Consider the following 71,130-nt stretch of genomic DNA (forward strand, 5'->3'; position numbering starts at 1 on the left):
CAAGATGTTAACCATCAATATGATTGTCTCGCAAATCCAACCAGAAGATTGGTTCGTGACGATAGATTTAAAGGACGCATACTTCCACATAAAAGTTTTGCCACAACACAGGAAGTTCCTGAGGTTCGCTTTCGGGGGAGAAGCTTACCAGTATCAGGTCCTTCCATTCGGTCTAGCTCTGTCACCCCGCACATATACAAAATGTATGGATGCTGTCCTGGCTCCCTTGCGACTCCAGGGCATCCGTATTCTCAATTACATAGACGACTGGCTAATCCTGGCCCAGTCTCAGCAGCTAGCGCTCCGACATCGCGATGTCGTCCTAGCTCATCTTCATTCGCTGGGATTGAGACTCAACGCTACCAAAAGCGTTCTCGTTCCGGCTCAGAGGACAACATACTTGGGTGTCAGATGGGATTCGATCACTATGCGGGCACAATTGTCTCCCGCTAGTGTCGAATCCATCCTCAGCGCCCTCAAGGAAATCAGACTAGACCAGGAAGTGACTAATTATCACTTTCAAAAATGTTTAGGCCTCATGGCAGCTGCATTCACGGTGATACCTTTGGGCCTTCTGCACATGAAAGCTTTTCAGTTGTGGCTAAGAGCCAGGGGATTTCATACAAGGGCCAATCCCCAAAGGCGAATAAGGGTTACGCTCGAAGGACGTCGTACCCTTTCTATGTGGTTCAGACCCCAGTTTCTCACCTTGGGTCCCACTCTAGGTCCGTCTTGTCGTCGCAAAATGCTAACGACAGACGCTTCCCTTACCGGCTGGGGTGCGGTCTTGGATGGCCATCCAGCTCAAGGGCGCTGGAGAGGTCATCTTCTCGCATGGCACATCAATTGCCTCGAAATGATGGCTTAATTTTTGGCCCTACAGCACTTCCTCCAGCAGCTGAGAGGCTACCATGTTCTAGTGTGGGTGGACAATACATCGGTAGTCTCCTACATAAATCGCCAGGGCGGACTGCACTCGCGCCGCTTGAAAGAGCTAGCGCATCAGGTTCTGCTCTGGGCACAGGACAAGTTCCTGTCCCTCAGGGCGATTTACATTCCAGGGCACATGAATGTGGGAGCAGATTTACTGTCCAGACAAGCTGTGACAAACGGGGAATGGAAACTCCACCCCGACATAGTCAGCCAAATCTGGGAAAGATTCTTTACAGCAGAGGTGGACCTCTTTGCCTCCCAAGAGACAGCACAATGTCCTCTCTACTACTCTCTGACTCATCCAGCTCCCCTGGGTCTGGACGCGATGGCCCATACGTGGCCCAATTTACGCCTTTATGCGTTTCCACAAATATCTCTGCTCCCGGGAGTCCTGGCGAGGGTCCGTCAACACGGTTTGTGCCTCTTACTGATAGCGCCCCGTTGGCCGGCCAGAGTATGGTTCTCGGATCTAATATCTCTCCTCGATGGCTCACCTTGGATGATTTCAGTGAGAAGGGATCTTCTGTCTCAGGCGCAGGGGACAATATTTCATCCTTCAACCTTCACGTTTGGCCCCTGAACGGGACCAACTAAGTCAAGCTGATCTTCCAGCCAGCGTTATTGACACTATTCTAGCCGCTAGAGCTCCCTCCACTAGAAAAGCTTATGCCCTCAAATGGAATGTTTTTGAAAGTTGGTGCATGACGAAGCAGGTAGACCCAGTCCACTGCCAAATTGTTTCAGTGCTGAAGTTCCTGCAAGATAAGTTGTTTTCGGGCTTGTGCCCTAGTACCCTTAGGACGTACGTGGCCGCTATCTCAGCCTGCCACGTTCCAATCGAGGGGATTACTGTGGGAAAACACCCTTTAGTTGCCCGTTTTATTCGTGGAGCTAAACGGTTGAGGCCACCCACTAGAGCCACGACCCCTTCATGGGATTTATCTATCGTGCTCGAAGGTCTAATTGACACTCCTTTCGAACCACTAAAGTCAGCGCCGGACAGGCTTCTGGACCTTAACTCCACTCAGAATCTTTGGAATGTATTGGATAAGGCTTTGCGCAGTGGTCCAAATCTCCAGTCATCAACACCAGATGCAGTCTGGGCCAGCCGGGGCTGACCAGTCCTTCTTTGGTGTGGCTGCAGACAGGAGTCAAAACGCGACAAAGCCAATGTGGCTGTCGCTTCCCCTGACTGGGGAAGTGGGCCTCAACGTCAAGCCTCCCTTAACTTTTGGTGTCTGGGTTTAAGATGGCTGGCCTCAAACGAAATTAATGGTTAAACAGCGTTATATAATCGAGACACCTTTAGAGCCCCTGGGGCACATGACATGGCAGCTTTCACATGCCTCTGGATGTCTGGGGCCCGTGTCTCCGCCGTGTCTGCTCCATGCCTTGCGGGACGGGACTGTGGTTCCCCACACACACTATTAAACATTTACATGGAGGAACCTTATGAACACAAGTGCGCTCACACACACAGGTGTGCACACAAATGTTCACACTGGTGTACAAACAGGTGCTCACACACACACACTGTCTTTGCTGTTGCTTCAAAACAAAATGTTTATTTCAAAATATTTTACTATGTGCGCTGCTCAACAGGTTTTAGGATTTATGATTTACTGCGAATCATACAGATGTTGGTTGTGGCTGCAATTTCTCTGCTGTTGTCTCTTCTGTTGTTTTCTCTCTTTTTCTTCAGCAGGTACGGAAGCAGATTCTGACTATATTCTCCTCCCCCCTCTCACCCCCCCATTTTTTTTCCTTTTTTTTCCTTAAATGTTTGTTTATTTGTTTATTTATTTATTATTATTATTATTATTATTATTATTTTTATTTTTATTTTTATTTTTTTACTCTCTCTTCTCCTTTTTTGGTCCAAAAAAAAAAACTGTTAATTAATGGAAAAAATTAATAATAAAAAAAAAAATGGCTGTGAATGATGATAGCACAGCTACACATACACTCTGTTATGTGTTATCTGTGATACTGACAGGCCGGGAAAAAAGAAAAAAAAATGTGTTTACTATGCACACTACTCTCTCTCTCTCTCTCTTTCTCTCTCTCTCTCTCTCTATCTCTCTCTCTCTCTTTATCTGCTGGGTTCACTTCCCATTTCTGACTACTATAGGTGCAAAAATATCTCTATGTAGATGAATGGAGCTGAGAACATGCTGCCCCATAATCATGCAACATCTAGAAAAGTAGGCAAGTGGACACGCAGACCCGCCCTCAGGTCATTTGTAGGAGGTCTTGTAGAAACTCGAGGCTACTTAAGAGGTCTTTAGGTCATCTTAACATGAAGATGCCCTGAGGATAACTTAAGGGACAGCAGAAAATTGGTTCTAAAGACGTCCAAGATATTGAAATTTTTATGGCTTTAATGAGTCCTGAAGATGCAGTCCTGTCCGAGCCCACTGAGAAACAATGGTCTTTTTACCATATTGCGTAAATGCTGACGCTACACATGATAACACATTAAATAGATAACATATACCAAATATGGTAGGACGCTTCTACACCTACATTACTTCTTAGCCAAGATACGTTTCCGGTAAGACAAATGTCAGAAATGAAGAAATACTGGTTAGGGCAGGGCTTATTGTTGTAATGTGAACTGTAACACAAGAAGGAAAGGAAAGCAAAATATGCAAGTTGGCTACTGATGGTACGGCAGACAATACAGTACATAACGCAGGAACAGTGAAGGATATAAATATATCCACGCTAGAGAGGACATCATGGTTGGTTTGTTGGACTAAACCATTATCAACAAAGTGGATCAGAGAAAAATGAAAGGATAAGAAGCAAACCAACACTCTGGCTCTTCTCTACACATCTCAGCAGGTTAGTTTACTTACTTACTACATTATATATTAATAAGAAATTGTAACCTACTAAAACAAAATGGCTGTGAATAATATTATTAAGAAAGATGATATGACAAATTTAATGACATGTATATGAAATGCGTACATACATACATATACATTTGCAGCTGTTCATTGTTGGATTTTTTTTTTTAGTCCACAACATTTTTTTTCATCCAAAGTTCTATTCATTTTTTTTGTCATGATTTTGTATAGATGAGGGGAGAATCGAACCACTCTGTAAAGCCTTCTATTTTCTCTTATTAGTCTCACTAACAAGTCTTTTTCTTATGGATACACAGCTGTTTAGTCCCAATCCTTTGAATTCTTTGGTAGTTTTTTTTCCCAACTACCTGTACATTTCATCTCAGCACTATCCTTCCAGGTCTTACTAATCCGTCGAATGGTTCTAAACCAATAGTTTCTCAATCTCCTTAGTTGTTTTCTTTGCAAACTGATAATTTGACTCTTTTAAATCACAGTAACACTTTTCCCAAGACAGTGTTGGTTGTTCCAGCATGGTTGTTTAAGAAACGAAAAAGCTGCTCACTGCATCAGTTAGGTCTAAGAGAATTGTTGCGAGTAATTGCATAATTAAGCACTTCCTAAGGATTGTAGTTGTCATTTAAATTCTATTAACTTTATCTGGGTGGGGCAGTGTATTATGTTCTGTAGTGTTTGTGGGTTTGGTGGAGAGGTTTTTTTATATTAGTAAATGTTATGTTCTGTGTGTGTGTGTGTGTGTGTGTGTGTGTGTGTGTGTGTGCACATAATGCATGATGGAGCTTGCCAAAGCAATGCAGATGAACAGGTTGAGTAACAGATAAAATGGTAGCTAAAAATAAATAGAATGACTCGACAATTATGTGTGTATGATCAATGGGCTAGACACAGTGTGGGTTTTCCTCATTTAGCTGTATCTGTAATTACCCGACACTTGTAATAAGAACATCGGTAGACGTGCTGATTCATGCAGTTATGCAATCAACCAAGTGTCAGTGTAAGTTCAAGCGTGGAAAAATATATACATTATATATCTGATAGCATGTTTTTGTTCTCTATTTAAACCAGTCTACCAATTCTCAGTCTACTATTCGAAATAGTTTTTGGAATTTTTCTTTGACGGTTTGTTTGTGCACGCATTACAAAAAAACTACTGAACTATTGAATTTTAATAGGATTTTCATATTTGGCTGAGATTGAGGTAACGTAAAGGATTTGCTACATCACAATAGGCTTATGGGAAGTAATGGGCACATCTAGTTTTATATATGTCAATATTTTTTTTCTTTTGTGTTAAATCTTATTTTATAATCAAATTTTAATTTTATTTCTCACATACTGTCCAGTGAAATGCTTATACAACTGTTCGTGACCTAAAAGTAGAAAATAAGGGGAGAGTTTAAAGAGATGGGGTTTTTTTATTGTGAAAAATGTAAGTTTTAAAATGGTAAGATTTGGGGAAAACACACACGTGTGTGTAAAACATCTTTTATTTTGTGTTTGTAAGCGCGTGTGTACAGCACGCGTCTACTGTTTCTTATAAAACACGTGTGTGCGCGTGTGTAAAGCAAAAAAAAATCACATTTTGTGTGTGAATGGCATGGTCTCAAATTACGCACCCACACACATAACGCACACACTCTGCAGCGCAAGAGAGAGAAACACACACACACACAGTGCCTGCGCACATGAACGGAAACACTTATCTGTCTGGATTTATTTTTACTTTTTTTAAGGTTAAGTGCAGGTTAATTTGTTTTATTTTTACTTTATTTTATGTATTTATTTTTTTGGGGCTGTGGAACGAATTATTTGCATTTCCATTATTTCCTATGGAAAAATTGCTTTGGTTTACAAGTGTTTTGGAATACAAGCCCAGTTTCGTGAATGAATTATGCTCGTATCCCAAAGTTCCACTGTAATGACAATTAAAATTAATTTCTTATTTTTTAAGATGAACTTGCTAGTAGATTAGGTATAAACTTCTTTATTCTTATACTGTACAGTACAATACTTTACTCTTTATACTGTACACTACGTTGTATTAAACATTTTGGACACAGCAACTTTTGGAATGTTACTGATAGCATTTTATCAATGTCTCTGAGTAAATGTAAGTGCATAGATGACTGGGTTAAGAAATTTTACATACAGGATTACACTATTATTATACATATTACATTGCTTTTCTGAATGCCGATAATAACCTGATATTTGTATTTGCTGACTTATTATAATGTCATTGTAATTGAAGAAAGAATTCTGCGAAATTTAGTTCCCTATTGTATGTATGAGGTTTATATTACCTGACAAGCACATCAGAGTCATAGTACAGTAAATCTCTTCCTTCTATATGGAATTCTATTTCAAAACACACTCATAAAAACCTACAGTAACACTCTTTAATGTTACAGTACCAGTAACATTAAAGAATAATCGTCTTAGTGTCAGGTTTTTAATAACAATATTAATTCAGGCATTGCCTCATGCCTTAGAATTTTGTAGACTATTTGGAGGTTGTAATAATGACAATTTTTTTTTTTTGATAGCATGTCGAATTCAACTAACACAAGTCCGTACAGCTCAGAGGACAGGCTATACAGTAAGTACCACAATTTTTTACTTCACTGTATGAATGTAATTAATTCACAAGATTGTAATGGAGCGAAAATGACCCTGAGATACTGAGATCATCTCCACGAGCAAAAATTTGCTGCTTTATGCATTGAGAATTCGTCTCCAGGGGCTAGACCATCGCTAAAAAAGTCTACTGCCAGGTTTTAAGCTGTCTGATGGAGAACATACGGCGAAAGCGACCGGATCTGTGGTGTTTTTGCTACCCCCATGTATGTTGTTTTGTTTTGTTTTTTAAAATGTCACCATGTTTAAAGAGATTAATTACTATGTTTATCCAAAATATGGGATAATTTATAAAAAATTATATATTTAATACATTTTTATATAGTTTTATAGTTGCATTGTTGTTAACAACAGAATACTCAGGGCGCACAGGAATAACTGGCATCACCATACATACAGTATGTTGTGCAGTAAAATGCTTATTACTTCCAAAAAATACAAGTAAGAAATATATATATAAATTTAAAAAATAATAAATAAGTCCACACTCAAATAAAATTACACAAAAAAAATTGCATGAAAGTAAAATTTACACTAAAAAGAACATTTACAAATATAAAATACAAATTTAAAGTTGAAATATCCTGATCTTTCAGGTATACAGTTATACTTTACAATATAAAGAACGGAAAACATAAGATCTAAGAAATCTCTAAGTATCAAGACGTTGTCAAACTGAATTTAGAACATCATCAACTAAAAAAATCAGTATGAAAAAAACTCCAAACATCCTGTTTTCGTCGTTCTCTGTATCCACCTCCGCTTTGGATTTCAAACACCTGCTACATAGTTGAACGTTTTATGGAGGAAAGCAAATCACACAATAACATATAGTACTCAGCAGGTGGCGATATTATTACTACAAACACTTTACACCTACAGTATGTGGTTATGTAACACAACACCATGCAGAAATGTAGTGAAGTAGAAAGTACAAATGTTTGTTGTAGGATATAGTGTAGTGTAAAAAGTATCCACTAATAAAACTACTCAAGTAAAATACAGATATGTGAAACTGTACTGAAGTACAGCAACAAAGTAACCCTTTCACCTCACGAAATAACTTTAAATGAAATGCACTAAAGCTACACAATGTTAGATTTTGGGAAGTGGTATGAAAGGCTACATCAATGTGCAAATTTACACATCGTGAGGATGAAATCTTTAGTGTGCACCAGGTACAACGGTAGCTTGGCATGGGAATTTAATCCATTCCAGAGATGAGGAATTAAGGGGAAATTTTGTATTGCAAAACACATTTTCACATAGAAAATAATGTAAATGCAGATTATCTGTTCCGGCCACCCAAAATGTTATCAATATTACCCATTTTTATCACTATAATCATATTTTTGTATATAAAAATAATCAAAACATTTTAAATTATAAAATGTTAAAATATGAAGAAAAACTGAAAGTGGCCTCCTTTTCTTTTTGCTACCATCATTGCTGATATTTTAGGGACCCATGGTGCTATGCCTTTACTAAATCTTGCACAAAATGCAAAAAAAAAAAAAAAAAACACAACAAATAAAAAGTTATAAAGTCACTTCGCTTGGCTTTCAACTGGAGTGAACAATTTTTTTTTTAACCACTCTTAGATGTACGCGCAACTAAGCCAGCGTTCGGTTGGGTCACTCGTATCCTGAAAATGCTGACCAGCCGATTAAGCAAAAACTATTGTTTACTTTCGACAGAGTGAATCAGGCGTCTATTGTTCTGAATGATTGTATTTTTTCTTAGAATAGAGTACTTCTGTTTAAATTAGATTTGTTTCTCAGTCTTCCATTATTACCATTGCTAGCTAATATATTTACTTAAGTGTATTAGCTACAAAACTGTAAAATGCAATTTACTTAATTCTCTACAAACTTACGTCATATCTGTATCCACTCTCAGCTCAACACTTATCCCTTACCCTTCCAAGTATTTCACATTCCCCTCCCTCTAGCTGAATAGCAGGCCTGTGGCTACATGCTAAACTAGACGGATGTGATAATATGCATTTGTGAGGCTGGCATGTTTTTTTGTTTGTTGTTGTTTTGTTTTTACACACCACAGACTCCTCTTTTTTTCTCCCATTTAACTTTTTTCTACAAACAAATTAGCTAATCTAATACCTTGTGTTACAAGACTTTAGCAGCTAGCATCTGAATACCTTGGCCGTTTAGCCAACATGCTAATTGGCTTAGCACTGAATTTAGCTCTTTTCCACTACGCCATTTTAGCTAGCATGCTGGCATTTGTGTAATCACAAACACTCATCTACTCAAAACAGACCTGAAAATGTACTGAACATTGCTACTGCATAAAAGTAGGTTTAAAAATCAACGGACCATCCGCATGGCACTTTCAGTCACTGCAATCCAGGTCGGTAATTTAGCGCCCATAAGGGTCATCCCATGGTTATGACTTTTCCATGTTTAGCTCACAAGGACAGGTTTTCAAAAACGTTCTCTTTGTCTGTAGTGTTTAGAGGGTGTTTGAGATGTATGAAAGTGCCCTTGCCCCAAGGTAAACACAAAAAGCACTTTCAAAGAACAAAGAAGAAGGCCACATAACACATCGATTCAAGTGTAAAGCTTGAGTTACTGAAAACGCTAGCCAAGCTAATGTTTGGGCATTATTATGCTTGCCAACTAGATAGGCTGCCATGTGTGGGACTGGCATTAGGCCTGATGCTGGCATGAGGCTGGGGATCAGTGTGCTGCCACACGAGTACATGGTTCCAAGATCAACTAGCATATCAACTAGCCAGTTAGGGCCATAAAACTTTTAAATTCTTCTTACTGGTCCATGTTGCTTCACTCAAACAGCAACATGGTGGCAGTTTTTGTTTCTTGAACTCATCTGATGGGGCACAGTTTGGTAAAGTGCATGTACACTGTTGCAGCCAATAAAGTTTCGGGATGGTATTGTGGAGCAGGGAAAAGTTTGGTAAGGTGCATGTGGACCTCCTCTCAGTGACAAGCCAACACACTGCCCTATGGAGTTCTTTTAAGCAGAGCCATACAGGCCACTGGGACAGGATGCACTGGACCACTACTGGCCTCATCATTTACTACACAGTTCCTTCTATGTAGCAGATTCTTCCAATATTACACAAGAGTTCTTCTCATCAACTGATTTTTTTAGATATTACCTAGAATTCAGCAACAATTCAGCTTCTGAGTGAGGCCTCCAGACCTAACAACAGCAAGACATTACTTTCCACTATTAGGTTTGCTTGTTGATAGATCATCTTGGTAAAGAGTTTTGGACATTTTCATCAAGATCATCTATGTCTGTGGTTCTGGCCGGACAATGTGAATTAATGAATGATGCCTAAAACTTGCAATGAACATTCATGGATGCAAGCGCTCCTGGTACACAGCCCCTAGGATGTAGCTGCTCTGACTGATTTCCAAAATTTCACATTTTCTCCAGGGATTGCAAGGCAAAACCAAGTCCTCACATCGATGCCACATTTTTAGTGATGGAACCTAAGAATACCGCTCACGGTCATATGACCCAAGTTTGTGATTTATTAGATTGACTTTGACATCAAATTTGTTGTTATATGAGAAGCATGTCCTCCTTGTGGGAATTATTTAGAGCCGCACCACTCCATGACCTTGATGAAAGGATTTGGCATGCATGTAAGAAAATTAAAAATAAGATTAATTGGTGTGTTGTTGTTTTTTTAAAGTTATGACTACAATGTGCAGTAAAACTATGCAGGACTTTTTTTTAGAATATAAATACTAACTATGTTTCAATGCAAATGTGACATATGCATATACTGTATATGGATTTATATATAGTTTTGTAATAAATAACTTATTATTGTCAATGTCATCTAGCTGAAATATTTACCTTCAATCAGAGAGTTATGCGTTAATCTCTCTCTCTCTCTTTCCCTCTCTTTCTCTCTCTCTCTCTCTCTTTCTCTCTCTCTCAGTAATAAAGGCACACCAAGTGGAACTCATAGTTATTCCAGTGCTGCTGCTGGCAACATCCCTGATTACAGTAATAACAATATGTTTTCTGAGGCTGTTCCATAACAACAAGAGCATACCACATAATTCCAAAAAACAACAATGGAATAACAGAAAGCAGCACCTGCAAGGCATTGATGGTATGATCATAAATCTCTGTTTGACTATATGGTTCTGTGCATGTACATTTGGGTTTATGTATCCAAAAAATACATATAAAGGAACAAAAAAAACAATAAGAGTAACATTAATAATACTTGTGATAAAGTACCCTTAGCCAACTTCTCTTTCTAAGGACTGTAATTTACCATAAAAGGTACAATCTGCACAACTTCACTTATCACATGGAAATTTTGAGCTTCTGTGTCGAAGCATACTCATTTACTGTAACTGTGGCCAAAACCAGTTACAGGATATCACATAGCGTGGAGGTAGGCTGATGTATTTCCCAAATCCAAGCAGCATATTCAGTTTTAGCTGCAGTACAACACTTGAGTGGTTCAGACATTTTAAAGAAGGCCATATGTCTGTGCATGACTGGCATGAACATTTAGTGAGTGGCATGCCTAATCCTTGAAAATCACTGGATAACTTGGGGGGAAACTTGCGTAAAAGACGCATCTGTTTGTGCGAACTGTTTACACAATCATTCAACAATGCACATTACAGGAACTCGGCTGAGAGATATCACCACATCCCCTCATACAGTCCTGGACTCACTCCCAGTCATTTCCACATGTTTGAACCATTAAAGGAGTTCTTATTCCCGGGTGATGCTGTAACCTCTTGCAGCCGGAGGTCTAGAGAGAGCTGATTGGCCGAGCTCCCTCAGAGGGGAGGGATGAGAGGTACTTCGTGCTTCCACGTTAATCACAGCTCTACAGCCAATCAGGGGCATCTGTGAACTCGCGCACGTTGAATGGGGGATAGCGGTTTCCTCCGAGTGTGGTACTCCGCCCCTAACGGTGCGTGACGGCTGGCGTCACATGGTTCGGAGGAAACACGTGATAGTTTTCGTCCCTCCCGGCTGAGTGGTAGTAGTAGCCTTAATGTGGGAGCCCCCTAGTGATGAGGAGGAATTGGCCACGACCAAATTAGGGAGAAAAATCGGTAAATTAAACATTTAAGGAGTTCCTGGGAGGCCAGCGTTTCAGACATGAAACAGACAGATAGTTCGATCATCGCTTTGGCATACTGAGAAAACTTTCTACCTTGATGGTATCCAAGCACTAGTAAAACACTGTGATAAGTTCATTAGTGTAGCAGGGGATTATATAGAGAAATAAGGGAAGTTTTAACCTTTATCACTGCTCTGTTATTCTACACAATTGAATGTCCCATTTGGACTTGAACAACCTTTGTATATTACTATGTCTTGGTTGTGTTTTGGATTACTTCACCTCAGTACTTGTTTTTATTAAATGCAAAGAATGGGAGGGGTGATCACAGTGGATCAGGCGCACATACTGGACTGTATTTGTCCACTTATTTTGAAGAATATCACCCTTAAGTTGCTTTTCGTAAATGTTTAGTGATATAAGAGTTTTATGTATTCTACTTTGCAAGTTTACTTATCTGCGTTACTTGGCTGTTCTCTTTTTCACTCATCACACCATTTCATGAAGGTCTGTTCTTTTTTTGAAATAATCATTATCTTCATCCATTTATCTAGGAGCCTCTGTAACCATGGAGACCATTGGTGACCATTGGATTTATTCTTATCTTGTACGACCGTTGTAGGACCTCTGGTCAACATTCACATACATATTCACACACTAGGGTCAATTTGGGAAGCCAATTAGCATAATGTCTTTGGACTGTGGGAGGAAACCAGAGTACCTGGAGGAAACCCACCAAGAACAGGGAGAACATGCACACAGACGCGGACATGGGAATCAAACCCAGGAGGGGCAAGACGACAGCGCTAACCACTGTCGTTGTTATCCTTATAACTGCTTAAAATATAGCTAACGTTCATTGCTAAAGACTGTGCCTTAAATGGTGCAACCTACAAGTTAAAATATCTTCAACCCAAGTCCTAAAATCAAGAAGCTATATTATTGAAAGGATGAAGACTTGCATTTATAGAGTTAGAAACTATCCTTAAGACTGTTAACATAGCTTTTTATGAGTATATCCCTTGTACTGCTGATTAATATGCCTTGGAGATTCCTTTTTACATACTAAATAGTACTGTAAGTCTGATCTACAGGATATCTCTGATTATCAGTCGACAAGTTGTGAAAATAAGGCGAAGGTGTCAAGTATTTCCTTCTGGTTGACTATCAGACTAAAGATTATTATTTATAGTCCGATGGTAATCAAGATACTGTAGCTATATCTGTCTGAACTGGGGTTTTTCTTTAAAAGCAGTCACTCCAGCTCTTTTATTTTGAGTAAACCCAAAACACATTCATAAACGTAAAGAAATATCATTAACTATTAAAAAAAATCACTCAGGGCAGTTTCTACAGAGCTGAATTACATTTGTCTGGCCAGGCAGACAGCATTGGCACTCTCCAGGTTGGCGAGAGCTGCTCCATGTTTTGGCTTGGGTGGTCCATTGGGAAGTGTTGATCAGCTTCTTGGCAGACGTAACAACATTGACAGATGGCAGTCTGTTCCAGTTCTAGCAGAAGAATGGCTATTGTATTGTTGATGCATGCTATACCCAATTCAGTGACTAGCAGGACGTATTCCATGCTTGCACTTCTGGGCCTAAAGCTTCATCTGTTGATACCACCAGTGACACAAGGCACTCAACTGTAATCATGCAGCCCAGGCCAACTGTCTCAGTCCATAATATTACGTACTAATGAGCCATCACACCAGATTTTAAGCCAATTTGTTAGACCCTAGACACTTGACAGATGATGTTGTTTCCAATCTTTAATCTCCAGGGACAGCTGTTCCTACTGTAGCCTCAGGTTCCTGGGTGACACGACTACTGCCTTAAGATTTGACATGTGGTGTGTTGTGAGATGCTTTTGACAGATTTTACAGAGTTACTGTACAGTAGCACTCCTGTCAGTTGGAAACCGTCATGTTGTCCCTGACCTTACCTTAACAGTATGTATAAACTCTAAAGGCTGTTGGAGATCACCAACTTCTGAACTCATCAATGACACTCCTTTCAGTATCAACAACTATAATCAAAGTCGCTGAGATCACATTTTTTCCCACTGACATTGTGTTTAATGTCATTAATGTGATCGACATGAACAAGCAGGTGTATGTGTGATTCTGTTAAAGGGGATAACTTTTTGTCAATATCTGTATTACCAATATTTAAGTATCTCCTTTTGTTCTTTATAGCACCTCCAGAGCTGAACCCCTTGGCCTATGAAGTTGTACCCATGACGGTCCAAACGCAGAACCACATGGCCAACACACATCATGCAGAACCGCAGTCATCCACTGAGAGGCAGCATTGTTCTTTTGAGCAAATCACCCCACTGTCCCTGTCATTCACAGTGAAACCAGACAAAGCGGTCACACTCTACCATGCCACTGTGGACCAGAAGCCAGTCGTCTTACGAATGCTCAATGGTATAAGCATGACTTTAACTTGTAATGTAGGACATCATAACATTTTATGGCATATTATATTATTTGACCAGCAATACCCATGTACTATGTACTGCATGTAGAAACATTGTTAAACAGTGTTTGGGCCTGGATTGGGCATTATTACATTATTCTTAATCAATATTACACAAGAGTCATATCATATATTATAATATTCATGACAACAGCACAACCACAAGCATATCCTTCTGTGACTGGAAGAATTAACTAACCGCGACTGGTGGAGCTGGCGACTGACGGTTAGCAACTGATAATTAGTGCAATTAACAGGGGTGAATGTACAGTAGTTTTAAGTTTTTACCCATACTATATATGCCTATATAGGGCATTGGTGGTTCAGTGGTATAGTAGGTTTCTCGCCTGCCATGCGAAAGGCCTGTATTTGATTCCCAGCCAGTGCCCTAACCCTAGCCACTGGATGCAGTGTCGGTCCCAAGCCTGAATAAAATTGAAGGGTTGAGTCAGGAAGGGTATCTGGCGTAAAAACCTGTGCCAAGCTTGTGTGCGGATCGGATGGTTTTCTCTGGTGACCCCTTGCAGGAAGCAGCCAAACGACCAACAACAACTCTTTTTGTAGCCAAAAGAGAAGATTGAGAAAAATAAAGCATTGATAAAGTGGACAATCCTTAGAAACATATGAGATTGAATTGATATTTCCACTTATTCCATCTTATATATATCAGCTAACTTCTAGGGTTGCTGGGTCAAATCGTAAAAAGCGTAAAAGGGAAAGCTATGTATGTGTACAATTCCGCGTTCAACACAGCACATAATGCCCTTGAGCAGAGGTTAGAGTTGGATTGGTGGTTTAACCTTGTGTTAGAAGCTATTTAGCTTTTTAGCTCACCTTAGCTGGGAACAGGACAACATAGACTATTTAAAAGCAACGTACAAGCTAATACTAAGGAGACAATGTGTTGTTTGAGATGACATAATTTTATCAGATGTGTTTTCTTGCTGAACATGCTTCCATGAATGTGTGTTTTGGCACGCAGCTGCTCTCCCCGCTTTCCAGTACTGGGGAACGTACCAACAGGTGGTGACCATAGAACACATGTAATGTGGAGTGATACATATAGTTAAACGTCTCAGTGCTGGACTCATGAAATGCCTCTGATTCAATCAGATTACTTGGCTAAGTCATAATGTGATTATATGGAAATATGCACTTACAATATAATCAGCTTGCCTCTTTTCTTGACGTTACCTCACCCACCACAGAATCAGCCGATTCCAGGGAGCGGCAGGTCTTCTTGAGTTTTGCCAACTTCCTATCCGAACTTGGGCCGCATCCATGCCTGCCCAAACTTCTAGGGGTGATACGAGACGGGACACCCCTAATTATCATAATGGAGGGACTGGAGAATCGAGATCTACTAGGATTCTTATGGAGATGCAGAAAGGTGTTGTATGGTCTTCATTTCATTTTAAAACGAGGTGGACAAATAATATGACATATTGTTACGTACAGTATTAGTGGACACTAGCTTAGTTTGAAATGGTTTACAATTATTGTTACAGGACCACACAGATATGGCGGAAGCATGTGCTATTACAGAACGAGTGGTTTTCTCAATGGCTAGACAGATCGCCTCTGCTCTGGTGAGTAACACGTTGATCTGATCACATGATGCTTTATTTCACAGTATAAATAATTGAGGCTTGATCCATGATTGAAATATATAATGCTTCTGGATTTTTTTTCATATACACTTAGATATGCAATAGATCGGTGATGATTAAGGTCTTTTTAAAGTTGAAAAATTCTATATAACCTAAACATAACATAATAACATAAACGTATCCTCACTGAATATGAACATTTAGGAGCATCTCCATAGTAAGAACTGCATTCATGGAAATGTTGGTGCACGAAATGTCCTGGTTGGCCAAGACCTCTCCGTAAAGCTCTGGGGCTTGGGCTCAGCATGTCGTAGGAGAATGAAATCGGGGATGACGCCGGAGGTCAAGGAAATAGAGATGAGAAAGTGGCAAGCTCCAGAGGTGTTATCCAATCAACCTGTCAGTCAAAGCAGTGATATGTGAGTAGAGCATGAACATTTGTGATCTAAAACTTTATTTACTCCGCGATAAAGTGTTCCTAACCTAATCTGAGAGTCGACCAAAATATTTGTACGTATATTAACTTATCTGTATGAGAAAGCACATAAATGGAAGCTCCTGTGATCATGTAGCCGGTTTGTGAGCAAAAAAAGCTTGAACCAAAAAAAGGGGATGGGATACCAGGTAGCAAAATTGAATAATTAGATAATGACATTTACGTTTACATTTAAGTATTTGGCAGACGCTGTTATGAAGAGCAAGTTCCAAAAGCGATTAGAAGTTTCCACTATTGGATAGATCCCTACACGGGGTATTAGGTTACTAACTAAGTACCATCAATCTAACAGTGTTGGGAAGTGTTTTTGCTTTGTTTGTTTTGATTTTGGTTATGTTCTAATTAGATTAGATTAGATTAGATAAGGCTATTTAGAAAATATTAATTGAATTTGTAAAACATTTATTTGGAATTGATTGTTTGTTGGTGGTGTTTAAAATGGTTGGAGGTTCAAATGTCATCTACAGTCTGTTTAAGGAGTTTTCTTCAGGTTCTCCGGGTTCCTCCCACAGTCCTGTGTAGGCGAATTGGTTTTTACAAACAATGATTGTGTGGGTGTGTGCTTGTGCTATGCTATGAGCTGGCACATCCCATCCAGGGTGCCTTAAGTACCCTGGGAAGGGCTCCAAGTCCCCGAAAATCTACACAGAATAAGTATACGTAGATAATAGATGGCTGAGTAGATGGATGAGTATTAATGATTTGTATTTTATTATATTTATTCTATTTCTGATGTTAACAATATTGGTATCACAAAGAAGTGGTATCCTTATGGCATCTCTACTAGCTAATGGCATTTCTTAGTTTTGTTCATGGAGTATGAAGTCATGGATGGCTTGTGTGGTCCAAAGTGCACAAATCCTGTACTTGTAAAAGTAGAGATTCCCTGGGGCAAATATTAGTCAAGTAAAAGTAGACGTCATCCGTTTACTTGTTACTTAAGTAAAAGCACATTTCTCACATTTAAATTTTATTTACTATCAACTGTACGGGGCTTTTATTAGCTCACAGTTGCATATTGCTGCTTTAATGTGTTAATTTTGTTCTTTCTCATTTAGATGGTCATTTGGTATCTTGCTCTATGAAATGATAACATTAGGTGAGTTTGTTTCCAAATTTCACAAAGTTCATTTGCTTGCCATCAGCTATGACGTTAAAAGACAAAGTTAGACATTAGAATTAACAGTATATGTTTATACTTGGTCTAAATCACAATTTCTCCATTCATGTTTTAAGGTGAACCACCCTTCCCTAAAGTAAGGGCCAGTGAACTTCTGCAGTACTTACAGAGAGGGAACATTATACAGAAACCAACCAACTGTTCCAGCTTACTGTAAGTAAATACACAAATGACTTAGTGGTTAGATTTGGTTAAATTTGAATCCCACGTCGGGTCTGTGTGCATGGAGTTTGCATGTTCTCCCCGTGCCTGGTGGGTTTCCTCTGCGTTTTACGATTTCCTCCCACAGCCCAAAGACATGCAGATTAGACTAACTGGCGTTACCGAATTGCCCGTAGTGTGTAAACGTGCCTGTGAATGTTGACCGGAGGTCCCACCAAAGTCGTATATTTACATTATCTTCAACTCCATGGAAATAATCCTAGTGATGCATGATCTATGATTTAAAAGTCCAGAAGGATTTATTTCTTGCATGAGAGACACATTTCATTGATTGTCGCCTTGTACCTCCAGGGTCCAGGTTTGATTCCCAGGCAAGGGTCGATTCCTGTCTCTGTGTGCGTGGAGTTTGTTTGTTCTCCCCGTGCTTGTTGGCTTTCCTCCAGGTACTCAGGTCCAAAGATCTGCAGATTAAAGGCCAACTGATGTTCTCAAATTGCCTATAGTGTGTGAATGAGTGTGTGTATGTGTGTGCTCTGCAATGGATTGCCACCCTGTCCAGGGTGTACCCTGCCTCATGCCCTAATTCTCCTGGGATAGGCTCCAGGCGCCCGAGAGAATGGTTACTGGATTTGAGCTTAGCAAATGAATTTCTGGCAAGGGGCTAGAGGTTGGACCTTGGCTAGGGCTCAGAACTTTGGAAGGCTGCCTCATGGAAATGACTTGGACTAGGCTAGGGTTTGAGACTGGTATAACCATTTTGTAACTTTTTTTGGGAGACCCTGATGGGTGCACAAACTTTATGTCTACTAGCCTGATGTCTGTAAAGCTGGCAGGTGGTACAAACAGCATGTCTTCATTGGTAGGGTGCATAGTAAGGCATGGCTGGGACAGAGAAAGGCAGCTTTGTTAGGACTGGAGCTGTAGAGCCCTCAATGTTGACATCCACAGTGTGGGGAGCATGACTGTTGACCTTTGGTCAGAACACAGTTTGGAGTAGCCACCTTGTTGGCTTACCCTTGACTCTCGTTCCAGCAGACTCACAAAAATGTCTTGGGCGTACAGTACTGAGTAACAGTTTAATAAACTGAACCCAAAGGTAAGCTAGGCTGGTGTGCTGGGACAACATAAATCGCACCCAATCCTTTAATTTTTTAGATTTGCCAGACTCATTCGATTGAACCGGCACTGCATTATGGAACTGGAAGGTTTAAATTTAGCTCCATCATTGGCGCTCAGTAGGTCTAACCAAGACTCCAATAATGGGGCTGCATTAGTGTATGTAATACAGTATTTATATGATGTGTGTATAGCTGGACAGATAAATAGATGAAAGATATGATAAATAATATCTATGTTTAAAATAAATCCACTATTTTTCAGATTCTTCATCATTAAGATGTGTTGCCAATGGAAACCACAAGACCGAGCTCCACTGAAGCAGGTAATTTCAATGCTTCAGTTAGCTGAGAGCCACGGCAATAACACGCGGGTACTTCAAGCACCCAGTACACTGGACATTGAGAAGTACATGCAGGAAGCAGGCTACGGAGAGGAATACAATTTTGCTTCCCTTTGATGCACTCATCTTGATTTGTTATGAAAATAAACTTATGAGGTTCAATTATATAAATTATACATGATTGGTCCTGCCAAGTGAGATATTTAAGAAACCATTTCAACTTTCTTGCATTACAAATTGGGCACAAGAAAAATCTTGGAATATACAGTACTGTGCAAAAGTCTTGAGCCTCCTCATTTCTTTATATTTCGCTTCCACAAAGCCAGACTTTCTTGTATTTTTAACAAGAAAGATCTCCAGGCTTCCTGAACCACATTTTCAGTCCAGTCCATGTACCAGATCAGGTTGTTAAGCTACACACTGACCTTTGAATCGTTTAAGCATGAAAACAATCTAACATACAGTAAGGCATGAATCAGTGAGAATAAGGTGCAGATGACGACAGATGATTATCAGTGATTAGTGTAGTGATGATGCTGAATGCTGAGCGCATCAACAGACGAGGAACAGACGAGAGGGGAAATGAGGTTGTTGCTGAAGTTGTTACATAAACAAAAATTTTTAAACTGTATATTTAGATACTTTAAACCATTTGATCTTAACCCTTTAATTAACCTTTACATTAATTTTTTCATTTACAGTCAAACCTTGGATTACGAGCATAATTCATTCAGGAAGTGGGCAAATCAAAGCAAATGTTTGTATAAGAAATAATGAAAACTGAATTTATTCATTCCATAGCCGCAAAAAAACAAAAATAAAAATAAATCCTGACAGATATGCGGATAGCCGTTTATACAGGCAGGCACTGTGTGTGTGTGTGTGTGTGTGTGTGTGTGAGACGCATGCATGATACACGATAATCTGTACTCGTAAATCAAGACTTGTTCATTTTCCAAGTCAAAATTATTAAAATATAATATATATTAAAAATCTTTGATCGTCTTGCCTAACACTCGCAAACTGTTACTCGCAATCCGAGGTTTTACTGTTCTTTAAAGAACTTTAAAAGACTTTTGCACGGTACTGTATATTTGCAACAAATCCACTAGTTTTTTTTATTTTTTATTGGATGCTGTCATTTATTTGTTATATTCATATTAAATACGAACAAAGCACATATGCTGGATTGTTTCTGAGTTCTCAGTGTTCCCAGAATACTTTAATATATTTTGCCCAAGATATATCAGTTACTGAAAATGAATGAATGAATAAATCAGTGTTATGTGATGTTAATAAAGTATCTGTAGTAACTGTGTTAAAGATATATATTTTTAAGCCAAAAAAGTATGTTTATTGTATTTATTTCAATGAGTATTTTTATATGTATCTGTAAAACCCTGCTAGGTAGCGATGATAATTTATATGCTAATATAATTTTTTACAGTATATAAATAAGTGTGTCATTTTACTGTTTGTATCACTCTTTTTGTCTGTGCTCACAACCTATGAATTCAAAACATCATGCCAGCAACATCACGAGCCGACGTGGCAAAGGATAATTTTTATTTAAGATATAAAAGCGTGTCAGGTAAAAGTGAAAAGGAAAACAAGAAGATGATAGTTTTACAAAAGCACTTATAACAGGGAGAAAATAATCTGTAAGAGCTAGCTAGCTAATGTTTTATACATTGAATGTGGTTTCTTCTTGATCTATTTCTGCCAGCAAGGCTAAAATAAACAGAACATTAGACCATATTGTGTCTGACATCTCTCTCTTTCTCTCTCTCTCTCTCTCTCTCTCTCTCTCTCTCTCTATATATATATATATATATATAAATATTTATTTGCTATAACAGACATATATATATGCAAACACAATTTGGAGCCATACTCTAAGGAAGGTGAAAGTTTCTTTAAGAGAATCATTACTGGTGATAAGATATGGATTCATCACTACGAACCTGAGAGTAAATGGCAGAGTATGGAACGAAAACATCCTCAATCTTGAAATCGAGGAAAAATTCAAAGGCAACCATCAGCGGGAAAATTCTCAATTGAACATCATTGATGATGAGGATGAGGAAGAGAAGGAGAAAGAGGAGAAGGAGGAGGATGACAACTAAGATGATGATAATGAGGAGGAGGAGGATGACTACAATCAAAATGATATAATGATAAGGAGGAGGAGGAAGTGGAATAAGACGACAATGATGTTGATGATGATGATGAGGTGGAGGAAGACCACAATGACAATGATGTTGATGATGATGATGAGGTGGAGGAAGACCACAATGACAATGATGATGATGATGATGATGATGAGGTCGAGGAAGACCACAATGATGATGATGAGGAGGAGGAGGAGGAGGAAGTGGAGGAAGACCACAATGACAATATTTCGCTATTGCCAAACTTAGGAGCATCTTATCCGTTTCTGATGCAGGAAAGCTAGTTCATGCATTCATGACCTCCAGACTGGACTATTGTAATGCATTACTAGGTGCTTGTGCTGCATCCTCAATTAACAAGCTTCAGTTAGTCCAAAATGCAGCCGCCAGGGTTTTCACTAGATCCAGAAAATATGATCATATAACACCTATATTATCATCCCTGCACTGGCTACCTGTTTAGTTTAGAATTAATTACAAAATAGTACTGCTTACATACAAGGCTTTAAATGGTTTAGCTCCCATCATACCTAACCAGTCTTCTGATACGCTACAATCCACTACACTCCTTAAGATCACAAAACTCTGGACTTCTTGTAATTCCCAGAATTTCAAAATCTACAAAAGGGGGTAGGGCTTTTTCATATTTAGCTCCAAAGCTTTGGAATAGCCTTCCAGACAGTGTTCGGTGCTCAGACACAGTTTCCCAGTTTAAAAGTAGACTCAAGACGCATCTCTTTAATCTGGCCTACGCGTAACTCATCCCATAACCTCATACTCCAGTACACCTATCCTGAATGTCAACTACGCTTATTCTCTCCATCTGTTCTGTACTTTTCTACCCATCCTTATGGCATCTGGAGATTGTGCCAGCTTCAGTAGACAAAGGCCAACCCTGCGAGGTTTCTAAGGCATCCAGAGAAGGACCAGCTCCAGCTGGATTCTGCTTTATGATGGTTGGAGCTACACATCCTGCTCCTGTGCTCCCAGTGATCCAGACCCCATCTGCCCTCTGCACCTGCTGACTCCCTATGCTGAACTGGACTTCATGTTAATTTAAAGAATTTCTGTTATATTGAACTTTCAACTGCACAACACACATGATGTTATATCATCTCTAACTGTTATCACCCAGATGAGGATGGGTTCCCTGTTGAGTCTGGTTCCTCTCAAGGTTTCTTCCTATTGCCATCTCAGGGAGTTTTTCCTTGCCACTGTCGCCGTCACCCTTGGCTTGCTCATCAGAGACATTTTATTCACTCATTTTTGTGAAGCTGCTTTGAGACATTGACCATTGTTAAAAGCGCTACATAAATAAGATTTAATTGAATTGAATTTAACAATGATAATAAGAAGGAGGAAGAGGTGGAGGAAGACCAAAATGACAATGATAATTATGATGATGATGTGGAGGAAGACCACAATGACAATGATAATGATGATGATGATGATGTGGAGGAAGAGCACAATGACAATTGCTATACTGCATGGGCGTAGATTTAGGGAGGACGGAGGGGATGTGTCCCCACCAATATCCTCCGACCATTGAAATGTCCCCACCAATAATTTAATCCACTTAAAAAAAGGGAAAGAATCGTGATGTTAACATTAACCTAGACCCGCAGAAAGGGATAAATCACGTTCTCTCCTTGATTCCTCCCGCAAGAAGGTGTGTTGGGTGACACACATGTAAAAAAAAAAAAAAACATAGCAAAAAAAAGAAGCTGGACATAAGGAGCTTTTTTTTTTTTTTGTAACGACAACAGTTAACGTTAATGCTAGTGGCTTTGACGCACATTCATTATAGCAGGGCAGGCTATAGTCTGTGAACACGGATTTAACACTAATAGCAGATTTAACAGCTAAATGTAAAAGTATAAATATGATCCCTGTCAGTTCTCCTAATTTAATGACGACTATTTGTCAGAAATCAGTCTTGTGGAAGAAATTGATATGCTACATACTAATATTGCCATGGCTAGAATTTTTTTGACAGTTCACTAATAGACAATCCACTATACACAAATAGTTTTTAAAATGCATTTACTGACTTGGCAAACAATAATGATTTGATTCGAGATTTGCACACTAAGACTAAGAAAAGGCTGGAAGACATTGTTGATTAGTATCCAGAACTTAACAGGGAGACTCTAAAAGTTCAGCTAGCCATGTTCAAGTCCAAATACAGTTTCAAATCTAGTACAGAAGTGGCTACTATCATGAGAGGAATGCCAGTGGAGGCGAGGGGTCCATTTAATCAAATTGAAACCCTTGTCAGGCTGCGTTTAGTTATCCCGGTGTCATCAGCTGAAGCTGAAAGGAGTTTCAGTACTCTGAGGAGACTAAAAACCTGGGGTGGGGGGTTTTGTCATAGGTCCCCACCAATGTCCAGAGCAAATCTACGCCCTTGCTTTACTGGCAGCACCACATTCAGACACACCTCTCACGCGCTTGTTGATTTACACACACACACACACCTTCTATTTCTAAACCATCCTTACCCACCAGTATATTCATTAATTTATTTATTACTGTTTTTTTTAACAACATTTTAATTTGTCAAAACTTCACGCTCGAGCTCGAGCACTCCTTTGATGTCGAGCTCGAGCGTGAGGGGTGGGAGGAGGGGGGGCTGTGGTTAATGAGCGAATCCGAACGAATCGTTTAACTGAACCGACTCAAACGATTCGAATCCTCCGTCTCTTTAATCAATACCGCTGTTTAAAGCGTCCTTTATTTACAGGCACAGGACGTGTGTGTGTGTGTGTCCGCAAATTTCACTTTGATTTGAATTAATTTGTTTACTTATTTACATTTTTAACTATTTTTTTTTAAAAGAGGGAGAGAGAGAGAGTGTATTTGTTTGTTTGTTTGTGGGAGCTGTTTGTCTCTCGCCAGGTGCACACAACCGGAAGCGGAAGTTCTCCCTGATTTCCGGGAGTCTCAGCTTCCAGTCGTTCCTTGTTATCCATCCATCTTCCTTTTCAAAGGTAGGTGTTAATACGGTTAAAACCGTTAATATTCAGGTATGACTAAGCGTTATCGTGTCGCGTGCTGTCGGAGGCAGAGTTTTATCAGGCGTTTCTCTCTATAATGTACCAGAGTGCAGCATCCAGGGTTTGATGGTGTGTGTGTGTGTGTGTGTGTGTGTGAGAGACTGGGGTTCTTAAGGTCTTATAAAGCTGTAGGATGTGTGTTTGGATGTGTATCTGTGCCAGGTTTAGACATAATGTTCATTCCTAATGCACTGCACAGGATGTATAATAGATGATGCTGGTGTGTGAGGGTGGAGTCAGGTTATACAGCATCCTATACACACCTTCTCATTTCATCTCTATAGAAAGAAAACAAAGGACTTGTCTGTACATTTGTCCGAACTCGCTTTTTCAACCACATCATCACGTTTCATACACTGCAGGACCCGAAACCAGTCTTTCTTTTGAGACAGATTATGTTACGGCGTTACCATCAGTGAAACTGTCTAGTCAGAATTTAATGAATCTTTTATAGTCCTTAGTTAGATATCTGCCTGAAGGTTAACCTGCACCACCATAAATGAAATCATAATGTTGAGAAAAAGCGATGTTATAAACCAGGACTGGCTCTATGTAAACACACACCAACACCGATGGATATTAATTATTAATTTTTACTGGGATTAGTTCATATTTTCTCTGCTGAAATAACCACGCTGAAGTGGTATAAGTGAATATATTAAAATATATATTGTTAATAAATTAATAATAATTACAATACCGCGCTGGAGTAATTTTCAGACAAAAAGCAGATGAAAGAGGTACAACTTATATAATAAAAGTTACAAAAAAAATTTCCCAAGTGAAGGAGTTTAAGTCTCAGAGGGTCTTGTTAACGAGTGATGAAATATTGGAACATGAGGCTGGCAGATAATCGGAGCAGCGTTGGCGGTATTGCAGTCACTTTACCGCACTGTTGTGACAAAAAGAGACTTGAGCCAAAAGGCAAAGCTCTCAATCTCCCGGTCGATCTTCGTTCCAACCCTCACCTATGGTCATGAGCGTTGGGTCATGACCCAAAGGACAAGATCGTGAATACAAACGGCCGAAATGGGTTTTCTCAGAAAGGTAGCTGGCTTTTCTCTTAAAGATAGAGTAAGGATGTCACCAGGATGCCTCTCTAGAGAGGTGTTCTTGGCACGTCCAGCTGGTAGGAGGCCACAGGGCAGACCACAGACTTGATGGAGGGATTATATCTCCACACTGGCCTTGAAACGCTTCGAGATTCCCCACTCAGAGTTAGCTGAGGTGGTTGGGGAAAGGGAAATTGGGGGTTCCCTGCTGGAACTGCTACCCTCGAGTGAAACCTGGGACCTTCTAGACTACAGTCCAACAGCTTAATCCCTGACTGACCCCTGCCCCATTTCATCTCATCATTCCATCATCTCATCATCTCATTTTGTCATTTCATCATCACTAAATCACCATACCATGATGAGGTCAACACTGGTGCCTCGCACCTCCAGGGTTGTTAGATTTTTTGAATCCCACCTTGGGTGTGTGTGGAGTGTACAGTATATGTTCTCCCTGTACTTGGTGGGCTTCCTCCTGGTGCTCGGGTTTCCTCCCACAGTCCAAAGATATTAATTGGTGTTCCCAGATTGTCCGTATTGTGTGTGCTTGTGTGTGTGTGTGTGTGGCCTGCGATGGATTGGTGCCCTGTCCAGGGTGTACCCTGCCTTGTGCCCGAAGTTTCCTGGTGAAGAATACAGGCTTCCTGTGACCCTGTAAAGTATAAGCATAGAAGATGAATGAAAATGAATAAATCATTTCTATTCATTATTTTATTTCATTATCTGATCATCTCATCATAACCTAGACTTAGCTAGTATCGTTGTCCATTTACAGATTGAATCATGTTTATTATTAATTATAAAATAATAATTATTTCTGTATTGAAATTAGTGCTGCACAGTGAATCACACAGAAATAGAAATCACATTACGAGCCTTTGCAATTATCAGTAATCCTGTAACTGGAGTTTTGCCTGCGAACTTATTCTATGGTGCCTTAGACTTTTGCACAGTACTGTACATTTCTTAAAATATTAATATGAATAAGTAATCTAAAGCACCTGCAGGCGTCATGCCAACCCGAGAAAATGCCAAAGAGACAAACAAAATACTCACAGATGCTCTCTCTTATTACTTAGCGAAGGTCACTGTGTTGTGAAGGAGAGATTTCAGGAACTAATAAAACACACAAGACCAGAAATATATGTATAGAGGGAGTAAGTCGCCTTCATGCAAATAGTGTACTTCTAGTGTCGTTATTTTTTATTCTATATGAATAAGTTTAAATCCTAAATAATGCTGTTTAAATAATAGCAAAAGCCATGTAACACACTCTCCCCAAAGAGCAAACCTGTTTGCAAATATAAAAAGTAAATAGAAGAAGTATACGACAAACACAATATCTTCCATTTTCCCTAGATGTGCAGACATATTTGTGCTTTCTTTTAACGTTATAATTTTGGACCAGCGATGCCCATCATAAGATTCTGATTGTACATTCAGGACAGGAACACCACTGTTTTTCAGGTCTGGCTGCTGCATACTGACTGCAGTCTGCCTGCTGCTGTTAATCAGACTCTCCTCCACCTTTATACGCCCATCCGTGAGTGAAGAGTGTCCCTGAGTCAGAGTATGCATGAGCAAATATTACTAGGCTGGATGGTGACTGATATCAGGACAGGTTAACACGAGAGCGCCTGTTAAACAAAAGGCGAGATACAGCGTGATGTGATGGTACAATCCCGGAATATACCCACCCAATCGGGGGACACAAACTGCATCAATGTGATGTCGATGACCTGGTCGTTCAGTGCATGTAGGTCATCGGATGACTGAAATTTTTCACTTTCTAAAGTTCGGAATCGCGCTCAACATGTTATACTTCGCAGGGTATTTAAGGCCGATCGGAACGCACCTCCAGTCTAGACCTGAGCGCAGGAAGTGACCCCCCAGATCACAACCCTGACACACCCTTCGCTCTGGAATAGGGTCAATCTGAACTCATCAGATCACATGACTTTTGACATTTCCATTGCTCAAAAGTCAAATTTTTTTTTTTTTACAAATTTGTTCCTATCAAAGAATGGAGTTCTGCATGTACATTTTTGCTTAACCGTATCTTCTGTCCTTTTTCAAGCATCGTAGGCGGCACACCAGGGACCATGACGCAGTCAATGATACGCCGAACCCTTAAGAATCTTGTTCAGAATTTCTCAGAGGCCGAGGTGAAGGTAAGGACAAGCTTTTTCTTTCTTTTTTTTTTTTTTCATCAGTTTTACTTCTTTGCTCAATTTCTGTCCTTAATGTTTCTCATTTCATTCTACAGTACACCCTAAAAATGTCAGATTTTCCAATGAGCCTCGCTGAGTAAATTTCTTTTTTCTTTTATATGGAAAAAATAAGAGACCGTAACAAATTTCCTTAAAAAACTTTGGAATGTCATCAAGCTGAAGATGAATGGTCACAAAGCTGTTTGCTTTCTTTGCAAAACGAGTTAATAAAATAATAAGTTACCAAACAGCAACACTGTAAAACATTGGGTTTTTCCACCAAATACTGATTCCTTAATGTTATTTAGCCAAAGCATTGACACAGTTCATTTACATGTTATTTTAATTTTGATTAATTTGAGTTATTAAAGCTCTGCATGATCTTGTTTTTTTTTTTTTTGATAACGCCATTTTCTTTAAATATACACTCAAGAGTTATATTTTGAATTTAGCAGAAATATTGTAAGCAGTTTACAAAAAAATTGAGCAAAACTGTTCATCTCACCAATACATTCACCTATAAGGGTGAAAAATGATTATTTTGCAGTGGTCTTTTTTCTTTCCAGAGCTGTATGATTGTATAAAACTTTAACCTGTTCCTATGATTTAGTGACAGGACCCTTTACTTATGCTTTGCAGGTAAGGGAGGCAACCTCGAATGACCCCTGGGGGCCGTCCAGCTCTCAGATGGCCGACATCTCGGATTTGACTTACAACGTGGTGGCGTGCAACGAAATAATGGGAATGCTGCTGAAGCGTATGAACGACGACAAGAACTGGAGGCACGTATACAAGGTAAGAGCGGACTGCAAATTATTATTTTTTATCTGCGCAATAAGAAATCCTACTGTATAAAATATTACAAATTTTTTTAATCATTGCAGGTGAGATGCCTCTTAAGCGTTCGGCTGCTTTAGTTTTGTATTCATTCCAATTGTAATCATCTAGCAATATCTTTTTTTTTGACACTTTGTCTAATAATTGACTTTATCATGTATAAGGCAGGTGATCATTTAAAATAATAACTTTATTAAATTAAACCGACCGAAACTAAACAGGTTGAACCAGATAGGTGTTAAATTAAACACCGATTGGCATTTAATTAAAGTACGACAGATGTTAAATGCACTTCCTTGCAGGACCAGTCAGGGGCAGTTCATTTAACACTATAGACAAGGGCTTCTCAAAGTTCCGGACTCTGGATCCAGGCAGCATGACAAGTCAATCCGGACCAAGCTCACCTCAAATAAGGAATACAATAATACAATGGAATAAAATGTATCTTTCTTACTTTAAAATAAAAACAAACGTAGCAGACATTTTAATTAATTGTTAGCTAACAGTCCTGCGGGCACTGAAAACCAACTCTGGCATCTTCTGTCAGCGTACACCACGTCCCCTATGCGGTGAGGATGTCATTTTGCAAATATGCAAAGTAAAGATGCAATGTCTCCGTCCAGCAGACACACCTTTTTTTTCTGACTAAATTCAGACTGTGCCGTTTCTCAGACTAGGCTGCAGTATGTTCTGACTGTCTTGACGTGTCTCAGGTTTTGCGTGCTCAGTTGTTTTTCATATATTTTAGTGTATATATAGTATATATATATATATATATATATATATATATACCGTGTAGGATTACAAAGTTATAAAATGTTAAATCTAGGTTCCAACGTAATAGTATATAATTTGAAAAAGTTATGTACGTTGGGCAAGTTTGGTAGCCCAGGTGTCTGAGACGTAAACCTTTTGTCTTTATGTACTTCCTGACCACTGGGTAGTGTCCCAAGGTAAATGTGAATGATAATTTCAAGGCCAGGCTGTGTCTTAGTCTCTGTGATAATGTGAAGGTCTGAGCAATACTGTCAGGCTGATTAGATTAGCACCTATTCATTTGAATGACACTGTTATGCTGATAGATAAGGGCTGGCTGTTTTGTTGTGTTGTTCTTAAAGGTCAGTTTGTTTAATCATGTTTTTATTCAGACATTAGAACAAATACACTTTGCTTCTTTTGATTCCTGTTTCAGAAGAAAAATCAGTAAATGAAGTATTTTTGCTTGTAGTTAAATTTTTAAAAAAAACACCTGGAAAGTGGGAGCTGTTTAGGTTCACCAGCAACAATGTTTTTGGGAAAACAGTGCCATTACTTTTGCACTTGGTGTATTTTGGTATATTTCTGATACTTAAAGGTATTTCGCTTTAAAGTTAGAATTTCTTTGGTTTAAGAGTCTGATTGTAGTCAAGCACTGGCAGTTTTTTTTTGGCCACAATGAACCAGACTTTTAAAAATGAAGTAGGATATAAAAAAAATAATAATAATAGTTAAAGAAATAGATGAAATATACTTTACAGAAAACTTCTGTTCTTTAAACAAAGGTACTAAGAAGTAGGATGGAGGTCATTAAAATTGTTATCGTATAGACTAAGAAAACAAACAAAAGATAGAACCATTAATAAAATTAGAAATACCCAGACGGGGCGAAATACTTTGTTAAATAGAGTTTAAAAGAGCTTTGAGAAATTCTTTACTTACAAGAACTAAAAACTTGCCATGGCATGCACCGTGTGCTTCCAGTTTCACGTAATTCCGGCTGTTGATCAAAACTTGTTTGTGTCAGTGGAAAGCCATTCCACATTTACATCCACACTTACGTTTTGTGCAAGACTTAGTCAAGACTAAAGCACCATGAGTTCCAAAAATGTTATCAAGGAAGTGCAGCAATGAGAAATATAGTACCAGCGACTGAACTAAGCTAAACCGAATGCCAGCTAAAGTTGCACATACGTCTGGGCCCCTTCAAAACTTCTTCGCTTCAGTGGAAAGCCAAAAAATTAACTTTACAATTTTTTTGTTATACATATATTATTTATTTTTATTCTTTTTTTTTTTCTTTTTTTTTTGCATTTTGTCCAAGATTTAGAGAAAAACATGGCTTATGGGTTGCAATAATTTTAGATTTTAGATTTTAGCAAGAAAAAAAAATGGAGCCCTTGTCAGTTTGTTGTTTGTTTTTAAAGCAGCCAATGCCAAAAAAATTTATAAATTAAAATTAAGCGAGGTTCAGTGTCTATATATTTTATATTTTTATCCATTTACATGTCTTTTGATTTGAAATAATTTGATTGTTTTTAGATGCAAAAATATGATTATAGTATTGGAAATTGGTAATTTTGGTAATCTTTTTGGGTGGCTGGAACGGATTATCTGCTTCTACATTATTTCCAATTGTAAAATGTGCTTCACAATACGAAATTTCACCTTAAGTACTCTCTTCTGGAAATCCGTATGGGCCGAGGTATTGCTGTATGTATAATAAATTCACTTGGACTCCACTTTAGTTGTAGAATCATGTCAAGGATAATCGATGGAGGAGAAAGATGCACCAGAGCTCAAACAAATGTCATAAGAAATAGTCTGAATGATTGCATACATGGGAGATTTGAATTTTGTCGTGTTTTTTTGTTTTTGTTCTTTTTATTAACAAAACACTCCAAACGCATGTTATTAGCTTGTCGTTGTGAAATATTGTTTGTAGCATGATCGATGAGAAAAAGGATTTGAATTTATTTTAAGACAAGTGTGAAGCATAGCACAAATTGTTAATTTAGCTGTAAATTGTTTTTATTAACTAAATAAATTTCTCTCTCTTTTTGTTTTTTTTTTGTGTGTGTGCAGTCTTTAACACTCCTAGAGTATCTCCTGAAAACCGGTTCTGACCGCATTCCAAAGCAGAGTCAGGAGAACATTCACATCATTAAACCTCTGGTCGAGTATCGCTTCACAGATAAAGACGGGAAGGACCAGGTACCCGAATAAACGTGTTTGAATACTTTAATATTATTAACAGTAATGCTTCTTGCTTAAAAATTTAACTTGTATGTAAGGGGTCCTTGTTATTGTTCAACATGATTGTCGTTATAAGTATATATACGTACATCAAGGTAGTGTGGAAATTGTGATAATAACGTCTGCTCTTTAGGGTGTGAATGTCCGGGAGAAAGCCAAGATAGTGATGTTACTCATCGAGGATGAGGAGAAACGTAAAGAAGAGAGGGAGTTTGCCATGAAGACGAAGAACAAACTGGCAAATTGTAATTTTTTTCTTTAATAAGCACTTGATCAATAATTAAAGAGATGTTAGATTTTTTATACTACACTAAGATAACCCGAGTAAATACAAAACAAGTTGTTGTTGTTGTTTTTTTTAATGTTGATTTCATTTATTAAGGGTGTGAAAAAGTATTTACCCCTAAACCTAATAGCTGGTTGTTATACCCTTCGCGGCAAAAACTGCAATCAAGCATTTCTGATAACCGGCATCGAGTCTTTCACATCCCTGTGGAGGAATTTTGGCCCGCTCTTCTTCCGAATTATTTTAATTTAGCCACATTGGAGGGTTTTCAAGCTTGAAATGCTGGTTTAATGTCATGCTACAACATCTTAATCGGATATAAGTCCAGACTTTAACTAGGGTACTCAAAAACATTCATTCATTTAGTTATTTTCAAATTAAAAAGAGTCTGGTAGTGATGGGTCGTTCATGAACGATTCGTCTTTTTTGAATAAATGTTTAACGTGAATCAGAAGAACGAGTAGTCTGCGTAAATGCGCAAAGCATCTCAAAACCTCTGTCCGAAACGTTCGTTCTTTTGTCACGTGAATCCCATAGACGTTATGCAGTGCAATAGATACAAAAGAATGAATGACTCAGACTGAAGGATATGAGAGGTGAGCTGCTCATTCTGTTTATTATAATCTGTTCTTCGCTGCATTGTAATATTTTCATTACTAGAACTATAGCAAAAATTTGTGTATGTAGATGTATTGGGAGTCTGTTTATTGAAATTGTAACATTTTATTTTATTTCTGATCAAAAGAACGTAATGAACTAAATTACTCAAAAAAAGATTCGTTTATTTTGATAAAAGGGATTTAAAGAACCGAGTCACTAAAATGATTTAAACTTCCCATCACTAAGGTCTGGCAGTAATCAGTTTAATCTGTTAAATTAATTTAACTCAGCTTTCCAAAAAAAAAAATCACAATTCGTTCATGATTAAGCAAGGAGTGGGGCAATTACATTTTTTGTATAGGGACAACTTTTTTTGCTTATCTTTGTGTAAAATTTCTATTTTAGTTTCTAAAATTTCTAAATTAGTTTGATCTGAATCATTCACAAAAAAAAAAAAGATCTGGAATTGGGAAATACTTTTTCCCAGCACTGAAAGTACAACAAGGTAGTGTGTTAAATTTCTATTGAAAGATGCAGTTTATCCTTTTATGTCCTAAACAAAGCCTGTTGTTTTTGGGGGGGGACTTATTGGACTTTGTTGTTTATGTTTAGCCACTTCAGAGGCCAGCGACAAACCCAAGCCTGAGATTCCTCCATATACGGGGCTGCCATCCTTGGACAACATCCCGTCTGTGGCAGATCTGACCGCCAGCATGGCAAAGAAAAAGGAAGAGAAGAGGCTACTAGAGGAAAAGAAGAAAGAAGAAGAACGACGTGTGAGTTCTGTTTTTCGAGGACGAATGTTTTTGGGTTTGTTTGTTTTTTTCCAGACTTGACCATGTTTTTTTTCTGTCAGGCAAAGGAAGGCGACACGGAGCCAGACCTGTGGGAACAAGCAGCAACCGCAGCACCTCCTTCCAGCTCGGACCCCTGGGGAGCGCCGGCTGATGCTCCTGCTACGAATGACCCCTGGGGCTCACCGACAAACGACTCGCAGGAGTCCAACACGGTTTCCGGCGATCCTTGGGGCGAGTCGGCGGACAAAGCGGTGGATGCTGCCGTTCCTTCTAACGATCCTTGGGGAGGTTCATCAAATGAGAAGACATCACCTCCAGCCAGCAACTCTCCGTGGGGTGACTCGGGAGACCCTACAGAAGACAAAGGTTCGGCTACTTACGATCCCTGGGGCACGACAAATGACTCGGTAGCAAATTCACAGCCAACAAAGACAGATCCTTTGGGCACACCAGTGGATTCTCCGGGCGAGTCTGCTCCTGCAGCATCAGATCCCTGGGAGACACCGTCGGAGCCGGGTCTCGTGAAATCGGATCCGTGGGGTGGGGATAATGCAGCTTCAGCAGGGACGCCCACTGACCCGTTTAGTGAGGGGCCCAAAGCTGATCCGTGGGGAACATTGGGTATGTAAAGGAGATCAAATCTAAAAAACCACACCTAGTTCAGAAAATACAAACAACACACATCTTCTGCAGATACTCATGTTTTACAATATCGTTTCTTTTTTCCAGAACTAAGAAGTAAGAAGAAGAAAAAGTGTTAATTAGATACTTTTAGTACTTTTGTAATAAGCTCTCGCCTCATTCTTCTATGCTACTGCAAATAATCCCACTAGCTATAAAACTTAACAGTACATAATAAGATGAATGCACAGTAAAACGTCCATGTTGTGTGTTTTTTAAAACTTTTTAACAGCGATCTTTCTGTGCATCTTCTCACTCACGTTTAGCCTCTTCACCACTTCCAAGCAACGACCCCTGGGGAGCTCCGGCGACTCAACCAGACGCATCGGCACAAACTGACCCCTTCGGTGACGGAGGAAAATCAGATCCCTGGGGCGCTCCTGCTGAGAGTACGACCCGTAAACACGCAGCGTTAACTTTCATATAAATCCATCATGGTAACATGGTGACATTAAAGTTGCCGTAGCGAACACTGGTCCTCAATTAATCAATCTGGGTGGGAAGTGATTTATTCAGAAATCACTTGTAGGAGCGTTTGAGCACGACTTATAAAAGTGCTTTGTTTCTTTATGCTAGTTCCTTAGGTTAGGGACGAAGAGGACCGTTTTGCCCCAACACAAATCCATAAATATGGACAAATATCGCATCACACAAACTATTCATTTAAAGCTGAACAAAACAAAATGGTAAGAATAGCGGTGCAAAATTAGTTTTTCTTAAACGAATAGTTGAACATGATAAGTTAATAATTGGTTAATCATTAATGACTAATAATAATAAGTTACGTCGTTTCAGCAACGCTGTTCCAACTTCTTAGTTATGCAAAACTAATTATTAATGCAAAAATTGTGAACACACAAATATACACATACAAATTCACATTTCAGGAAAAATAAATAGTATGATGTAAAAATAAATAAATTAAAATTTTATTTGTCACATATACAGTCATACATGCAGTGAAATGCTTAATTTTTCGCATATTCCAGCTTCTTGTTGGTAGGCAGGGGTCAAAGTGCAGGGTCAGCCATTTTTACGGCGCCCCTGGAGCAGACAGGGTTAAGGGCCTTGCTCAAGGGCCTACAGCGGCAACCTGGCGGTTTTTTAAGTTCTTATTCATTCACCTAGGCCACCTTTTATATATATTTGTGTATTTTTAGTTCAAACACTCATGTTCCTGCTTTCATCCCCAGGTGCTGTATCCTCATCTCAGCCCACCGAAGACTCAAAAAAATCATCTAGCAATTTCTTGGAGGAAGGAGCCTCGTTGGTGGATTTCGACTCTCTCATATAGAAAGGAATTAAGTGTCTTCTTTAGGCCATTCGGATTAGATAACGTTTTGTGGGTAGAAGTCGTCATTGTAGGTGTAACAGTCGTCGATCCTTTCCTCTCAGCACTCCGTTTCATTCCTCTGCTGACTCTCTTTTTTTTTTTTTTTTTTTTTTAATTTGTTGCTTTTTTTGTGTTGCTCGTTGTACCAACGTCCCATGGTTGCACCAAATCAAATGGCAGTGTTTTTTGAAGAGCATCAAGCATTTTCTTGCATGCATAAAGCTTCTAGTAGCACAACCAGCCCATGACACCACCTTCTTTAGCATGGTCCTGCCTTTAAAGGATCTGCAGAATGCACTATGGGATGTCTTAATGGGGAGTGTTCTCACTTAGATGTCTGTATAAACACCTGAAGAAATCTCTGTTTCCCTTTATGCATTCCCTTATCAAATGCCAGCTTAAAGCCTATTGGGCATATTGTGACAATATTTTAAGTGTAGCGTTTGTGTCCACAGTGGTTGTCTGGAAGTTATTGAACTTGGTTTATTGCTGTCGGTCTTTCTCATCTAGTGTTCTACTACGGCATTAACGACATATCCAAAGAGTACCAGTGCAAATTCAATTTTTTTATTTATATGGATACTTTCTGTTTTAATAATTTAATCTGGTACGTCAATACCCAGAAGTATTTCCCAGATTGAATTTAACTTTGTTCTACTTTATTATTATTATTATTATTATTATTATTATTTACTTTAGAGCCACTGTGGATTTCTGCCCTTTAGAACTATAGAAATGTAAAATGCGTTGCCATGCTTACACGAAAGCTCTCTTCATTCACCTGGATGGTGCCAATACTCCTTAATTAAGTGCAGGGTAAAGTCAGGAAGTTGTCGTACAGGGTCAGCTAAAATGCCTTTTGATATGTGGATGACACATCAAACATTTATTCATCACACAACAGAAAACTGTCAAGAAACCTTAAAATTTCCGTGATGCTTCCAAATGCACAGAAAGTAATCCAGGCTGCCGGTATTCCCAAATTCGATCCCGTGATGTACAATTTTTATTAAAGTTTGGTATTGTGGAAAATCAAGGGATGTTTTAAAAGAAATATAACCTGGAACTTATACTTTTCAAATGCAATCATAGAAGTTTATACTTTGTTCGAAGGAGAATTATGTAGATGGTTTGCAGACTTCATAGGTGGCCCATGACTCTTTTTTTTTGCTTTAACAGCATTCGAGGGAAAAAAAAATCTCTCATAAAGGTGTTTGAGAAAATCCCCTGGAAATCCAAGCCTGTCCACTGATTCGCTAAATATTACGCTTTAATAGATTCTGAGCTCTGTATGGTGAGGAGCGTCAGGTTCTCAGCTTTTGTAAGAAAGTTTTGTGTTTTGTTCATTTAGAGTTACCAGTCTCAAAAATTGGCACCTTAGATTAGAGCCTTGAAGGCTTCACAGAGCATCATCCTCAATATCAACTGTTTAACTGCATATTTTGGACGCCTTCAGTATCACAGAATTACAGAAATGTAGAAAGAGTTTTATAGATTTTTTTTTTAATCATGAACGACCATGGACTCAGAAAGGACCAAGCATCAGAACGCGGAAAAAAGTGATTTAAGTGATTTAAACGTGCCATGGTCATCGGTGCCAGACAGGCCGGTCTGAGTATTACCAAAACTGCTGATCTCCTGGGATTCTCACACACAACCATCTCTTAGGTTTACAAAGAATGGTCCAGCTCCTGTCAGCTGGGAACAGAAAACTGAGGCTACAATTCATCATGGGCTCACCAAAATTGGCTAAAATCATCTTTAAGTGGTTTCTTGAACATAATGAGTTCACTGGACTTAAACGGCGTCCTCAGTCTCCAGATCTCAATCCAGTAGAGCGCCTTTGGGATGTAGTGGTGGAACAGGAGATTCATATCATGAACATGCAGTTGAAAAAGCACATAGTTCAATCTATACCATGAAGAATTAGGGACGTTTTGAAGGAAAAAATGGGTCCAAAACAGTACTAGTCACATGTACCATGCTGGCCATTGCGCACACACATTTCATAATATGCTCTAGGGGGCGCTGTATCCTGGCTAACCCTGCCCTCTAACCCCAGACACGCAATGGTGCCTGTGTCACCCAAAGTACAACTTACATCTGACTGTACAGCTAAAGAGTAAGTCTACCTGCTTAGCAAAGTAATTAATCTTAAAACCTGAACATTCTGTGATGTGATGTTGGTTGACTGAACGAGCAACATAAAGTCAATTTTCTGATGAGTATTGAATATTGTACTAAAATGTAAAAAAAAAAAAAAAGATCTGTATTTTGTCACAGCAGACAAATCTATCTATCTATCTAAAGCTTTATACGGTATATGTATGTATTTATTTATTTATTTATTGACATATTTATTCATTTATTTATGTTTTTATTAATTTATTTGGATTTTTGTAAGCATATCCATATCAATGCCGGACATACAGCATCGTTTCACATCACTATAATGTAAGGAAATTCGAAAGAGTGCTGCGCTGTAAATACAAGTCGTATTTTGGACGGTAAATGAATATATTTATTCTATTATGAGTGTCGTTTCTTGTGAATGTGTACACTGGAAAAATAAAGTATAGAAAGATATGAATACAGCTCTCAGTCTTTCTGTTCACTAGTTTTCCAACAGTTTCTGTCTAAAGGGTTGTGCATAAGTCTTGAACCTACAGGTACATTTAATTTCTTGTTTGTTAAGTTAAATGATGTAGAGAGTAAATGAAGGAAAAAATGGGAACATAAACAGGTGCTTGGTTGGTTTTCTTCATGTAATCTGGTTTCCTCCCACAGTCCAAAGACATGCAGAGCATTTCCAAACTGCCTGCAGTTCATGTTCAAGTTCCCCAAGATAGAATATGCTCCAGGTCTCCTTCCACCCTCTACAGGATAAATGGTATAATAAGTGAATATTGTTATGTAAATACGGATATAACTTCAACTCGAGTTGATTAACATATGGTTGTAATCGGGGCAGGCGGTTAAGGCGGTCAGTGCCCGTGCCAAGCCTGCAGAGACTGTGATGCCGCAGGACGGGCATCCAACATAAAACCTGTGCCAATAACTTGTGGATCAAATGATCTGATGTGGAGACTTTAAAAATAAAAATAAGTAACTGTAATAGTTTGTGATCATCGACTCAAAATGCAACATTAGGAGAACATGTCTTTGAAAGTTAGAATGGAATGATTTTGGAATAACTTTTTACAATCGCATGATCCATGTCTTGGTTGGAGATTGAATTAAAAAGAACCTACTGAACCTACCTAGGCTGAATTACAAAGTCTAAACTAATAGTGTATCGTTAACTGTAGCAGAAAACAGTGCGTGAGAGCTGTGATGGTCAGACATGAGATTAATTATCCATCCATCTTGGAACCTCTGTAGACCGTGGAGGCCAATGGTAGGACCTCTGGTCAACATTCACTCACGCATTCACACACCACAGGCAATTCGGGAACTCCAGTTAACCTAATCTGCATATCTTTGGGAGGAATACGGAGAACATGGAGGAAACCCACCAATCAGGGGGAGAACATGGGAATGAGGTGGGAATCAAACCCGGACACTGCAGCTGCAAGGCTAATCAGTACGCCACTGTACCGCCGATATTCATTAGCTCCGCATGGATATACAGTATACACATTATGGGCAAAAGTATGTGCATCACTCTCGTATGTGGATCTTCTCCAAATAGACCTAAAACTTAAAACTATCTTATTGGACCACGTTAAAAGAAAGTTGCTTTATTTTCTAGTTTGTCTTTGTTTTAATGCAGCTTGTACAGTATGCATTAATCATTTTATGCCATCTTTTTATAATAATAATAATAATAATAAATGCGTGTGGTTGGAGGAAAAGATTGATAGACAATATGAAGACGCAAGACAAGAGCGAAGGAACAGATGGTCTTTAAGGATGGATTAGAGGAATCCGAGTGGGATTGAGGCAGAAGTGGAAGAAAAGAGAACACAGTGATAGAGCGGAGAGCGAGACCGTATGACAGCTGATGAGAGACTTCAGGATGATGGGAGATGTGTAATCTGTAATAGTCGCGTCTTCCAAAAAGGTAAGTTACGAAGGAAATTCAATTTGAGTAAATCTTAAGTACCTTTAAACATCAAGTAGCATTTTGGTTCTTGGGAAACAAGTACAATGATGTTTGCATATTTTTACAAATACTACAAGTGAACACATTATAGGCACTGGTGGCTCAGTGGTAGGTGTTTCGCCCGCTATGCGGAAAGCCCGGGTTCGATTCCCAGCCAATGCCCAAACCCCACAGCCACTGGATGCAGTGCCGGTCCCAAGCCCGGATAAATGGGACGGTTGCGTTAGGGAGGGCACCTGGCGTAAAACCTGTGGCAAGTTTTTGTGTGGACTGGATAGTCCACTATGGCAAACCCTTGCTGGGAGTAGCCGAAAGACCAACAACACAAGTGAACAAATCAGTTTAGCATTGCCATGTAAAAGCCACTGGTCGCTTAATATTATTGTCCTGGATTAGGCAAGAAAACAACTACGGAGATTACTGAAAAGCCTGGAATTAGGTTTTTAGCGCTAAATTAGAAATGAACAGTAAAAGCCATAGCTATGTTTAATAGTCAGCCGTTCACATTTAGCAGATGTTCTTATCCAGGGCGACAAGAGTGCTTTGTAGTTTCTGTGATTGGACAGATCCTCACATTCGGTTCATCCATCTTGGACGCTCTGTAGCTTGACTAGGGAACATGGAGGCCAGTGGTGATCATCTCCATGTCTTTGGGCTGTGTGGAAGAAACCCACCAAACACATGGAATCGAACCCAGGACCTGGAGGTGCAAGGCGACAGTGCTAACCACCAAGCCACCGTGCCACCTTACACTGAGTTACTGGATTACTATTGTACCCAAATACCCTCAGTCAAACACTGCTGCAAAGGTTTTTTTTTTAGGAGGGATTAATCCAAGAATTGAAGAAACAGATCATCGTTTAAAGATTGCCAGGGATTCAGCTGTACGGACATGTAAAGGAAGTTTATCAACAGCAAACACAGTATTGGTGCTGATTAAAAAAAAAGTATGTTATACATATAATACAGAAAATGTCCCAAAGCAGCTACTTTTGAAAGGTTATGCAACATGGAAGTGACCGATCTTGCGTCCCTAAAAATTTCAAGTTGCTACCTTTTTTTAAATGTTATATGTGATGCAAAAAAAAAAAACAATAATCATTTAAAATGCTAATTATTTATATTCCTTTGTTTGTTTTTATGTTGAAATATCTTAACAATATTACATTTTAGAATGTCCTTTTCATGTGGAATCTAAATCGGCCGAGTTTCACCTGAATGACAGTTAAGATCGTTAAAAGATTTGAAAATTCAAAAAAGTTCCGGACACTACGGACATGAAAGGGCAGTTAACTGTACTGAGCAAATGTGTTTCTTTTGATCTGATGAAAATATAAATGTGTACGCATATATACCAAAAGAAACTATGCATGAAATGGGAGATAAGAAAGTATTATGAAAAATTGTTTACAGTATATGATCCTATCTAAAAATTCATTTTTTCACCTAGGTGAGAATTTTTTGCATTGTCTTTTAGTTCTGACTTTTCGTCTCCTGCTTCAGCCTCCTCCTCTGACAGCCGAGCACACTCAAGACTTAAAGCAGTAAAAGATTCAGAGCAGATTTGCTTTTAATCTGACGGATTAGGATTAAACAGAAATCATGACTGAGACATTGGCTCAGCACATATGAATCATCTAAAACCTTAATCTCTTAATATCACCCATAGGAGAAAAGAAGGAAGATGTCAATCTTTGTGAAGTGAAGGTTTAATACTGACGAATGTCTCCCAGGAGATTCTGGATCCCGTCGTAAATGACAGAGATGTACAAGAGTGAGTCAAAACAAAACAATAAAATAAAAACTTAAAACTGCAAAGTTGAATATGTAAGACATGTCTCTAGAGGAATTCAGGCATGGGTTGATTACGGGAACATCTGGACTAATCAAAATCTGGATGCAAGAATGCAACACATTTGAGACACTTATTTGTTATTTAATAAGAATTCAAATAAAAAAAGAAAAGAAATATATATATATGATTTTATTAATCCCAAGCTGAGTATCAGATCAGTGCCATCTCCAGCTAAAACATATTCAGTAATGATTTTAGAAGCAGTGTGGGCATTGGTGGCTCAGTGGTAGGTTTCTCGCCTGTCATGCCTAAGCCCTGGGTTCGATTCCCAGCCGATGTCCCAGCCCGTGGATGCAGTGCCGGTCTCAGGCCTGGATAAAATGGGAGGATTGTATCAGGAAGGGCATCCAGTGTACAACCAGTGCTGAGTTGTTGTGTGGATTGGATGGTCCACTGTGGTGACCCCTTGATGGGAGCAGTCGAAAGACCAACATCAATTTATAAGAAGCATGTACAATTTTTTATAGAACTGTGTTCTCGAACTTAATAAAAATGAGGCCTCACACCCCCAGGGTCAAGGGTTTGAGTCTGTGTGTTTTTAGTTTGCGTATTTTTTCCATACTTGATGGGTTTCTTTTGAAGGACTGTGTTGACTCATTTTTGGCTCTCGTCTTCAGTCCAATCCCTGTTCCTCACAGTGACCTATTAATCAATCAAGTATAAAAATTACTCCTGTAGATGAGTAGCTCAGTGGTTAAGGCATTAGACTACAATTCAGTAGGTCCTGGGTTCAACCTCCTCTGGATAAGGGTGTCTGTTAAAGGAAAAACAAAAGAAATTGCAAATCCCAGCTTAATTAGAGCAAAGAGGTTAGACATTTTTACGGCACCCCTGGAGCAGACAGGGTTAGGAGCCTTACTCAAGGGCCCAACAGCGTCAACCTGGTGGAGCTGGGCCTCGAACCGTGGACCGTCCGATCAATTACTCGGAGCCATCACTGCAAAAAAGTTGTCATTTTCACATTTCCCAGTTAAGAAGCTAGGTTCAGCTAGGATACAGCGCCCCTGCAGCAGATATGGTTAGGGGCCTTGCTCAAGGGCCCAACAGTGGCGACTTGACGGTGCTGCAACTCAAACCGCTGGCCTTTCAATCAGAATCCCAGTAACCTACAGCCTTTTCTGTTTGAGTCAACACTGGGCTAAAGGCATGACCCAGGGAGAGACGGGAACAGATTAGGTGATATTTTTTTATATTTTTTAGGGATAAATACTTTTGCACGGTACTGTGTTATATTATTTCTGAAGGATGTTTGTGTTTAATCACATCTGTCTCTTCTTGTCCTCACTTTCTAAATCCATTGTTTTTCTTCTACAGATTAGAAATTTGAAACTGAGATTATTTCTCCATCTTTAGCTTCAGACCGCTCCTCCTCCTCCTCCTTCTCCTCCTCCTCCCTCTTTTTGTTAGAAATAAAAACACTCCTCTCATGTCACCTCCTATCATCATCATCTCTTCTGTAACACTTTTCCTCATCTAGTTTATTTCATCCTTTCCTGTATTCACCTCCTTTTTTCCCGTTGTCATGCTGAAACGTATGTCCAGACGCAGCCGCTCCTTGCTCTCCCTCGGCCTGACCTCCCTCGCCCTGACTCTCTCCATACTGGCCTTCTGCACCTCCTACTGGTGTGAGGGGACGCACAAGGTAGTGAAACCTCTCTGTCTGTCTCCGGTGAAAATCAAGAACTGTGGCAAGAACGATAGCCGGCCCTTTTTCACTGGTAAGCATTCGCACGTTGCGTGAAAGGAAAGCATTTACTTAATTATGTATCTAGGGACAGAGACGAGATGATAAGCAAATGGAATGAGATGTTACAGATCTTTATCAAACTTCAACACACACAATATAAGGACTTTTTAATAATAATGCGTAAGATACTGGTTAATAATTGACATTATTTCCACCAAATCTGAATTATCACACAAATAAAAACACCTGTACTTAGTGATTATACTGTATACATGTATGGACTATATATTTCTACACCCACAACACACACACACACACACACACACACACACACACACCAAGAAATTAGAGCAATACAATCTACAAGTGAATTTTGCTCACTTATGCTTTATACAAATCCACTGTGTGTGTGTGTGTGTGTGTGTGTGTGTGTGTGTGTGTGTGTGTGTGTGTGTATTTGTTATTTTATGAAACAAGGCGTCCAGGTGAAGTTGTTTGACTTGATTGTGTTCCTTTTGTGTACATGTACACACACACACACACACACACACACACACACACACACACACTGTTCTGAATACTGAGACAAGTGTTTTAATTTCAGATTTAATTAATTTTTTTACATTTTGGCCAACAAACTGATTGGCATTGTAGGAAGGAAGACAGAAAAAGGAAGGAAGGAAGGACTCATGAAGAAAGAAAGAGAAACTAAGTAAGGAAGGGAGAAAAGAAAGAAGAGGATATAAGAGGAAAAAAAAGAAAAAAGAAAGAAAAAAGAAAAAAAGAAAAAAAAGAAAAAAGAAAGAAAAAAGGAAGGAGGGAAGAATGCAAAAGAAAAAATCTAGAAAAGAAAGAAAAGAGGAAGGAAGGAAAATAAAAGGAAGTAAGAAAAAAGAGGAAGAAAGAAAAAAAAACAAGGGGATGGAAGGAAAGAAAAATAAGAGGAAGGAAAAGGAAAATAAGAGGAAGGAAGGATGGAAAGGGGAAAGAAAGAAAGAAAGAAAGAAAGAAAGAAAGAAAGAAAGAAAGAAAGAAAGAAGAGGATGGAAGAAAAAAGAAAGAAAAATAAGAGGATGGAAGAAGAAAGGAAGGAAGGAAGGAAGGAAGCAAGGAAAAGGAAAATAAGAGGAAGGATGGATAAAAAGGGGAAAGTCTAAAGAAAGAAAAATAAGAGGAAGGAAGGAAGGAAGGAAGGAAGGAAGGAAGGAAGGAAAAGAAAAATAAGAGGAAGGAAGGATGAAAAAGGAAAAATCTAGAGAAAGAAAGGAAGTAAGAAAAAGGAAAATGAGAAAGAGAAAGAAAGAAAGAAAGAAAGAAAGAAAGAAAGAAAGAAAGAAAACTTTAAATACAATCTCAAAAATGCAGATGTTAATTAGGCAAAAACTGAGCTTGTGGGATTTAAGGGGGAGAATCAGATCTCAAGTCTCATCACTGTGTCATTTTGAGTGTAAAATCCCCTTTCTCTTTTTTCACCTAGATTTTTTTAAATGCTGTAATACATTAGATAAATGCACCACCTGGCTATAAAAAAATCACACACTAATATTTCAGTCTCTTTGATTACGACACACAATGTGGTGGCCAGTTTACATGCGAAAATGATCACAGGTGCTTCCCCTAATGCCCCTCCCTTCTTACCCTGAGACACCCATTACTCTGGAGCAGGGTCAGTCTGGACTTGTCAGACCACATGACTTTCACTCATAACAGTTCAGCACTATCATGTGGGGGCAGTCGTGACTCTAACTGTGGAGGCTGTGGGTTACTGGGCTACTGACCAGAAGGTTGGTAGTTCAAGCCTCAGCACCGCCAAGCTGCCACCACTACGCCCCTGAACAAGGCCCTTAAACCTGTCTGCTTTGGGGTACTGTATCCTCACTGTATCTGACTCCAGCTTCCAAACTGTGATATGAGGAAAAAATCATGGTACATGCGACAAGTAATTGAATCTTACCCTTTAACGTATCTGAATTCCTCCAGGTCTTAATAATGCATTGGACTGTTCCCCACCCCGTTTCTTTGCTTCATGCCAAGCTATAACTGCAACTAGCTGCAACTTTGTTTGGTCAGGCAGTATGTACAGTAGAAAATGTTCAAATTGGCCCATGTGACATGGAAAAGTTAACCATTCTGCATGTGTTCCACCCCCCACCCCCCTCTATCTCCACTCCAAACCCAAATGCAGAGAGCTTAGCTCCAGACCCCAAAAAGTCCAGTGTGACAATATCCCCGAAGCAGAAGGAGGAGCAAGCACAGATGGAGGTGAAGAAGCTGGCCAATGCGGTCCACTATATCTGGGAAACAGGAGAGGACAAATACATGCTTAGATACTTTCACACAGGTTTCTGGCATTCTTGTGAGAAACTGCATAATGGTGATGGTAAGAGGGGGTTTATCAACAAAGTCATGTCTAAAATACAATGTAAATGGGTTTAAAATTGAACCAGGATTGAACCAGGTTTCTGTTTCAGGAGAGAAATGTCGGAGTTTCATTGAATTGACTCCTGGGGAAGCACAAGGTGAATGGATTGTCAAAACTATGACGTTTATTTGATGTAAATCCACTTGTCATATAGCCTTCTTAGAAACTTCTTCTCATGTTCTACTGGTGGTTATCTGGTGGTCAGAAGCATGCTTGTACCCCCCTGTTAGCCTCCTGTCAGTAATTATCATCTCAATAATACGTGCAGTAATGCTGATTTGAGAAAGCTTTATACAAGCTGGAGAAGATCCCCTGTGATGTCCATGTAGCACCAGTGCAAGCTTCCACAGATAAGTGCTTGTACGGGGTGTATGATTCCAACCATATAATAAATGAATAACAACTCATCAACCATCCATCTTAGAACCTCTGTTGTCCAACTAGGGACCTGGGAGACCACTGGTAATTACCATTGTATTTATTCTCATCTTACAACCGTAAAATTCACACACCATGGGCAATTTAGGAATGCCAGTTAGCCTAATCTGCATATCTTTGAAATGTGTGGGAGGAAACCAGAGTGCCCGGAGGAAACCCGCCAAGCACGGTGAGAAAATGCAAACTCCATGCACACAGACCCCCAAGTGGGAATCAAACCCAGACCCTGGAGTGTCCGCGGCGATTGTGCTAACCACTAAGTCACTATGCCGCCATTTTAAACATTAATAAGAAAGAATGTCTATAATAAGCGTACGTGTCTGGGTTTTTCCTTATTCTTTTTACATCTTTAGGAATTCTTTGGCTCTCCTTGTTCTCAGAGTTCATGTATATCACTCTACTAGCCATGGGATTCCTTATGATGTGGATGGAGCTGCTGTTACTTTGCTTTAAAAAGGAGATGCATGCACTTAAGGTCAATGCCTTCGCTGCCATGTGCACCGTTTTCTCTGGTACGGTATTGTGTGCTCAGACTAACATACACAATAGCACCAAAGGTTTATGGAAACCTCACCATCACACCCATTCTGTATGTGCTTGTAAAAAATCCCATTCCTACATGATACTCCATGATTCTCCAGTATAACCAATAATAAACATGGGAGTTTAAAGACCGGGTGTTCACATACTTTTGAACATGTGTATAATGCTAGTTTAATTATTTTTTATTTCATTTCCATGACATTGCTACTGTTTCAGGGATGATGGGGATGGTGGCACATATGATGTACACAACGGTATTTCAGCTGACTGTGAGCATCGGTCCTAAAGACTGGAGACCGCAGACATGGGACTACGGCTGGTCGTTCGCGTAAGCTTTTTACTTTTTGTCCCATCTCGTCTCGCCTCATTGTCTATACCGCTTTATCCTGTACACCTGGGACCTGGAGCTTATCCTAAAGAAGACTTAGGGAACAAGGCGGGGTATAACCTGGACAAGGTGCCAATCCATCGCAGGGCACACACATACACACTCATTCACACGATACGGGCAATTTGGGAACGCCAATTAGTCTAATCTGTATGTCCTTGGACTGGGGGAGGAAACCCACCAAGCACGTGGAGAACATGCAAACTCCATGCACACAGAGGCGGGAATCGAACCCAGACCCTGGAGGTGCAAGGCGACGTTGCTAACACTTTCCCATTCCATTTTATTCTTAATTCTATTTGACTTAAACGCTCACTAACAAATACTTTTTCTTCCAGTCTGGCTTGGATTTCATTTAGCTGCTGCATGGCCGCTGCTGTCTTCACCCTCAACTCCTACACTAAGAGGGTGATTGAGATGAAGCGCCGTGCTCGTATTCGCCTGGAAGAGAGCGCCAGTCATGCTCCGCCTTATGAAGATATCATCATGGCCGGTGCTAACGGCAGCATCTACTCCATCAACCTTCCTCTTCAGGGAAAGTTAATCGACACCGCATGGGCCTCTAGGATGGAGGAGGGACTTCCTGGGGTGGAGATGGAAGGTATAGACAGTCAGGGTCTGGTGCTCTTAGGAAGGTGTGGGACGCAGGGTTGTGAGGACTGCGAGAGAGAAATCAAGGATGTGCTAGGGAAAGAAAGTGACCAAGAGGATGATGAAGTATGCTGAGAAGAAGGATGGTCTTCGTTTTTATTCTAAAAAGTGGGCTTTAGGGAACATTTTAACCTGGAAATGTATTTCCTCATTTTTGATTGAGAATTGTATATGTATTATATCACCTATGTTGTTATTATTTAATATCTGACATATAGGAACACATTTTGAACACATTGAAGGATGTGTGGAGATATGATACACTTTTCTGACATCTATCTATTTATCTATCTTAAATAAAACTGTAAAGTTGACGTGTCTGTACATTAAAGATATTTGTAAAATGAATAATAGAACATATGAAGATGTTTTTTTTCTTATTTTTTTCCATCTGTTTGTTTGTGCATGCATCACGCCAAAACTACTAAACAAATTTTAACAAGGTTTTCACAGATGTATTTGGCCGAGCTTGAGGTAACATGTAGGCTTTGTTTCATCACAATCGGCCCCCTGGAAGAGAAGATATGCTACTGTGAAATTTAAATACAAAATGTCCATATATCATGAAATATCACCCTTGAAAAAATAACTAGTTCTTCTCGAAATTCAACAGATGGCGCTGTACATTTTTTAATATGTGCTTATGAGTGTGCAATTGAAATCTACTTAATAAACGCGTGAGTGTGTACAGTATGTGTGTGTGTACCCTGTGACGGATTGGCACACTGTACAAGGTTTACAGTAGCCTGCCTCATGCCCTGGGATAGGATCCAGGACCACGTGTATATAGGATTAAGTGGTATAGACAATGAGTGTGAGTGTAAAATTATAATCAAATTTCTTTGAGAACAAGAAAAAAAGAGAGCTGACTTATTGGACATTTCATCACATGGAGGACTCTGGCTCACTGCTAAGGATGGCCCTAAATGGTCTCCTTGTGTGGTGACTGAGAACGGTTCCACTTGGCTGATGGTCCACTTAGTTTCTTCTAAACTGTTTTTTTTTCACCCGAGTCTCCAACAACGAAGGTGGACTTTCCATTTACTTAAATACCTTTCCGTATCACTGAAATGAGGACTGGTTCCTCTCAAGGTTTCCTTCCTATTTCTCTCTCAGGCAGTTTTTCCTTGCCACTGTCATCCTCAGCTCGCTCATCAGGGACAAACTGATAGTCTATACATTTGTCAGTACATTTTCTAATATATTTCTTTTTTTTTTTATACTATTAAGCTGCCTAATGACCATTGTTAAAGCACTATACGAATAAAACCGTAGAGAGGAGGGGATCTGCTAGGTGACCAATTTAGAAAAGAGAAAACAAATTAACAGATGAATAAATTATCAATGAGTATTGCAAAAATAAAAGGCATACACAGCCAAAATTTCAACCTGGTAATCATTTATAAAAAATAAAAAAACACAACATTAACAAATACTGTAGATATATTTTTTAAGACCTTAAAAAAATCCTTTTCCTCTCATGTGCTCGAACAGAGCAGCTCTCCAATACTGAAAATTACATTTAGCATTAAAATCACTCTGATATACAGGATGTCTACCGCATCTTCACATACTACAATATTACAAACCGTACAGCTAAAGATAGACAGAAATGATTAAACGCTCAAAATGAAAAACATACACTGAAATGCAATTAGGTCTGAATTAACCAACGAGTTAAAGACAGACAATTTTACTGTAGTTGAAATTGAACTATAGGGTTGCGGGAAAAGTCTTTAACCATCATGGGAAATGAATACATGCGACAGCTGGTCCCTGATCTAACCAGGAGATAGGGTTCGATACGTTCTTCTTTTGCCAAGGGCATTTTTAATAAGTTTAAGTGTACTGAGACGTTTGGGACAGCGCCAGAATGCATATGTAACAAAATATAATGCATTTTCTTATTTTCCTATTCGTAGTATTCACACGTAACAGAATGATGTTCAATTCTTGACCTGCTTGTTTGGGTTCGGTTGCATAATAGTATCTTTCAGACTCATCATGGAACCTGCAAGGGATGAAGTGAAGAAATAAAAGACAAAAGAGACACAATTATGATTTCTTGTATTTGACTTCACAGAACATTTCCCCACATATAAAATGATCTTACTTAGGCAGCTTGTTGAGAATTTCCACTTCAGGGACCCGGGTGGTTGCGATGGGTGCGCATTTTGCGGCTGAGCCTGCGCGCGATGCGGTCCACTGCATTCCCGATGTGGCCCATCTCCTTGCTCACGGTCAGGCCCTCGATGTTGCCACTGTACCACATGACCCAGCCGCCGAGAGACATCAGTACCAGGAGAGCTCCCGTGTAGACTAACAAGTCACCAAAATCTCGGCCTTTCACCTCCAGCGGAACGAAGACTCCCACAAGCAGCACCATCACTCCCACCAGGTCAAAAATGACCGCGAACGCCAGCGCCACCTTGCAGTGGGCCAGGCCAGGGCAACAGACCATACTGATGGGTTGAATCTGATGAGCATAACAAGTGTATCAGGCACTTACAGATACACAAGGTTGCAAAGTACGAGCTGCGTTCAAGTGAACCCGTGACTTTCTCATGAATAAAGGCATAAAAAGCATTTTAAAGAACATTAGGGCTTAACATTAAAGCTGTTTCAGTGATGATTGATGATTGATGATTCCGTGAGTGGAATTCCTCATCCTTGAAAATCGACAGACGACATGTCGCCAACTTGCGGACGCATCTGTCTGTGGTACCTGTGCATACATTCGTTCACCCACACGTCTTGCGCGTTACAGGAACTCGGCCGGGCGTTATGGCTACATCCACTATACAGTGCTGACCTAGCTCCAAGCCATTTCCACACTTTTGGGCCATTGAAGGAGTTCCTGGGAGCCCAGCATTTCAGACGTGAATCAGTCAGGCAGTCTAGTCATAGTTCTGGATGTACTGAGAAAGCGTTCTACCTTGATGGTATTAAAGCACTAGTGAAACACTGGGATAAGTGCATTAATGTAGCAGAGGATTATATAGAGAAGTAAAGGGAAGTTTTTCCTCTCAGAACTGTGATCTATACAAATGAAAGTCCCGTTTTGACTTGAACACGTTCAGAAAGTCTATCCATGAAAAAATGACATTGTGATACTGTGAGAGATGAGGGAAAATAATAACGAATTTCATTAAACAAATAATTGAACATATCCTACTCTACACGGCCACTTTCTGAATGCATGCTATATAATGATTAACAAGGTAATTATTGATGATTATATAAATCACATAATAACTAAACTAGTTTTTGCCAAGGAAAGCATGGGGAAGAACGGGCAGACTCCACGGAGACGGTGCAGAAACCTCAAACCTGGAATCCGAGGCAACATACGGCTGACACGTGTATAAGGTTAGTTTAAATGAGACAGTGTTCAACCAGGGCATTGCAAGCTTTTTGCTGGACATTGGTGGCTCAGTGGTAGGTCTCTCGTCTGCAGAAGGCCTGGGTTCAATTCCTACCTGATGCCCAAACCTCAGCCACTGGATGCAGTGCCAGCCCCCAATTCTGATTTTTTTTTAAAATAGGAAGCACCATTCATGTGTTGAGTCGCTTCTCAGTCAACAACACAGCCATGACTAAAGAATGGTACAAAAACATCCTCCGAGAGCAACTTCTCCCAACCACCTAGGAACGGCTTGGTAACGAACAATGCCTTTTCATGCTTTCCAGCATGACGAAGCACCTCGCAAAAGTGATAACTAAGTGACTCAGGTAACAAAACATCAAAATTGTGGGTCCATGGCCAGGAAACGCGCTAGGAGACAAACAAAAACATTAAACTACAAGCACTGATTATGCAAGAATGGGCTGCCATCAGTCAGGATGTGTCTTGGAAGTTGATTGACAGCATGCCAGGGCGAATGAAGGGTCAACACTGCAAATACTGACTCTTTGCATTAATTTAATGTAATCGGCAATAAATGCTTGTAATTATACAAATGCAGACTTTGTGAAAATATAATAATATTTGTCTCCTTCTCAAAACTTTTTGCTCACGGCGGTAACACAAACAGATACTGTAATCTAACAGCAGAGACAAGAAGCACTTGGAACACAACTACTCTACACAACACTTTCTCCAAAACACTTGTCAGTTTTTCACTCTAAAATAGTGACAGAGCATTATAACTGGTTATTATCATTATAATAAGAATAATAAGAATAATGATGTAATGAACAGGAGTAAGACCCAGTTTGCTGTTACAACGAATATTAGTCAACTAATACTAATACAAGTTAGTTGTTATTCTTTTTAAAATATAAAGATATATAAATACATACCTATTTACGACAATTTGCCAAGAAAAAAAGTTTATTCTTAGACGTTTTTGTTTTGTTTTTATTTTCCGCAGGTGTGTCGTGAGAAAGAGACGTTAAACCTGCGTGGGTGCGTCGAACTTTTACGTCACTTCCGGTTTTACCTTTCCTTATGGTCTCACCTGGATTCCAGGTACATAACGACAGTTTGAAAACAAGTCTTTCTACACGGGTTTCAAGTTTAGACTAAACTTTACGGATGTAAAGGCGGAAAAAAGCGTCAATTATATACATATATATATATATATATATATATATATATATATATATATAATTGACATAAATACACACAAAGTGTTAAAAAGTAGTATATAATTTTTTTATTTCTTTTCTCACAACATATATATATATATCAGGAAAAATATACATAATGTGGTTTATGAACAGATTAAAAATAATATTTAATTCAGAAAGGTCTTTTTAGACGTCGGATATGAAATCCTTGTTGCCTGGTTACGAAGACAAGTCGTTACTGCGCATGACCGGAAGTCGCTTCAGGACTCCAGGGCGGTCCGTTTTTTTTTTTTTTCTTTGATTGTTGACTTTATTAGAGAAGTTAAATAGTGGTATAATTCACGAAATTCTTTAAAACAAAACAAAAACACACAACCAAAGATTAAAAACAAATTAAATGTCACAGAGTGTCTGTAATTCGCGCGCGGCATCAAACAAACAACAACAACAACATCCCGGATTTATTCACCGGCGCTTAGCGTTTATACTTGCAAACAAGTTGAACAAAGTGAGTAAAACAGTGCAAATTGCGTTTATTTTGACATAATTCTAAATTACAAAATAATGTAAGTCGAGTACAACATGTTAAATGTGTAGCGTCTGGCTAAATTGATGCTGTGATGATTAATGTGAGCACGTGCGGTCTTGCAGCTTGTTTAATTGACTTAGCGGTTAGCTAACTAGCTTTAAGTTACTGAACATCTCAGATATATACGTTGTATATTTCACTGTATATTAAAACTATTTGTTGGTCCCTGGATGATAAATATGCAGTTGCTATGGTTTCAGCTCATTTTTGTTATATACTGCTCACAGAGTGTTTGTTTGTTTGTTTGTTTGTAGTTGTTTGTGAGCTTCCAGAGGATCCATGTCGGACCGCAATAATGACTGAATCACAAAGAAGTGCACGGAACTCAGCAGGTAACACGTACTGTCAGGAGATAAGGGCACTAACGTCACTTCCGGTTGTAAATATTTAGATATTTCACACAATTAGTGGTCACACTTACTTGAGTGGGTCTTACCCACCCAAACTGATGTCAGAATGTTTTAAGCATGGCTGCACTTGTCTACTAGAGTAGGTGGGAATCAGCAGAGGGGCCGCACACAATACGGCCTCACGATATCACGATCACGCCAATGCCGGTTCGATTTGTATTGCGATTTTGTAAGCATCACAATGTTATAAACACTCCGATTCTTTATTACTTTATTTTTCTCCTGACTTTGGTACGGTTCTAATCAAACTTGGCAAATAAAATTAAGAGGGTTTAGAGGAATTGAAACGTTTGCATTTGAGCTGTTAAAATGTTGATCTGTCAAGGGGTCGGCACAGCGGACCGTCCGACCTTCAGAAAAACTTAACACATGGTTTTACGTCGGATGCCCTTCCAGATGCAACCCCTCCCAGTCTATTCGTGCTTGGGTCCGGCACTGGCATCCAGTGGCTGGGGTTTGCATGGGAATTGATAAAACAGAAATTCTGTTTGGCCTGCCACCGGTGTAGCGGGTGTGTAATGTGTATATATATATATATATATATATATATATATATATAAAAAAACCAAACAATAAATGTATATTTTATAAATATATATATATATATATATATATATATATATATATATATTTATAAAATATACATTTATTGTTTGGTTTTTTTTGGAGTCAGTGTGGTGACACATGAATCGTCACACAGAAGAATCACGATACATCACTCAATTGATTAATTTTTTTTTGTTCCCCTCCCCATCTCTAAGTTGCAGTCAATAAAATTTTCTTCAAGTTGAGGTCAGAATTTCATGTCTGTGTTAGAATTTCCATAGCGTTCCAATAATGTAAAATTTCAGTAACTACATGGACAAATCGAACTTTGATGGCTGTGAACATTTTTTTGTATTTGTATGGAATATAAACAACAATCTTTAAGCAGTTTTTAGTGAATGTTCATTTGCATGTTGTTGGGCTGTAAATGAATGTAAAAGGACTCTGGCTGCTCTGTATTACCGGGCTCTCAGTTCAGGTATTTTACACGCCCTTACCTCTAACCACTGCGAAAATGTTTGCTTTAACGACTCGTGTTTTATCTCACTTGCTTTAAACTTGATTTTACGATGTCCACATACTTTTGACTATATAATCTATAACTGTGCTCTTGATTACTACTTAAGTAACATATTTTAATTAAAGTTAGTAGAAACACAGGATGTAATAAATAAGCAAAGCTTGCTGCTTTATTTGGTTTAATTTTGCTTTGTTGTTTTTCTCGGGTCTACTCTCTTGCCAGATCTGAAAAACGAGGACGGCTATGAAATCTCTATCCCATTCGAAGACAACAGCACAGACCAGTCTGCGTTCTACAACCAGAACGACCACATGTTTGACGGTAAAGTGTTTTCTTAGTAGCGTGAAAGATCCGCCTGAAACGTGGTTATCGATGAGGGGTGCTCAAGTCAAACTGGGACTTGTGATAATATTTATGGTGAACGAAGGGCTGAAAGCCACATCTCGTATTTGTGATACCACCACCATGCTTCAGCAATCAGCTCAAAGAGTTCTGTTTGCGACCTTGAAGTTTTATTCCTCGTTTTAGTCCATTGGTTTGATTGAATTTGTAAAGAAGATATAAACTATATATAGGTGGCAAAGTGCAAAAAATTTATTTAAAAAATTTATTTATTTATTTATTTATTAATGATTAATAAATAAATAAATAAATAAGTCAGTAGCTTAACAGAGAACATTGTACAGAACATTAATAAAGATTAGTGCGCCCTTAACGTTTTGGCTTCTGTTCTGTGTCTTGATTGCAGTAAATAAATAAGTCACAGGTGTTATGAGACGCAAGCTGTTCATTTTAAGAGATCATGCTTGAGCTATGATGTATAAAACTTTTCTAAATTTTCCCCATCCTTATTAAAGTTGAAAAAAAAAAAACATAGGGTTTGAAACAAGCAAGGAAATCTTATTCTATGTATACATTTAGAATTTTTTTTAAACCAGCACATGATGGTGTTACTTGATTCTGATCCTGGAATTTGATCCAGCTTGGTTTGGTGGTGTTGTTGTTTTTTTTAAAGCGTCTCTGTTGATTGAGACGGGATTACCTCTAGAGCATGTAGTAAAAAAAGAAAGAAAGATGGACAAAACCCACTGGGACACACAAGTTTGATAAATGGTTTTTGAAGCTCAAATGTGGGGGAGCCCTGGATATCACCATCTGTCAGGAGCTGACTCCATCTAAAGCTTCTTTATGTTTCAGGGGACCAAACAGGTAAAGGTCAGAGCCCTCCAATAGCAGTCGTCTGAAGTTCAGGCTTCAGCTCTCACTGTAACGATAGCTGTTGGTTGTTGAACCTTTTTCCTAATAATGTTGTTTTAGCACCACGTACACCCTCAGACGGCAAAAAACAAACAAAAAAATCACTGAACAATGAACTGACGTAACACGTTCACACCTGCACGGCAGTGACCGGGAAGACGGTAGACTTGAACGAAAAAAGCGCCGATAGGACGGTGCAGCCAACAGGAGTTTCAGTATAACCAAAGTGTGGATAATTTTTAAGTCTTACAATTTTATTTGATGAGTTACATAAAATTTGGATGGGAATGGGAAACCGTTTTTTTTTTTTTTTGGTTTTGTTTTAGTTGTTTTTGTAAAGTTGAACATTTTAACTTGGCTCTATGTGGATTGACTCACTTTTGGAGCCCCTAGTGGAAATTCAAGAAACTGCACGTTTCGCCACTTTTGCATTTGCTTCATTTCTCAGAACTGCAGGATGTCCCTTGCTGCAGAGCTGATATTTCTGTCCTGAACGCTGATTTTTAAGGAATACAATATGTGCGTTTTTGACTTGTGAATAGAAGATCCCAAACTACTAGGTGCTATTCAAGGGAAAAAAAACAACAGATAAACGCAAAGTCTTTGTGCTGCATGTCTTTTAAAGACGCTTAATCTTTAATTATGTTTAACGAATAATAATAATTTTCCATAGATTTTAAAAATAATGCCCCCCCCCCCGCCCCTCTATTTCTTTTTCCCCACTTCGCTTTAAACAGAAAATCCATCAGGACAGACGGCTCCCTGCAACCCGTACCTGCTGATTTCCAACCTTCGTGCCCAGCTGCAGATCTCTCTGGAAAAGAACTCATGGCTGCAGAAGCGCATAGAGGACCTCGAGGAGGAACGAGACTTCCTGCGCTGCCAGCTCGACCGGTTCATCTTCACCACCAAGAGTCAGGAGAAGAACGGTGAGGGTTGGAGAAAGGTGGGGAGAGACGACCAGGACAGTAAGTGTGTGTGTGTGCGTGCCTGTGTGGGATAGGCTTACAAGTATATTCAAGATTTAAATGACGTGACGCAATATTTGTAAAAACTTAATATTTGTGATAAGGTTTCTTTATAGTGGATTAATTTATTTATTAGCTCCAGAACTTCAGCCGGAGGTTTCCCAACAACAACAACCCGTGTCCCAGAAGACTGTCCATCGCAGGCCTTTAACTCCATCTCCGACACCCATGATGACTCGCTCTGGACAGACGCGCAGCCAGACCCTAAAGAGAAAAAAGAAAAAGAACAGCGTCCAAGGTTAGTTAATCACTTGGTGATTAGGTTAGTTAATCAAAAGGCTGTTTTTTATTTAAAATGTATATATATATATTTTTTTTAGATGAAGAGGAGGAGGACGTTGTAGAGGAAGAGGAGTACATAGAGGAGGACGGCTACCTCGAAGAGGAGGAGATTGTGTCGAACGATGACGACTCCGACAGCAAGAGCTGCAGAAAAAGCAGGTCGAAAAGCAGGTCGAACGGCGGACCGACACGCGTAAAAAGGACGAGAGTGTTCCGCATAGCGCGTGGGATGGAGAGACAGAGAGGTGAGAAAGGAAGATTGTTACACGGAGGTAGTATATGATACAATTTACCTTTTTTTTTTAGGTAAATCCCACCTTATGTGTTATGATTAGTAACAAGAATTTAGTCTTGTAGATTCTCGGATTGGCCAGATGCTCTCTTACCCGTGAAATGCGAGCCAATTCTTACCCCTCCCCTAGCCAAAGATTAAAACAAGTCCCGAAACTGTCAGTCAAATGATATACAGTACAAATAATCCAGAAGTGTTAATAACGCATGCGGCTTAAGTCATGATGAGCGATACTTGTATAAACTACGACTACTAATAAATTGTATAAAACACACACTGCAGATACTAAAATTTATAATATGTTCAGTGTGCAAGTAAATGTATAAAATGTCCAAACTTGGTGGTGGAGGTGCAGGAGAAAGGAGTCAGCCTCAGAAGTTTCACGAGAGACAAAATGTCTGTCCTGTAAAGCTGTCTTGATTTCAGAAAATCCTCAACAAGACAGAGTTCACAGTCCAATACAGTGAAAAACAGCTCTGAGACAAAATGGTTTCGCGATTTAAAGGCACAAAGACGCCACTGTTAGATTCCACTGTGAGATTCAGTTCTTTAGGCGCGATTATGGTCAAATATGTATAAGACTCACGTGTCGGACAAATCCGACTTACGACCGTGCTAGTTCATAAGTGGGTCCCCCACTTACGAACTAGCACGGTCGTAAGTCAGATTGACAAATTGACATTTTAAGTTAACAGGGAACTATTTACATTTTTTTACAAAAGAGACTATACAATGATAGTAATGTATTTTGTTTTTTCTTCTTCTTCTCCAGTCAAAGACCCTGCCGGAGTGCTTTTCCGCTACAAGAAGATTCTCGTGACCTACCAGAAGCTGAAGAGCATGTCCAGAGCGTTCCAGGTTCACGGGGTGGACCGGAACACCGTAGCCTCCACCACTCCCATCGCCGAGTTGCTCCTTGTCGCTCCAGAGAAAGTGGAAGATGTTGGTGAGTTCGATTCCTCCAAGGAGAAGCTCTTGGACTACGCGCGGCGCTGCTACAAGGCCCTCGACGAGACCGCTCACGCCAAGGTGCAAGCGTTGAAGAAGAACAACCTTCTCCTGCCGATCTCCTACAGATTCAGGAACTAGCGCAGCACAAACTGTCTCGCATGAAAACATGCTGCAGGGTGTAACGGAAGAACTTGTGAGAACTGTGCTGTTTTTTTTTTTTTGTTGTTTGTTTGTTTTTTTTTCTACCTCAGCTGTTGGTTATTATTACGTTCCAGTAGTGTTGCTGGTGTTGGGAATCGTGGTTAAGATTCATGAGGTCACTCCTTTTGTTGGTTTGTTGTTGGAGTCAGAGTCGGGGCAACCAAAGTGTTGGACGAGGCGGAAATATTTGAGGCAAGTGAAAAGAAAGAAGGGGGATGGAACGGCTGAGAGCGACATTTCATATATTACCTTGTAAAGAAAATCACTGTATTTAAAGACTGTATATGTATATTTTTGTACTTATCTTTTTTTGGTAGGTGGGGTGAACAACTAACGTCCTCACTTCCTCGCGAATGTAACACTTATTCCTCTGTTCATTAACACCTTTAATGTAGCTTCTTTAATCATGTAAACTCTCTCCTGATTTATGGTTATGATAAAAGAGATTAAAGTGTATTCTTGTTCTAAGTTTGGGGGAACAAAAAAAAATGACCAGAGTTCATTACCCTGATATTTATTTTAAGAAACTTCATCACTTTAGTCATGTGTAGTTCATATAAATATATATAAAAATCAATAGACTGTTTTCACTTTCAGATGGTGAGAAGGATTTTTTTTTCCTCTATATGACTTCATATAACTGTACACTTTCCTGTAAACACCTGAGTACGATTACCTAGAGCTCAGTCCAAAGATACTTTCTGTAGTGATTTATAGTCGTCGTTATACTCAGGGATGTAGCCTGCTAACTCACCACAGTCCTCACCTGTCTGCCTTATTATAATATTGAGGTCTAAATACACTGTGTAATAAATCCCAGGTCTGTGATGTCGTCATTAATTGCTATCGTCACGGTTCTGTGGTGCATTTCTTTTTTTTCTTTTTTTTGAGGCGTCTAATTTCTGTCTGTCTGTTTCTCTGGAGGAGAATAAAACTTGTATGTTCATTTAAGGTACTAATTTACTTCTCAGGAAATAATATATAACATCATTTTTGGTATTGGGTTCCAATTTTTTTATGATGTAGCCTAAATGAGGAAAAAGAAAAGCAAAGATAGATAGGATGCCTAACCAATCAAAAGTTACACACACTTATATTTTTGCAAATGCGTTCGTTTAGCTTTGAGTGCAGTGCAGATTCGATTATATGGTGTCCGCTTTGAGTGCTCCAAGAAGCACTCTTTCCTGGAATATGTCTGTGCCATCAGGGGAGATTACTCCTGAGATACTCCTGAGATTATTCAGTACATTCAGGTCGTCAGCTGACTTCATTTTATTGCCCCCTGAGCAGCTGAAACAACCCCAGATCGTAACACTGCCTCCCGAGGCTTGTGCAGTGGACACTACAGTATATGCATGATGGGTGCATCGCTTTACCCTGACACGCCCATCTCTCTGAAATAGGATCAATCTGGACTCAGCAGATCACATGACCTTTCTCCATCACTCCAAAGTCCAATCTTTATGCTTTTTAGCATATTTTTCTACTTTTACTATTAAACATGGCTCTGTCTTCCCCTTTTTTATGACGCAACATTTATGATTTAGGCTATTCTCCCCGGTTGTGATAATGTTTTGGACGGTTCCTAACCCAATCTGCTTAACTATTTTTTTTTTGCTTGACAATAAATTGATCCTTTTGGAAGCAGGACGGGTGCATCGAGCGCTAAAATGATAAGACTTCAAATTGTAATCAGGATTTCGTTAAATTCTTTGGAATGTGGGAGGAAACCCATCAAGAAACTCCATGAACAGACCCCAAGGCGAGACACGAACACTAAAGGAACCTGAAGGTGCGAGTCGACAGGGCTAACCACTAAGCCACCGTGCCACACGTTAATCGTCTATGGAATATTAATATTAATGAATGTATTCATTATTATTAATATTATTGATCTTGTTTCATACTGCTTATTCTGTATACAGGGTCGCGGGGGACCTGGAGCCTATCCTAGGAGACTTCGGGCATGAGGAGGGACAGGCTCCCAATCCATCACAGGGCACACACATACTGTATACACACGCTCATTCACACACTACGGACAATTTGGGAACGCCAGTTAGCCTAATCTGCATATCTTTGGACTGTGGAAGGAAACCGGAGTCCCCAGAGAAATCGTTTTGTCAACGATTAGTGATTGTTAGGCCTCTTGATGATAGAATGAGTCTGGGGATGCAGGAGAGAAGGCGATCTCACTAATCCTCATGTCTACTGAGGTCAGCTTTTCACACGACTGGTCAGAGGACTCGACTAAACGTTTCGTCATATACATGTGTGTAAAGTTATGGGGGCTGCGTACATGTGTGGACCAAATCAGACAAAGATGTTGAGAATTTTGGGAAAACCATCTGTCTGATTCTTTAGAAAAGTAATAGCACCCCATTCCCCGGCTCCACATTTCCTCTTAGCCCCTATTATCACCACTAATAATAAGAAGAAGAAGAGGAAGAAGAATGCACACAATACAGTAAATAACCAAATGTGAGTAAGATCATAAACTTCATAATGTTATTTTTAAAAAAGGATTCGACTGCAGCCTAAAATCATGATTCGTGAAAAATCATGATTTAAATATGGCTAGCGCGTCAATATTTTAGTGAGACGTTTCCTGGGACAGAATTTGACTAAAAGGCAGCACAAATACAAAGATCAGCCAGAACACTGTGACAGGGTCGAGGCAACTCCAAAAGTGGTGCTGTGATGGATAAAAGCTTGATGTATTACATTCAGGACTTAAGATGGACTGGAGTTTTCAACTAGTACATATTATAATGATCTCTAGTCACGTGACTAGGCATGTCTTCCAGAAACTGTTGAAAATTAGATTTTTTTGTCCATTTATTCATTCATAAGGAGCCCCTCTGGTGACATTGGGGGGAAACATATTCTGTAAGATACTTTGTCATGACTTACAGCGCCTTGCAAAAGTATTCGTACCCCTTGTCTGGACCTTGTCTTGAACTTTTCCAACTTTTTGTCACGTTACAACCACAAACGTAAATGTGTTTTCAACAAAAAGTGGCACATCATAGTGAAGTGGATGGAAAATGATAAATGGTTTTTAACATTTGGTGTGCATTTGTGTAACTGAAATCCAATGGAACCATCTGCCTTTAAAAGTCACCTCATTAGTAAATAGAGTGTGTAATTTAATCTAAGTATAAATACAGCCGTTCCATGAAGCCCTCAAAGGTTTGTTAGAAGTTAGCAGGGTTAGATTATAAAAAATATCCCAAGTGTTTTGAACATCTCACCGAGCGCTCATCAGTCCATCACCCGAAAATGGAAAGAGTACAGCAACAACCTCAAACTCACCCAGCCATGGTCATCCACCTAAACTGAGAGCATTAATCAGAGAAGCAGCCCAGAGGTCCATGGTGACTCTGGAAGGGCTGCAGAGATCCACAGCTTAGATGGGACAATCTGTTCACAGGACAACTATTAGTCGTGCACTCCACAAACCTGGCTTTCGTGGAACAGTAAAAGCAAGAAGAAAGCCATAAGAGGTCCCATTGGGGGAAAACGTGGAAGAAGGCGCTCTGGTCAGATGAGACCAACTACCAGCTGAAAAAAAAAATTCATCAATGCTTACAGTTTCCTGGGAAACATTATCGGGAAAAATGTTCCACAATCGACAGCGCTCGTTACAGTGAGACGCTTATTGAAGAGCTGAAGCCTGAATTTAGGATTAAGCGCTGAGGACTGATATCCAGGTGTGTCGTGATCTCGCATGACGATGCACGTCCGCACACTTTTCACAAAATTTTGTTTGGTGTGATTATATGGTAGTGCTTTCAACTAGATTGGTGGCTAATTATTAGGAAATCGTACAAATTCAATTCAATTAAAAAACTTTATTTATCCCTATGGGGCAATTCATGGCATGCAGAGTAGTTAAAAAAAAACATCAGTCCAAATACCAAGTAAAATACAACGGTTGGAATGATAATAAATGGAATAAGTCTGTTAGTGTCTTAGGCGTCTCACAGTGCGGACATGGCGATTTTTCGCCCTAGCCACATCAGCAGTCCTCATGCCTCCCTGCAGCATGCCTAATGCACGTTCACGCAGATGAGCAGGGACCCTGGGCATCTTTCTTTGGGTGTTTTTCACAGTCGGTAGACAAGTCTCTTTAGTGTCCTGCGTTTTTAGAACTGTGACCTTAAATGCCTACTTTCTGTAAGCTGTTAAGGTCTTAATGACCATTCCACAGGTGCATGTTAATTAATCGATTATGGTTAATTGAACATGCATGGAAAACATTGTTTAAACCCTTTACAATGAAGATCTGTAAAGTTATTTGGATTTTTACAACATTATCGTTCAAATACACAGTCCTGAAAAAGGGACTTTTTTTTGCTCAGTATATTAATAAGTCAAACTTAAAGTAAGTTGCGCAGTGTGTAAACACCGGTATGTTGCAGAAGCATTGGAGTTATTGTCTCAGAGTCCAGATCATTATATTAATGTTCTTCACAGACTGTGACTGTCATTATGAGAGTCCATGAGTCTATTTCAAGGTGTGTGGGTTGGTGGTAAAAGAGGTGTATAATGTGGATTATAGTGTGGAGAATGTTGGTTACTGAGTTGATGGGAGTTGAAAAGCCCTGGGGACAAAGGTTGTTCTCCTCCTCTGAGGACATTTACCTAAAAAGTTACCTAGTTCACCATAAGATTTTGAATCTACTGTCATTTCATCTTATTACAATCAATGGAAAAAAGAGGATATAGAAAAGGTTATGTTTAACTTGTCTTGTTTTACGCTAAATTGAACTTCTTTCATTAATACACTCCCCGTTCGGTAATCTGAGACTGAATCACAGATAAGAAATCGAAAAAAGTAGATCGGATAAAGAAGAAGTTTTGATTGAAACCGATGCCAGCATGTTAAAAATCACTTAAACTTATTTTGTTTACATTGAGCAAGTAGCTTGTTAGTAGCTTATTAAATCCAGCACATAACTTCACTTCCCCTCAACATTTCAATTTTTATTTCTGGCGCAAGTTAAACATCAGGCAGATATCTAAGTACTGCAAAAAGTTTCATTAAAATCTGTCCAGACGGTTTTGCGTGATACTGTGACATAATCTGGCCGGACAGACATACAGACTGACATTTTTTCTGAGACCGGATTCTGGTCTTCCAGTGTATGAAACGATGAAAAGATATCAATGGAAAAATCGAGTTCTGATTAATGTACTGTATATACAAACCCTTTTATCTTTTTTTTTTATATCATCTAAGAGAAGCTATAGGCAGCTTTATTCGTGAAAATAAGCTGTAATATTCCTCCGCGCCTCTAGATGGCGCCCGGCTCTGACGTCGTGCGAACGTGAGACGCTGGGCGAACCACAAAAGCCCGCAACTTCCTGAGCAAGCGCACTAAGTAGTGCACGAAACAAAGGCGCTCTCGCGGATGCGCAGTGCACAAGTGCGCACGGAGCCGCCATCTTGGATCCAGTCAACAGTTCACTTCCGGCTGCGCGAGCGGAGAAACGGAGCTGCTGGTAAACTAGAGCTAGGTTGAGTCCGTCGCCTGGCTGGTAGTGCGGAGGGTCCGCTAAAGTGCCGCAGAAAACCTTTATACGGACGAACTTGTACTTTATCTTTCATTCTAAGCGTGTAGGAAGAGCCGCTGCGACATTTCCACGCAGCGGAGTTTAGCTGTGAGGCGCGCGAGATTGTTTGTGCGCGAGGTTAGCCAGTTAGCTTGTTAGCCTAGCAAAAACAGGCTAATAAACCGCGACTTAAATGAAGTTCTCCGCGCATCTTGCTTGGTACATGCGGCTTTAATTAAACCCAGGGTTTCTCTTTTTGTTTCACCCGAATGTTTCATAACAGACAGAGACATCTCGTTTTTGAAGTAAGATAACGTGGTGGGCTTAAACGCTTTCTCTCACAAGGGGGTTCACGCGCTCCATTCATCCGCTGCGAATTCAAAATGTCGGAGTTTGACGAGTTTGAGAGACAACTGACCGAAAACAAGCAAGGTGTGTATCATCTTTTAGATTCCTTCATCAGCACTGGATTAGCGTTGATTTTTCACTGGCTTTCTCCTTCCCCGACGCGCTGAGGGGAAAGCGTGAAAAATACGACGTTAATGCTAGGCTAAAACACACGAGTTCGAATCTTTGCGCTGAGTCGAATGGTGAGTCGATTCGCTCAGACGGAACCGATTCATCTAATCGGCTTATTCGCAAGATCAAACCTTGTTTTAAAGGGTTCTAACCCATTACATGAGTTTGTAGAAAAAGTTCTAAAAAAGGTTTAAAAAGCTGATATTATTATTATTATTATAGGTTGAAGTCCATGTCTGTCTGTCTTTCTGTTCAACAGAACTCTCCTGCCTTAACGTATTAATAAATACCAGTAAAAAAACAAACAAACCACAAAGTATCTGCCAAAATTTCATTAAATTCTGACAGACAGAAAAATTTGAGACTGGTTTTGGTTCCTCCGATGTATGAAACGTAAAGATGTCGTTAAAAGAGCAAGTTCTGACCAAAAATACAGACTTTTATTTAAATAGATTCTTAATAATGTTTATGTAATTTTTATGTTTATCTTAAAATAAGTGTGATTGCTCCAATATATTGTTTTGATTCGTTTCCAAATCAGTTGCATTGTCCTTGTTATAATCTTTACTTACCCACACGCAGCATTCGTGCTGATCTCTGTGGACGCACCTTAATTAAATTACCCCGTGAGACCCACAAGGTTGTACAGAAGTCCTGAAAGGCCTTACATTTTAATTTCTCCTACTTGTATGTTATTTTCCCAACGTATTTTTCAGCATACCCCTTTTAGGAAAGAGAAGCAAGGTTCCCCAAAGAAAGGGATGTTAAGAGACGCAGACACATTTTAATTAAAGTTCAGACGATATAGCAACGTGATGGTTTTTCCAGAAATTAATGTAATTTAATAATCGGGAACGATATATTGCATCACGATACATTGATGCCGATTTGATAAAAAAAAAATCATTCAATATGTATCACGATTTTCTGAATGTCTTGATATATTTTTCCTCGTTTTTCAAACAAATTTATTCTTTTAAGAAAGTTTAATCGTTAATTAAATGTAGCCCATTCTTTATAACCTCATTTTTTTCTCATTTAGAAACTGAGTGGAGCGTTTAAACAATACAAACTAACTTACTGAGCTGCACGCATCTCTCTTCTCCTCCATAATAATGATTTTTAAACAAACTTGGCAAATAATTCACATTCCTACCACACAGGATGAGAATGTGTTAATAGTACAGAGTGCGCCACCTGTAGGATTATGAAGAAACTGACACGTTTTTAAGAAGTCATTGTGGCGGTACATGGAGTGCCACACAAAAGAATCGCAATTCATAACTGAATTGATTTGCCCACTCCCCCCTCCCTCTCTCTGCCATTTTGTTTTCTTAGCTGGTATTTGAACGTCTTAACATTCAGAAACCCATTCATCGTTAATAATAACGCTATTAATAATAACCTGACCCACTTCCCTGCAGTGTCAGTATTCAATTTTTATTGTTAAGAAACTTGTAAAGTTTTTGCAATAGCATTCAGAGCATTGACTCAATCAAACCCCTTTGTCTTTTCTCAGACCCGAACACACGGACCGTTTTTAATGGTATTTGTTAGATGTAAATTAATGTCCAGTGCCATCTGTTGAATTTTGAGATGAACTAATGATTTTTTTTAAGGTGTTATTATTTTTTTTTTTGATACAAGGACGTTTTCCATAAAAATTTTAAAGTAGCATATCATCTCTCCCCGTTGGCCAATTCCAATGAAACAAAGCCTGTGTTACCCCAAGCTCAGGCAAATATACCTGTGAGAACCACATTAAAATTAATTCAGTAGTTTTTATGTGATGCATGCACGAACAGACAGAAATTCCAAAAACTACCTTGATGTGTTCCATTACTTTATCTTGCACCCCCCCCCTATTTTCACAAATATCTTCAGTGTACAGACACGCTGATTTAAGTTTTATTATATGTATAGATTAGTCTGAAATAAGGAGGTGCGTGCAGTCTATAGATCCCAGTGTACGAGCTGTTCCTGTAGAAAAAAATTGCGTATCTGAAAGAGCATGTTAATAATTAACCAAAGAGAACTGTCGTTTGTATTACAGCCAGGACTACTTTCAACCGTTCTGTAATACAGAAATAATGCTCGCCTTCTGTTTAAGCATTTGTATAAAAGGAGGATGGTGACACAGTAACAGCGTTGTTAGTTTTACTTTTAAGTAAAAGTTTTTACTGCTTCAAAGTCATGGGTTTTAATCCTAAATTGGCAGAACTGTGTGAAGTTTGTGACGAAATTATTTCTAAATTTAGGAGGTGCGTTTTTCTCCCTGTCTATTTGTTAATCCGGACTAATTTCTGTCACCTGAGAGTGCCTTGGACATCTCTGTAGTTACCATGTGATAGTTGAGTCAAAACCTAGTCATAATTTTGGGAAACCAACTTTCTCAAGTTTATTTTTTTTATTTAAATCACAAGTCGTTATCTAGACTTTACTACCTGTGTGGCCTTTCTGGACTTCTGTAGCGTTCCCTGAATTTATCAAATAAGAAAAAAAAAAACTATTCAGCAAAACTTGTACGAGCGTTCAGGTCAAACCGGGAAATGATGTAATTTGTAGTAGAGCTCAATCACATAACGGTGATGAGACTCTTAGTTGTGGTAAAACATTTGAACGGAGAAAACATTTTAAAGAAACCCCGGCATCGATCATGTCCCTGGAGTACTGAGAAAGCTTCAGAAACTTCATGGTATCCAAGCACTAGTGAAACTCTGAGATAAGTGCATTAGTGTAACAGAAGATTATAATATAGAGAAATAAAAGTGTTCAGTTATTCTGCACAATCAAAAGTCCTGGTTTGACTTGAATGTCCCTCGTATTTCTAGGTTCATCTAAAAACAGCCCTTTTTATATTTTTACCAACACAGTGTTAAAAAAAAAACATCATGAAGAAAATTTTGTGTGTAGAAATCTTACGAAATATTTAATTCAATGCTGTTTTCAGGACTGTGCTGTTTATTTTAATTTTTCTGTTATTATTTTTTTTAAGTCACGACACCAAGTCAGCGCAGCCGTGACCTGTCGATGTTTTGTTTAATAAAAAAAAAAAAGAAGAGAGAAAGTAATGGCACCCTCTGATTCTCACTCTCGTTCTCTTTCAATACAGGTGACGGCGTTAACGGCCATGGTGGGTATCAGTTCGCAGGCTCACTTATCCAGTGCTCAGTAACACAAATACAATAATAATAACCTTTTTAACCTTTTCTGTTTTCTTCTTATTTCATTCGTTTAAAAAAAAAAAAAAAAAAAAAATGTATTCTTTGCCAGATTTTCTTTTCCCTGCACAGATTTAAAACTTCTCTAGTCTAGGGCTCAGAGGCAGGGCTTCTTTGTCTTTCTTTGTTTTTTTTCTTCTTTCTCTCTTTTACTTTCTTTCCTCCTTGCTGCTGCTTCTGTCGGTTCTTCTGTCCTCCACAGCATTATATTTCCTCCGGCCTGCCTTCAGCTAGGTGTGTTTGTGTGCCGTCGTCTTCGTTCTGTCTGAATCCCGCTTGCTCTGTTGCCTCTCTCTAGAGCGGGACAAAGAGAACAGGCACAGGCGCCGGAGCGGCTCGCGTAGTCGCAGTCGCGAGAGGAAGAGGAGGAGCAGGGAAAGGAGGAGCCGCGAGCGACGCAGCAGCAGCAAAGATCGCAGGCATAGACGCAGGTGAGACGCTAACCACGTGCACGGCTGATCTTTCTACTGCAATTTCGTTCGATCAAATCAGAATTTGTGCGACTCTTACCTCAGGCTCAACACAAGTTCAGTATGAATGTAAGAGATGCAGCTTAAGGGTCTGGGGTGCAGGATTTAATCCCCTGTGTCTCCCTTTGCTGTGTTTTGGGGGCACCGGTAGCTTAGAAGTTCAGGGGTTCAAACCCAAGTAGACAAGCAAGTCTCAGTGGAAACGTGTCATAACCCCCCAAAGTTGTAGCTGTGTCGCCGGGAGTAAGTTAATGTCAGGTGGGAATTGGCTGCAATTATGTTAGGAAAGAAAATTTGGACCAACCTAGGACAACCCCCTAGTATGGCTTTGCTGCTCTGTGCATCGGATGCAGCCTTTTGGTCATCCATGTCGTTTCATAGGCTTCAATTCATAAAGTTTATAAATTATAAATTAAAAGGAACTTGAATTGAAACATGTTTTTATCATGAAAACTAAACATGGGTAAAGGGAACAAAGTCGGGCCTTGAAGCTGGACAAAAATGTCAGTTGTAGAAAAACTAGACCTTTTTGTGATTAAAAGGAAAAAAATATATTTTAAGTACATTTAATTAAAAGGTATTTTGCTGTATTCAGTTATAATATTGACAGATTTATGATTCATGCTGCAGGGTTAAGAGTGTCAAACTCGCTCCTGTGTCATTTCTAATGTGGTGGTTAAACTAAAGAACGTGTGAATGTGTTGTCTTTAAGACAGTGGTGCAAGTGTAGGGTAATCCTGAGCGACTAACTTGTCCTAAAATAATGTGTGAAATAACTTTCGTGTCACAGAATTCGAAAAGAGAAAATTCTTTTTTTTTTTAGTTCCATGTTTTCCATTAATTAATTAATGTCCTGACTCTGTATGCTGTAAATACGTCCACCTAAACCCTGCCTTTTGATTTTAGTCGTTCCCCTCCGAGGGAGAAGAAGAAGAAAATCAAAAAGTACTGGGACGTCCCTCCACCGGGCTTTGAGCACATCACACCGATGCAGTACAAGGCCATGCAGGGTGAGTCAAACGCTAAGCTTCCTAATCCAGCCTTGAGAATTCATCTTTTGTTAAAGAACAACAAAAAAAGTATTATCTGTTTTAATTTCTGAGTACAGCGGTTACTAACTATATCTGATATTTGTGACATTTGAATGATTTTATTTTTCTTTCTTCATTTTTTCCCCCTTTGTGTTACGTTCTTCAATAGTTTCCTCTTCACTAGTTTGTCACCATGTGTTAAATAGAATGTGTTGTGTTCTCTCATCATCCTCCTCATTCAACCTCTCTGAATCTTCACGTTTCAGCTGCCGGTCAGATTCCTGCCACAGCGCTGCTGCCCACTATGACTCCAGACGGACTGGCTGTTACACCCACTCCGGTGCCGGTAGTAGGAAGCCAGATGACCCGTCAGGCTCGAAGGCTCTATGTGGGCAACATCCCGTTCGGCATCACAGAGGTATATGACACTACAACAAAACGAGGCCATATGACTCGCACTTCCGGATCAATCTTTTAGCACAAAAATATGGAAAGGGCGAGCTCCGAGTACAAACTGTCATTATATTTTAGTCCAAGCTGAAAGCAACAATCAGTAATTCTCTTAAAATCTGTAACTCTAATTTGAGTTTTATCTTTCCCAGTTTGCTGCTGCTTCTTTTATTCTTTAACGGTTGTCAGCCACCTTTTTTTTTTTTTTGGTAACTCTCCTCTTCTTGGTCACGGATCAGGTTTGGCATGACCGCCACCTGCTGTACAAAATCAGTGACGCTGGAGTCACATTTGTTCGTGAGATCTCGCAAAACATTTGCAAGATCTTGCAAAACTTGCCTCGGACCTTATGTCCCCTGGTTTTTTTTTTTTTTTCTTTTCTTTTTTCTTCCCCAACCCCAGCTGGAAATCACGATCACTATAGACCACACAATTTTTTTTTTTTCCCAAACCATTTTCTTCTAATTTGTCTTGGTGTTTAAATCATACCATGAGTTAAACAGTTAACATTAACGCTTCACCCTTCTAATCACCAGGAGTCGATGATGGACTTCTTCAATGCTCAGATGAGACTAGGCGGTCTGGTCCAGGCGCCAGGAAACCCCGTCCTTGCTGTCCAGATTAACCAGGATAAGAACTTCGCCTTCCTTGAGGTAGGATGATTATTTTTCTCTCGCATACACTCTTAAGCCCAGAGATCACTTTCATGATCTTTGCAAGGAAAAAATTGTGGCTTGCCATGGCTTCTGTGCGCTCTCACTGAGCGGTTAGCAACGGCGTAGCATTTGAAACGCTAAGGCAAAACATGATTGCAGAGAATCCACAACGTTATCCAGATTCATATCTGCTATTGGAATCACACTGAAGCTTTACACCCAGGCAGAGACCATTCCAGATCCTGTTCACACGTTTTACCCTGTCTCATTTAACCGGATGTGTGATTTCAAACACTTAACGAGAATGAGAGATGAGACCACAATTTTAATAAAAGTATGAAACGCCTCTGCTTTCATTTCTTCTGTTTTAGCGCCACCTTCATCTTAATTTAAAAGCAAAGACCTCTTGAAAAAAATTGTATAGAGTTAGACAAAAAAAATTATACACACTCAAGGAAAAGAAACTTTATTACCAAATTTATTGCTATACATTATATAGATGTATATAATGATATAATATACGTCACACTATTACTTTTACTGAAGTATGTATAATGATTTTTTGGCTGAAGTGAGCAGTAGCCCGTCCACCAGCTCTGTTTGTTTCTGTGTTTTGTTTTGTTTTAATTTTGTTGTACTAAATTAATATTTAAGCAGTATAATCAGGGCCTCTTAATTCGCTATTCGTTCTGTTTGTTGTTGTATTGTTACTGTGTGTGCTTTACAATATCGGACAATATTCAAATGCAAATAAAGCACCCGTCCCCACTCGTATTGATGTCTCGGCTGTTCACACCTTTACATTCAGATTCCTTACACAGAAAGAGTGTTCACTGAGGCCAGGGAGAGAAACAAAAATGCAAAGTGAAGAACTTTAACACATGTCAGCTCCTGGGACGATGATTACTTTTAACACTGTGGGGTCTGAAGACCTGCAGTGCTTCAGGCTTTTTCTTGAATTTGTGTAAATTTCGAATTTTACCAAATTTCACGTTTACATAGAGCACACGATGGGTTTTATAATGTGGCCGATGTAAATGTTACATTAACGTGTGGCTTTTAAACTTACACACAGGAAAAAACATTGAAAATGGTTTTGAAGACAGAACTCTGTTCATGAAAGTCTTGTGTGCTCTCAGAAAAACAATAAAATTATAACACTCAAAGACCTTTTATTTGGAGTAAAGTGATTTTTTTTTTTTTCAGCAGTTCCTCTGTTTCACTGAATAATCCATGACCTTTTATGAGCATTGATGCACCTGACTTAGGTGACACCGGGTTTCATTAAAAGTTTTCATGATTCTCATGATATACATTTAAACAGTTTATTTATACAGATGTATGACTTTTACAAGGAAATTTACAGGGTTGTAAACAATCACTTTTTTGAGCACAGTAAATAATTTCTCTTTGCTTCCTGCTTCAGTTGCGTTCAGTGGACGAGACCACACAAGCAATGGCGTTTGACGGCATCATATTCCAAGGCCAGAGTCTGAAGATCCGTCGGCCACACGATTACCA

At 39.3% G+C, this 71,130-nt stretch overlaps 5 protein-coding genes across 8 annotated transcripts in view; all 5 read left to right on the top strand.

The window, feature by feature from the left end:
- The first annotated feature begins 3,612 nt into the window (after positions 1-3,612).
- styk1a (serine/threonine/tyrosine kinase 1a) lies at positions 3,613-20,667 on the top strand. Its single transcript, XM_053490172.1, has 10 exons — positions 3,613-3,780; positions 6,356-6,408; positions 10,387-10,563; positions 13,739-13,972; positions 15,233-15,414; positions 15,533-15,613; positions 15,839-16,053; positions 17,189-17,229; positions 17,367-17,463; positions 18,853-20,667. Exons 2-10 carry the CDS (start codon positions 6,357-6,359, stop codon positions 19,046-19,048), a joined length of 1,275 nt encoding a protein of 424 aa, XP_053346147.1. The 5' UTR covers positions 3,613-3,780; position 6,356; the 3' UTR covers positions 19,049-20,667.
- A 3,333-nt stretch (positions 20,668-24,000) lies between these two features.
- epn1b (epsin 1b) lies at positions 24,001-35,585 on the top strand. Of its 2 annotated transcripts, none has more exons than XM_053489753.1 (9): positions 24,001-24,092; positions 27,288-27,381; positions 28,060-28,215; positions 31,099-31,227; positions 31,403-31,514; positions 32,768-32,931; positions 33,012-33,573; positions 33,900-34,022; positions 34,827-35,585. In XM_053489753.1, the coding sequence occupies exons 2-9, from the start codon at positions 27,313-27,315 to the stop codon at positions 34,925-34,927; spliced, it is 1,416 nt and encodes a 471-aa protein (XP_053345728.1). In that variant the 5' UTR covers positions 24,001-24,092; positions 27,288-27,312; the 3' UTR covers positions 34,928-35,585. The 2 variants fall into 2 exon arrangements, with proteins under 2 accessions (XP_053345728.1, XP_053345729.1); XM_053489754.1 differs by having other exon boundaries at positions 24,007-24,092; positions 27,296-27,381.
- Positions 35,586-42,396: 6,811 nt separating this feature from the next.
- si:ch211-232m10.6 (uncharacterized protein LOC572203 homolog) lies at positions 42,397-47,205 on the top strand. Its single transcript, XM_053490387.1, has 6 exons — positions 42,397-42,644; positions 44,799-44,993; positions 45,085-45,132; positions 45,827-45,985; positions 46,233-46,344; positions 46,743-47,205. The coding sequence occupies exons 1-6, from the start codon at positions 42,449-42,451 to the stop codon at positions 47,128-47,130; spliced, it is 1,098 nt and encodes a 365-aa protein (XP_053346362.1). The 5' UTR covers positions 42,397-42,448; the 3' UTR covers positions 47,131-47,205.
- A 4,684-nt stretch (positions 47,206-51,889) lies between these two features.
- On the top strand, positions 51,890-58,522 carry ccdc106b (coiled-coil domain containing 106b). Of its 2 annotated transcripts, none has more exons than XM_053490388.1 (7): positions 51,890-52,135; positions 52,471-52,548; positions 53,915-54,013; positions 55,687-55,917; positions 56,054-56,215; positions 56,298-56,504; positions 57,324-58,522. In XM_053490388.1, the coding sequence occupies exons 2-7, from the start codon at positions 52,512-52,514 to the stop codon at positions 57,638-57,640; spliced, it is 1,053 nt and encodes a 350-aa protein (XP_053346363.1). In that variant the 5' UTR covers positions 51,890-52,135; positions 52,471-52,511; the 3' UTR covers positions 57,641-58,522. The 2 variants fall into 2 exon arrangements, with proteins under 2 accessions (XP_053346363.1, XP_053346364.1); XM_053490389.1 differs by having other exon boundaries at positions 55,687-55,878.
- Positions 58,523-63,186: 4,664 nt separating this feature from the next.
- Positions 63,187-71,130, top strand: part of u2af2b (U2 small nuclear RNA auxiliary factor 2b) — a 10,821-nt gene continuing 2,877 nt past the window's right edge. For both annotated transcript variants that reach the window (XM_053490065.1, XM_053490066.1), the window contains exons 1-7: positions 63,187-63,694; positions 66,894-66,914; positions 67,301-67,433; positions 68,379-68,482; positions 68,770-68,921; positions 69,490-69,606; positions 71,036-71,130. The exon at positions 71,036-71,130 is cut by the window's right edge and continues 44 nt beyond it. In XM_053490065.1, the coding sequence (XP_053346040.1) occupies positions 63,646-63,694; positions 66,894-66,914; positions 67,301-67,433; positions 68,379-68,482; positions 68,770-68,921; positions 69,490-69,606; positions 71,036-71,130 (671 nt within the window). In that variant the 5' untranslated portion in view covers positions 63,187-63,645. The remainder of the gene's footprint in view (positions 63,695-66,893; positions 66,915-67,300; positions 67,434-68,378; positions 68,483-68,769; positions 68,922-69,489; positions 69,607-71,035) is intronic.

Source organism: Clarias gariepinus, chromosome 28 (assembly GCF_024256425.1).
Source record: "Clarias gariepinus isolate MV-2021 ecotype Netherlands chromosome 28, CGAR_prim_01v2, whole genome shotgun sequence".
Classification (NCBI taxonomy): domain Eukaryota; kingdom Metazoa; phylum Chordata; class Actinopteri; order Siluriformes; family Clariidae; genus Clarias; species Clarias gariepinus.

Coding starts and splice junctions, on each gene's coding strand:
- ccdc106b (XM_053490388.1), top strand. CDS start 52,512: ATGACTGAATCACAAAGAAGTGCACGGAACTCAGCAG. Junction 54,014..55,686: donor GAACGACCACATGTTTGACG/GTAAAGTGTTTT, acceptor CGCTTTAAACAG/AAAATCCATCAGGACAGACG. Junction 55,918..56,053: donor GGGGAGAGACGACCAGGACA/GTAAGTGTGTGT, acceptor TTTATTTATTAG/CTCCAGAACTTCAGCCGGAG.
- styk1a (XM_053490172.1), top strand. CDS start 6,357: ATGTCGAATTCAACTAACACAAGTCCGTACAGCTCAGAGGACAGGCTA. Junction 10,564..13,738: donor GCACCTGCAAGGCATTGATG/GTATGATCATAA, acceptor TGTTCTTTATAG/CACCTCCAGAGCTGAACCCC. Junction 17,464..18,852: donor ACCAACTGTTCCAGCTTACT/GTAAGTAAATAC, acceptor ACTATTTTTCAG/ATTCTTCATCATTAAGATGT.
- epn1b (XM_053489753.1), top strand. CDS start 27,313: ATGACGCAGTCAATGATACGCCGAACCCTTAAGAATCTTGTTCAGAAT. Junction 28,216..31,098: donor ACTGGAGGCACGTATACAAG/GTAAGAGCGGAC, acceptor GTGTGTGTGCAG/TCTTTAACACTCCTAGAGTA. Junction 34,023..34,826: donor CTGGGGCGCTCCTGCTGAGA/GTACGACCCGTA, acceptor TTTCATCCCCAG/GTGCTGTATCCTCATCTCAG.
- si:ch211-232m10.6 (XM_053490387.1), top strand. CDS start 42,449: ATGCTGAAACGTATGTCCAGACGCAGCCGCTCCTTGCTCTCCCTCGGC. Junction 44,994..45,084: donor GAAACTGCATAATGGTGATG/GTAAGAGGGGGT, acceptor TTTCTGTTTCAG/GAGAGAAATGTCGGAGTTTC. Junction 46,345..46,742: donor GACTACGGCTGGTCGTTCGC/GTAAGCTTTTTA, acceptor TTTTTCTTCCAG/TCTGGCTTGGATTTCATTTA.